The following is a 72,089-nucleotide window of genomic DNA, read 5'->3' on the forward strand; positions in this document are numbered from 1 at the left end:
AGTATAAATGGAATGCCATAAACTACCACAATGAAAACAAGAATTTTGTCGTATAAACCTAACAGACTGACTCTTAACTCCTGATCTAGGAGGTAAAAAGTTTATATCTTTATTTTTCCTGAAAAAAGAAGCAAGATGGTTAGAGTTTCCACAGTTATAACATTTCTTTCTAGGAGCATTAGGAACATGCATATAATTATTGCTTTTATTCACATCTTCCTCACCATTCCTATTTTTCCTAGCTGCCTTTACCTTGTTGACATTACTGATTTCTTTCAGCTTATGCTTAAGCCGCTTCTTTGTCATTAAGCCTATGTTAACTTCAGCTGGTTTATCCTGTTCTAATTTGTCAGAAGTTGACTTTTCATTAACTTCTGCTACAGACTCTTTCATCTTTTCAGAATCAGACTTTACAGTTTTTGCTACAAATTTAACAGGATTTACTTTTGGCTTAGTAGTCTGTTTAACAACAATTGGCTCAATTTGTTCAGTTTCTTTTTCACTTTTATCATCTCCATAACCTAAGCCCTCTTTCCAGTTTTCACTACTTAATAAATTCTGAGTTATTCTGCCAGAGTTAGTCCAAGTTCTGATAACCTCTCTTTCCTTTTCTAAGTCATCTTTTAGAGATTTATTCAATTTTAACACTTCATCTCTAACATATAAAGCATCATTATTTTCTTTCTTAGTTTGATGAAGAAAAACTAATTCCTTTTCTAAATAATTATTTCTCTTTTTATAAGCAAGATTTTCAGATGTTAATCTTTAACATGTTAAAGTTTGATCTCTATAACTAATAAACATGGTTTTAAGATATAATCTCAACTCAGTAATATCATCAGTATGGAAGGCATAAGTTGTTTGAGGTACCTTTAATTCAGCAGTTTCAGGTTTGCTATCAGCATTTGCCATCAGGGCATAGTTCACCTCATGTTCAGAATCTGAAGTGTCTGTCCAACTTTTTTTCTTTGTGACAAGTGCCTTCCCTTTGTCACTTTTTCGTTTCTTGTAGTCAGGAGATATGTGGCCTCTTTCACCACAGTTGTAGCATTTGACATTTGAGTTGTCTCCTCTGTCAGACTTTCCTCCCTTGCCTTCAGACTTTGTGAAACCTTTCTTATCAGAACTTCCACTTTTCCTGGAAAACTTCTTGCCTTTTCTGAATTTCCTGTAGGCTATCTTTGTGATACCCTTCACCATAAGGGCACACAATTTCATCATCTCTTCATCAACATCTATTTCAGGTAAACTTTCAGTTTCTGAATCATCATCATCAGAATATGACGACTCTGAATCAGACTTTATGATGTGAGCCTTCTCTTTGAATCTTCAAGATCATATTCCTTGTCAACTAGTGACAGATCATTCAAGAGTTTGACAAACCTGTCATATAAGTCAGTTAATGACTCATCAGTTTTTGATTCAAAGTGCTCATACTCTTGAGTGAGTATTGTCCTCCTATTCTTCTTGATTGCATCAGATCCCTGACATCTTGTCTCCCAAGCATCCCATATCTCCTTTGCAGTTTTGCAATTAATTACCCTTTTTGACATGACATTATCAATGGCACTATACAGCAAATGTCTTACCCTTGCATCCTTGGCAATAGATGAGATGTCTTCAGCTGTGTACTCACCTTTTTCCTTTGGTATGGTCTTTGCTGGTTGATCAGCAACTACAATAGAGAGCTTGGTAGGTTTATGTGGTCCTTCATTAATTCTGTCAAGGTATTCTGGATCTGTAGCTTCCAGAAATATAGCCATCTTCACTTTCCATATGGGATACTCAGAAGGTCTCAGTATGGGAACCCTAATAGTCTCATATCAACTGTTGGTTTGAGTATTTTGAGTTTCTTCAGATTTGGTGGGCTTGGTTGGAGTTTGTGTTTTTTCAGACATGATTGTTTGGATCTTTACTATATGCGTGTTAACAGATAAGCTCTGTTACCACTTGTTAGGTCACACAACACTGTAGAATGGGGTTGAATACAGTGTTTATACAATCAAATTGATTTAACACAAGTATGTAACAAAGATCAAGTATATTGAATAAACTCTATTACAATAAGAACTGTTGTTCTCTCTCAGTGATAAACAAATATCACTAAGAGCTGCTAGTTTACAATGTATAATCTTCTCGATAATGATAACACATATATTGTAAACCTTAAGTCTGTGTTTATATAGTACACAGTTACAAGATGACTTCTAATTGATATGGAATAGAATTCTGTCTCCTAAAATATATCAATCAGATATCTTCTACAAGTCTTCCAGTCTCCAAACTCTTTCCATGCATATCTTCTTTTATTTAGTCTCGATCTTCTACTGTAAATCAGCTTCCTTCCTTATATGAAATTCTTCCCGCACTTAAGTTCTGATATGACCTTAAGTTCTGGTATTAAGTTTTGACTTCTAGTAAGTCCTGATTTCAGTAAGTCCTGATATGTCCTGTTTGTTAAGATATGAAAACTAAACATGAATCATATTAGACATATCTCAAATATATCTAACAAAGTTGTTTTTGACAAACAGTTAAGTATTATTTGCATAAATTCTGAGGACAAGTTCTGATAAAAGTTCTGATGATTAAACTCTGAAGAAACCAGTCAGTATCTGTGTGAAGAATCATAGAAACAGATATTCACTTTTTGAGTATAGAAGCCATGTTCTAGTGACCGTTAAATTCTGATAATAGTCAAGTTCTGATGCAAATCCTGATGGAAACTCTGATGCTTACGTGGCATTATTTAATTACTTGGCTTATTTTTAGTATTTACTATAACGGTTATATTTTGTCAGAAAATAATTAAGTGAGATAAAAATAGTGATAATCATTTGGTTAATGGGTTGCGTGTTGGTTTTTGCATATGCATGTGTGCAATAATTACTGCTTATTTCCCGTGCCCACTAACTACTGCTTTGACTATTTACTGGATGACAGGTGTAAAGTGTCTGTTTTACTTCCAAAAAGAGCCGTTGAGTGGAAAGAGTATAAATATTAGAGACAAAAGATTACTCAAACCTTTTACTTTCTCTCTTACTTAATCTCTTATTTCTTTTACTCTCGCTCTCTCTCTTTTACTCTCTATTTTTTGACGGATTTGCTTACAGGCATTTTAACAAACATCTTGTGAACACACATTTTCTCATTTATTTTTTTTTACAGAAATGGCACCCAAAGATCTAATCTATAATGGAGCCAAGTTTGTTCCGAATAACTATATAGCTATTCTTTCTAAGGACGAGGCTCCTTCAGAACTTCATTTCGTCCAAGACTTTCTTGCTCGAAGTGAAATAGGCTATGCACTGACCCAACCCCAGGCTCTCTCAGGCAAGCAGATTCTGGAGTTTTGGCGGTATGGTGTTTATGATGAGGGTGGAAAAGCTGGGTCCCCAAGTATTATCTTTACAACAGGGGAGGATGAGGATGTGGTGACCTTGTCAACTGTTCGACAAGCACTACATTTGCCAGAAGATTGCACCTTCGATTCACCAGTTGAGGAGCCAGCTCTTCAACAAATGATGGCAAATCTAGGCTACGAAAAGTCTTTGGCAAAGCTGGGACAATTGAAGAGACCCCACATCAGGAGGGAGTGGAGTTTTTTCTTTGACTGTATTACAAAAGTTTTTTCCAACAAGTGCTCAAACTTTGATGTTATATCCATAATGAGTCAGCAAATCGGGTATGCCCTTTTGAATCAAACACATTTTGATTATGCAAGTGCTGTTTTAGGGTTTATTGGTGATAGAATGAAAGAAGATAGCAATATAGTCTATTTTGCTAGATTTTGTCAACTTATTTATAATTTCTGTTGTCCTGATACACCACACACCTTTAGTGAGTTGATTGAACTCTTTAAGCTACACAAAAGGGCTTTCACTGACTTATTATCTACTGATAATAAGAAGAATGTACTAAGATCCCTCCAAATTCCTCAATCAGTTAAACAGTTCTTAGTAAATTCTGATCCTCTCATATACAGTACCATATTCTGATCCTGATGTAGCACCAGCACAACCTCTACCTACACAACCTACCAATACTCAACCAACTCAATCTTCTCAACCACAACCACAGCCTACCATCAGAACTTATTTCCAACCTGCACAATCTTCTCAACCACAACCACAGCCTACCATCAGAACTTATTTCCAATCTGCACAATCTTCTTAACCATAACCATCTGCTACAACATCTAGACCCAAACCTTCAAAATCAAAATTTGTTCCTAAATCTCCACCAAGGAGAAGAAGGATGATTCTAAGGGATGAATCAGATGAAGAGGAGCAAGTCCAGGTTCATGCATCAGAGCCTGTGCCAATAGAAGCTGAAAAAGAAATTTTTCAGAAGGAGGTAGCAGCTGAAAAATATATTTCTCAGAAGGAAATTGAAGCTGAGGATTCTGGTATTTTAAAGAGGAAAAGAACTTCAAGTTCTCATGCTGCTCATGCAACATCTTCACAACAAAGGTCCAGATCAAAGAAAATGAGAGCAGGAAGGCATATGGCACAACCACAATCTGAGGATGCTCAAGAAGCTGAGGAAGGGGATCAGGAATCTCTGATCTCATCAAAACCAATAGTGATTGAAGCCTTGCTACCTCTACCTCAAGCTAAAGACACTGTTCCAGACACAGTGAACACACCTCCTGTCTCTCCTATCAAAGCAAATGTTCCAGTTGAAGATTCAGGATTAAGTCTTAAAATTGATATTCACAAGCTGATAATTCCATCTGTCCTGTATCTGGAAGCACCACAAGGACAAGTGACAACTCCACCTGTTTCTCCATTAAAAGATGACATACCAACTACTCCAATTCTGGATGTGGAAACAGATGAAGTTGTACCAGAATCTCCAACAGCCACACACACACTTGTGTTGTCAGAAGATGATGAGTTTCTTGCAAGTTTTGGAGAGTCAGCTCCAGTAAACACACCAGCTCCAATTCTTAGAAAGGAGGCACTATTGAAATATGTTGAAAAAAAAGCTCCTGTTGCATGGGAAGAAACTCACAGAGGAGTTGAATGGACCAAGAAATGGAATGAATCTGATTTCATTACAAGCTCAAAAGTTCTATCAGATCATATTGCAAAGGCTGATGAGTTAATGACAAACTATGACTTTAAAGCTCAACTTAAAGTCATAGCTCTCAGTACTAAAAGCCTTCAAGGTCAACACTCCATTACTCATGCCAAGGTTGATAAACTACAGGAAAATGCTGATAAGCTGGACCTGATGATCAAGCTAGACAAGAACAGGTTTATCAGACCTATTCATGAGAAAATAGAGGCTATTGAGAAGGTTCGAGAAATGCAACATGCCCAACTGACCGAGGTCATGCAAAATCAAGCCTCTCAACAAGCTCAACTGAATGAAATCCAATATTCTGTAGAACTTCTTCTATCTCTACTCCTACCAGATGATGCCAAAAAAGGGGAGAAGGTAGTGAAGTCCAAATGCTCTACTAGTCAAGTACTGAAGAAGAAGGATGATAAAGAAGATGACCAGGGAAACCCTAGCAAGGGAAAAGCAACAAAGTTTCTTCAAGGAAACTAAATTCTTATTCTAGCAAATCTTCCACATAGAAGAAGACAAGTTCTGAAGCTGTAGATGCTCAAACTCTGAAAGCAAGTTCTGATGATCAAAGTCTGATATCAAGTTCTGATATTCTCATTCAAGGAGGAAGTAAAGACTCTCAGAAGTTTTTACAAACTCTGAAGCTTAAGGGAAGGGAGACTAAAGTCTATTATAAAGATCTCAAGATTCAGACACTTGATGAAGAAATTGCTAGAAGATTATTTCTCAAGCATAATCCTGGAATGGATTTAGAGACTTTAAAGGAGGAAGAAGCTATATTTGCAGCTGAGAAGACAAATCTCAAGTCTAAAGCTTCTAATGCTAAGAAACCTCCAAGGCCTAAGGCAAAAGGCATTGTGATCAAGGAAATCTCTGAGGCTTCAAAGCCCAAGACAAGATCACAAGTTGAAATTGATCCCAAGGCAAAATGGAAAGGAAAGATTGATGAACCAACAAAGACACAGGAGATGAAGATTCCTCAAATCCTGATGAAACCTGTATGCAAACTGGTTCAGGTTTTTGATGATATAGCTGTTGAAGATGGAACTGTTGAAACCCTGAAAAGAAGGAAGATAACATAGGAATCTAAGACAACCTCTGACATAGCTCAAGTTGTACAGAGTGAAGAACATCAAGCTACAGAAAAAACAACAAATTCTGATCAAGTCATCAAGACATCAACCTCTGACAGTGCTCAAGTTGATTTGAAGAAATTGACAGTTACTGATAAGAGAAAACTCCTATGGAAGAATGTTAATCCATCAGATCCTAAGAAAAGTCAACTGTTATCTGATTTCATGAATGTTGGATTGAAAGCCGGAGAAGCAAGAGACAGAGCTGGATTAGGTTCTGAAGAAGCCAAAATCAAGACATGAGTTAAAGTACTTACTAGAGATCCATTTTTATTGACTGACAAACCTCTTGAAGAAGTTACATGGAAACACCTTGACAAGGTTATATCTGTTCAAGTGGTACTGGATGCTCATGATAAAAGTAATGTCAAAGAAAAGCTGATTATGTTTCTTAAAGATGGAAGAACATACAGAATGTCAGAATCAGATGTGCTGAACAAATCTCAGAAAGAACTTCAATTCTTTCATTATCTTTTGGAGATAAAGTCTAAAATTACTAGGAGATGGTCAAATTTCATCATGAAGACCATAAGAGATAAAGCGAGAATTTATGGATCAAGGTTTATATAATTCATTCCAAATATAGTTGAAGATGATGGAAGTGAAATTCCAATGAAGAAGGATTCTGCTAAACTTGAAGTTATTATGAAAGAGAAATGTCCATACTATAATAAAGAGTCATCTCATCCAAGAGTAATCATACTTGGTGATGGATTAGAAAGAAATCACATCTTAGAACTTAGGACTGCAATCTACCAAATTGGAAGTCAAGATGAAGAATTGAAGAAAGTCAAGGCTACATTAGCTCAAGTCCTGAGGAATGCAGAAGAGAAGCTGATATCAAACTTTGCCAAGAATCACTTTGGATTCAGATTGACTCAGTAGGACTGGTAAAAGCTACAAGGACTGTAAGTTAAAGTTAGTTGTCTAAATAAACTCTAATTGCATTTGTACTTAAATGTTTTTGACATCATCAAATCTATTAACTTGTATATTTTTCATAATTTACAAGTTGGGGGAGATTGTTAGATATATTTGAGATGCCGTGTCTAATCTGTTGTGTTTAGTTTTAGAACTTGATATCAGGACTTATTGGAAATCAGGACTTACTAAAGTCAAAACTTATATCAGAACTTAAGGGCGTCAGGATTTATATCAGGACTTAAGTGCGGGTACTTCAGATAAGGAATGCGGCTGATTTACAAAAGATGATCTGGACTAAAACAATAGAAGATATGCATGAAGAGTTGGATAACTAGAAGACTTGTAGAAGATAATATCTGATTGATATATTTTAGGAGACATAATTATATTCCATATCAATTAGAAGATATCTTGTAACTGTGTACTATATAAACACAGCTTAGGGTTTACACTATATGTGTTATCATTCACGAGAAAGATTATACATTATAATCTAGAAGCTCTTAGTGATATTGTTTATCACTGAGAGAGTAGTTTAACCTACTTTGTAACAGAGCTTATTATATTGAATAAACTTGATTACTATTACTTGTGTTCGAAATTGATTTGATTGTATAAACACTATATTCAAACCCCTTCTATAGTGTTGTGTGACCTAACAGATTAGATGGGTTCTTTTGCTTCAGGAATTTAAATTAGAGATCAAGGACAGAAATGGTACTGAGAATCAAGTCACTGATCATCTCTCTCATTTGGAAGATCCAAGTGCAAATTCACAGGATAAGACATTGATAAATGAGTCTTTTCCTGATGAGCAACTGTTTGGAGTGCAAGAGGAAGAATCGTGGTTTGCAGACATTGTGAACTACTTTGTGAGTATATCATGCCTCCAGACTTTTCCTATGCTCAAAGGAAGAAGTTTCTTCATGAGGTGAACTAGTACATGTGGGATGAACCATATCTGTTTAGGCAAGGAGCTGACCAAATCATCAGGAGATGTATTCCGTACAGCGAAACGGGGGGGGGGATCTTGTGAGACTGTCATTCGACTATTTATGGAGGCCACTATGGTGGAGAAAAGGCAACAACTCGTGTCCTTCAAGCGGGATTCTTCTGGCCTACATTGTTTAAGGATGCACATCACTTTATTTTGAAGTGTGATCGATAGCAGCATGTGGGTAATATGTCTAAGAGGGATGAGATGCCTCTTAATGTGCTTCTCGAGGTTAAAGTCTTTGATGTTTGGTGGATCGACTTTATGGGGCCGTTTGTCTCATCTTGCTATAATTAGTATATCTTGTTGGCGGCCTATTATGTGTCGAAATGGGTTGAAGTTAAGGCTTTTCCGAAAAATGATGCGAAGGTAGTGCTTAATTTTCTTCATAAGAAAATATTCACACGATTTGGGACTCAAAGAGTCATAATCAGTGATGAGGGATCGCATTTTTTTAATCGCAAGTTTACTGCCATGATGCAAAGGTATAATGTGAATCATTGCATTGCTACAACCTACCATCCTCAGACAAATGGGCAAGCTGAGGTGTCTAACAGAGAGATCAAGCATATTCTAGAGAAATTTGTGTGTCCATCAAGGAAGGATTGGTCTTTGAAGCTTGATGAAGCTATTTGGGCATATAGAACAACATACAAGACTCCATTTGGCATGTCGCCATTTCAGTTGGTTTATGGAAAGGGTTTCATTTGCCTGTGGAGCTCGAGCATAAAGCATATTGGGCTTTGAAGAAGTTGAACCTTGATTTGGATGCAACTGGTAAGAAAATAATGCTTCAATTGAATGAACTCGACGAATTTTGAATTCAAGCGTATGAAAATAACAAAATGTACAAGGAGAAAGTCAAGAGGTGACATGATACGGGTCTGGTGCTTAAATCATTTGTGTCGGGATAACAAATTCTGTTATTTAACTCTCATCTCCATCTTTTTCCTAGTAAATTGAAGTCGAGATAGTACAGGCCTTTCATAATCAAAACTGTGTTTCCGCATGGAGCTGTGGAGATTTTTGAGAATGATCCAGGCCAAGGGTTTAAGGTGAACAGTCAGAGGTTGAAGCACTACTATGGGGATACGGCAAATTGTGAGGTGGTTAGTGTTGTTCTATTGTCTACTTGATCTCGAGATTCTACGTTAAGCTAACGACGTAAAGCAAGCGCTTCTTGGGAGGCAACCCAAGTTTGTTGTACATTAGTAGATAGAGGAAGAAGGAAGAAAAGAGGAAAACACAAAAAAAATCAAAAAATCAGAAAAATTTAGTGCCAACTATAGGAGCACGGTGCGCCCATGCTGAGAAGCGGGGCGGCCGCGCTGAAAAGTCAGTAGCATGGCGTGCCCCACTGGATGCGGGGCGACCATGCTGGTTTTCCAGAAGCACAGCGCGCCCGCACTGCCAGGCGGGGCGGCCGCGCTAAGTCACTGTTTGTGAAAAAAATATAAGTCAGAATAAAGAGAAAACCTGGGATTTTATTCCAAAATTAATTCAAACCCGATTTTTACTCTTCCACATTCCATATTTCCCTCTCCAAATCAACCCCATTATTCCCATTATTCCCATAATCAATTCTCACTCCTTTCCATAACCAATTCTATTCCTAAACTCCTATATATACACACACACTTATACACCAACTTCTCCATCACTTCTCAAACTCTCAAACACACAAATTTCTCTTACAAACTTCTATTCTCTCAAGCTTATTCAATCTCAATGGCACCAAAAAGACAGAACCCAAGTAAGCAGTAGCACCACTGATTCTTCGAGTGTGAGTGGTGTGAGTCCTAGGCTTTCAACTCCCGAGGCTGAGGTGAGTATGTGAGGTTGCTTTCGAAGCCTATAGCCAAGGAGCGTGGTTTTCTGCCATCAGGAAAAGATGGTAAGTTGTTGAAGATGATCTTGAAGATGGGCTGGGTTACTTTTTGTGAGACACCCGCTGCTGTGCCCAAGAGTGTGATGCGTGAGTTCTACGTGAATGCTAAGACGGAGAAGAATGGATTCACGGTGGTTAGGGGGATGACGGTGGAGTACAGTGCTGAGGCTATTCGTAGGGCGATTGAGCAGCCCGAGAGGAGGCCAGATCAGGAGAACTGGAACGAGAAGACGCCGGAGGAGTTTAACTTGGATTTGATTATTGCTACCCTGTGTGTGCCTGAGACTTATTGGAAGTTCAAGAAGGGCAAGAACGAGTATGCCACTTTCCCTGCATCGTGCATGAACATGTTTGCACGTGCATGGAATTCTTTTATTTGTGCTAACATCATGCCATCTTCTCACGTGCATGATATTACTGTGGGGTGTGCACGTTTGTTGTGGGGCATTCTACAGGGAGATTTTGTGGATCTTGGGATGGTGATTCATTAGGGTATTCTGCGGTTCTTGCGAGGGAGTAATACGGGTTTGATACCCTATGCGTCCATAGTGATGAAGTTGTGTGTGGCGGTTGTGTTCATTGGCCCGCACATGAGCAGCTACAACTCCCTAGTGCTCCGATTGATAGTTTGACGCTGTTGAATATGACAGAGTGGTATGGTGGGAAGCCCGATCCCAAGGGGCTTGGATATTTTTATGACCATCTGCCGGGTGGAAGGCCTGCGGATCAGACGTATGCTGGTGGGACTTCGCAGGCCCGTCGAGCAGCTTAGAGAGATCAGTTGTGAGAGAAGGCTGGTCCTTCGGGATCGCAACACCAGCAGGAGAAAGCACATGGCAGTGCTGGTTTGAGTACGACACAGTATAGGCGTTTAGCTAGGAGGATGGATTCGATGCATGACATCCATATCATGTTTGCACATGACCTCACCCAGGCATTGGGGACTGCATTCAGAGCCACATGAGTGGACATCCAATGGCTAGTATTCAGTGAGGATTCTATGTATCCACCTCCAGATACTCCTGACACTCCACCCATTGAGGGTGATGATCCTGATTCCGATTAGGTTTTCCTGATTCCTTGCTATTACCTTCACTGAGGACAGTGAATATTTTAAGTTTGGGGGTAGTAGTTAAGGGTAATAGTTGCATATTTTCCATATAGTAGTTTTTTTTTGTAATTTTTTTTATTTTTGTATGATAGTATGTTGCATATAGTTCATGCATTTGCATAATAACATGATCCCTTAGATGATTTTGCCGATTGATTTGTGATATTCATGCTAGTGTAGTGATGTCGTGCTTAGTGATGTTAAGTCGTATCGAGTTGATTTGCATGCTAGAGACAATTGTATTTCACTAAGTCTTATAGGTTGCTTAAGGGCTAGATCATGGTCATGGTTTGTTTGTTTGTCAAGGTTTAATCGCTTGTTTATATTTAGAATTTATGATATTCTCTTAATGATAAAATAACATGGATATTTAAAAATTGGAGGAAATTGGATTTCATTGCTAGTTGTTGTGGCTAGGTGTCAAATGGCTAGTAGCCGGCTCATTTTATATGAGTAGTCTAGGGTTGAACGAGATGGAGCGAAACGCACTCGTTTAGAAATTTGTGAAAAAAGAGAAAAAAGAAAAAAAAAGAAAAAAAACATGTGTTTATGCATAATTGATCACGAGTGGGTTCTTTAATACTCGAGTTATTAAGTTCTTAGGGGACTTTGTGCCTAGTGACCTAAGGGTTTTTATAGTCTGGGATCCGCTAACCAAACGCTCGCTACATGGGTATTATTGTATAAGTCTTTTGTGGACCTCACTCATTGCACGGTCAAATAAGCATATTTGTGTTGTTTTTATGTTGTGAATAAAAGCATGAATCCATGTAAAAATCCAATATAAGAATTGAAGTGTTATAAGTTATTTTGAGTTTATCTTTTATTCTATTTATAATGTTAGGTCACACAACACTGTAAAAGGGGGTTGAATACAGTGTTATTACAATCAAATCGATCTTGAACACAAGTAACAGTAAACATATATATTCAATATAATAAATTCTGTTACAATGGAACTATTCTCTCTCAGTGGTGAATAAATATCACTAAGAGCTGCTAGGTTACAATGAATAATATATCTCGATAATGATAACATATCTAGTGTAAACCTATGTCTGTGTTTATATACAACATAGTTACAAGATAACTTCTATTTGATATGGAATATAATTCTATCTCCTAAAATATATCAATCAGATATCTTATACAAGTCTTCCGGTCTTCTAATTATTTCCATGCATATCTTCTTTTGTTTTAGTCTCGATCTTCTACTGTTAATCAGCTTACTTCCTTAACTGTAAGTCCTCCCGTTCTTAAGTTCTGATATGACCTTAAGTCCTGATCTTATGTTCTGACTTCCAGTAAGTACTGATTCCAGTAAGTCCTGATATTTCCTGTTTATTAAGATCTGAATATTAAACATGAAACATATTAGACATGACATCTTAAATATATCTAACAATCTCCCCCAACTTGTAAATTATGCAAAATATACAAGTTAATAGATTTGATGATGTCAAAAACATTTAAGTTCAAATGCATAAAGAATTTAACTGAATAACTAACTACAACTTACAATCCTTGTAGCTTTTACCAATCTCACTTAGTCAATCTGAATCTATAATGATTCTTAACAAAGTGTGATATCAGCTTTTCTTCTTTAATCCACAGGACCTGAGAGAGTGTAGTCTTGACTTGCTTCATCTCTTCATTCCGACTTCCAATCTGATAGATTGCAGTCCTTATTGCAAAGATATGGTTTCTTTCTAAACCATTGTCCAGTCTTATTACCCTAGGATGAGAAGAGTCTTCATTGTAGCATAGACATTTCTCTTTCAGTATTACCTCAAGCTTAGCAGAATCCTTCTTCATAGGAATTTCACTTCCATCATCTTCAACAATACATGGAATGAATTTTGTAAATCTTGAACCAGAAATTCTTGTTTTATCTCTGATGGTCTTCAGTATGAAGTTTGACCATCTCCTGGTAATATTAGACTTTACCTCTAAAAGGTAATGAAAGAATTGAAGTTCTTTCAGAGTTTTGTTCAGTACATCTGATTCTAACATCTGATATGTCCTTCCATCTTCAAGAAATAGAATCAAATTTTCTTTGATGTTGTGCTTATCATGAGCATCCAGTACCACTTGAACAGAGATAACCTTGTTAAGGTGTTTCTGAGTAACATCTTCAGGAGGTTTATCAGTTAGTAAAAATAGATATCTTGTAGAAACTTCAACACCTGTTTTAATTTTAGCTTCATCAGAACCTAGTCCAGCCTTGTCTCTTGGTTCTCTAGCATTTAACCCAATAGACATGAAATCAGACATAAATTGTTTTTTCTTTGGATCTGATGGTTTGACATTTTTCCACAGAAGTTTCTTTTTATCAGCTACTTCCATTTTGTCTAAATTAACTTGAGCACTGTCAGAAGTTGACTTCTTGACTTTATCAGAACTTGCTGCTTTTGCTTTTGCTTGCTGTTCTTCACTCTGAACAACTTGAGCTTTGTCAGAGGTTGTCTTTGATTCTTCAGAAATCTTCTTCTTTTCAGAGTTTGAACATCTTCTTCAGTCAGAGTATCATTATCATGAATTGTAGTTTGATAGACAGGATCTATCACAACTGAAGATATTTTCCTCTTTTGAAACTTTGTAGGTTCATCAACCTTTTCCTTTCCTTTCCATTTAAAATCAATCTCAGATTGTGATCTTGTTTTGGGCTTTGATGCCTCAGAAATTGTCTTCTCTTCGATCACAATGCCTTTCTCCTTAGGCCTTGGAGGTTTCTTTGCAACATAAGCTTTTGACTTTAGATTTGTCTTTTCAGCTTTCAATCTAGCTTCTTCCTCCTTGAGATTATCTAAATCCATTCCTGGATTATGTTTCAGAAATAATCTTCTAGAAATTTCTTCATCAAGTGTCTGAATCTTGGGATCCTTATAGTAAACAATAGTCTGCTTTCCCTTGAGCTTCAAAGTTTGCATAAACTTTTGAGAATCTTGACTTCCACCTTGTATTAGAAGATCAGGCTTTGTCATACTTTGCTCATCAGAACTTGATCTCAGATTTTGAATATCAGTACTTACTATCAGATTTTCAGTTTGAGCAGCTTCAGAACCTGTCTTCTTTTGAGTAGAAGATTTGCTTACTTCAGAGTTTAGTTTCACTTTGCTGCTTTGTTTACTATGAGCTTGACCTCTACCCTGACTAGGGTTTCCCTGGTCATCAGTTTCATAATCTGTCTTCTTCAGTAGTTGATCTTTTGAGCATTTTGACTTAACTATCTTCTCTCCCTTTTTGGCATCATCTGATAGTAGGAGTGACAGAAGAAGTTCTACTGAAGTTTGAATTTCATTCAATTGATCCTGTTGAGAAGCTTGATTTTCCAGAACCTTTGAAATTTGGGCATGTTGCTTCTCTTAAGTTTTCTCAATTGCTTCTACTTTCTCAGGAATTGGTCTGATAAACCTCTTTTTATCAAGCTTGGTTTCCATATCTAGTTTTTTAGCCTTTTCAAGAAGTTTGTCAACCTTTTCTTGAATTGCACAGTGTAGACCTTGAAGATGCTTGGTAGAGAGAGCAATGATCTTGAGCTGTGTCTTGAAATCAGAATTTGACAATAACTCATCAGCTTTTGACACATGCTCTGTTAGAATGTTAGAGCTTGGAATGAAATCAGAATCATTCCACTTCTTGGTCCACTCAACTCCCCTGCGAGTATCCTCCCAAGGTATAGGTGCATCCTGCTCAATAAACTTTTTTACCAGTGCTTCCTTTCCCAGAATGGGAACTGGAGTTTCAACAAAATCACTGTCTTCAGAACTTAAAGAAGATTCATTATGTTCTGACAGAACAACAGTGTGTGAGGCAACTGGAGATTCAGGAATAAGCTCATCTATTGTAGGAATTTCAGCATGCTTTGGAGAAACAGGTGGAGTTGGTATCTCAGCATTTAAGATTGGAGATTGAACTGGAGATTGCTGAGCTTCTGTAGGAGCTTCCAAATAAAGAACAGTTGGAATGTGTAGCCTAGTGATATCAATTTCAGGACTTAATCCTGAATCTGCAACTGTAATATCTTCATGAAGAGGAGAGGATGGAGGTGTAACCACTGTAACCCAAATGATTATGACTATTTTTATCTCACCTAATTATATTCAGATTAACTATGACCGTTTCAGTTTTTACCACAAATAAGTCAAGTAAAGAATAATGCCACGTAAGCATCAGAGATTCCATCAGGATTTAATATCAGAACTTTAACTTATATCAGATTATAACAGTCATCAGAATATGGCTTACCAACTCAAAAAGTGAATATCTTTTTCTGTGATTCTTCATACAAAAACTGACCGGACTCTTCAAAGTTTAATCATCAGAACTTTCATCAGAACTTGTCCTCAAAATTTATGCAAATGACACGTAACTGTTTGTCAAAAACAACTTAATCACCACAGTAATTTTCATCATTCATATGGAGTGATAGTGTGTGCATTTAGCAGAATATCAGATAAAGATTAAAGTCTGATAAACTTTAGTACATCTTAGAAATAAGGCATAACTGAGAAAAGTGCTTAAAATCTGTCATCAATCATGAAGTCTACTATAGAACAAATTCATGCTAGGGTCCACCTCAAATGTTTGTGCTTATTTTATGCATCTTTTGAAATTCCTTTTTACAGTGGCTTCTCAGTGTAAGTGAGTCACAACTGCTTATCAAAATTTATGCTATTATCAGAATATTTTTCCAGTAATCAGAGAATGTGAAAAGTCACCAAGAAAAATTTATTTGCTTTTCTAATGCATATTACTTAATACCAGCAATGCACTTAGGTCTTCCCTTCCACATTATTTTCTCTAGATCTCAAAGGAGTACCTGAATTTTATTATTATTATTTTTTTATCAGATAAGTGAGGCTTATTAGCATTTAGGTTCATCCCTAAGATTTACTGACATCAGAATTTGACAGATAAGAAGCAAAAATCTAGTTTGTGACTTACTAATAAGATACACAAAGTAAACTTGACTAAGCTCAAAATCAGAATTTGCTTGTGTTAATGAGTTTCCACATAAACAACTAATTCAAACATGGGATTTCTAGAATATTAAAGACTACTATGTCAGCATCTAACACATGTATCCTCATTGGATTGAATAGTCATAGAACATTCAAATCACTATCAGAGTATACAGATCCACATCAGATAACAATCAGCATTTAATGTATTTCAATTAAAGCATAGATTATATGAAAATAAAACAATCTGTAAATACTGATCATAAAGTTTGATGCATGAGAACAAAAACTAAGCAGATTTAGAAAAATAACCTGAAACCATTCCAAGTTCATTTACCAGTCTTGTAAAGGTAGCTTCACATAGTGGTTTTATGAAGATATCTGCTAGTTGTTGATCTGTTGGAACAAAATGCAATTCCACTGTACCTTCCATCACATGTTCCCTTATGAAACGGTACCTAATGCTGATGTGCTTTGTCATTGAGTGTTGAACTGGATTACCTGTCATAGCAATAGCACTTTGATTATCACAATATACAGGTATTTTAGAAAATTCTAACCCATAATCCAATAACTGATTCTTCATCCAAAGAATCTGTGCACAACAGCTTCCTGCAGCAATATATTCTGCTTCTGCAGTTGATGTGGAAATTGATTTCTGTTTTTTGCTAAACCAAGAAACTAATCTGCCTCCAAGAAATTGGCAGCTTCCACTAGTGCTTTTCCTGTCTATTTTGCATCCTGCAAAATATGCATCTGAGTAACCTATTAGCTTAAAATCTGAATATCTAGGATACCACAATCCTAGATCAGCTGTACCATTAAGGTACTTGAAAATTCTTTTCACAGCTATTAAGTGAGGTTCTCTTAGATCAGCCTGAAATCTTGCACAAAGACAGGTAGCATACATGATATCAGTTCTACTTGCCATTAAATAGAGTAAAGAACCAATCATACCTCTGTAGTTAGTAATATCTACTGATGAACCAGTATCTTTATCTAACTTGGTTGCAGTGGCCATGAGAGTGGATGCTGTTGAACAGTCTTGCATTCCAAATTTCTTGAGTAACTTTCTGGTGTACTGGATTGACAGATAAACGTGCCTTCTTCATTTTGCTTGACTTGAAGGCCTAGAAAATAACTAAGTTCTCCCATCATACTTATTTGATATCTTGACTGCATTATCTTTGCAAACCTTTCACAGAGTTTGGCATTTATAGAACCAAATATGATATCATCAACATATATCTGTACCAAAAGTAAGTCCTTTCCATGGTTGAGGTAGAACAATGTTTTATCAATTGTACCTCTGTGAAATCCACTTTATAGAAGGAATTGATCTAAAGTCTCATACCATACTCTTGGAGCTTGCTTAAGGCCATAAAGTGCTTTATCAAGCCTGTAGACATGATTTGGAAATTTTGAATCTATAAATCCCGGAGGTTGTTCAACATACACATCTTCTTCTAATTCTCCATTGAGAAAAGCACTTTTTACATCCATTTGAAAGACTTTAAATTTTTGTGAGCACCATAAACCAAAAAGATTCTTATGGCTTCTAATCTAGCAACTGGTGCAAATGTTTCATCATAATCAATACCTTCCTGTTGAGAGTAACCCTTAGCAACCAGCCTTGCTTTATTTCTTGTAATTATGCCATCACTGTCAGTTTTGTTTCTGAACACCCACTTTGTGCCAACAACTGATCTGTTCTTTGGTCTTGGCACTAGGGTCCAGACTTTATTTCTTTCAAATTTATTTAACATTTCCTGCATTGCTTGCACCCAATCAGCATCTTAAAGAGCTTCTTCCACTTTCTTTGGTTCAGTCTGAGATAGAAAAGAATGATAGAGATATTCATTTGATGTTGCAGTTCTAGTTCTGACACCTTTCTTCAGGATCTCCAATAATTATGTCAGGTGTATGTGATTTGGTCCACTTCCTTGCAGATGGAAGTTGATTTCTAGAACTGGATCCTCCCCCATGATCCATGATATCTCCACCAGCATTTTCTGATGCTCCCCCTGAAGTTATGCTCTCTGGGACTTCAGAATTTAAGTTAGATCCTTCAGTATTTGAAGAATCAGATTTTCCAGAATTATCAGAATTTGTCTCATCAGAACTTGAAGAGCCAGTTACAAGTTATGATGCTTCTTGAGAATCTTGGGTTGTGGTAGGATCGTCAGCTTGCTCCCCCTGGACAGGTGCATTTTCCTTTGGAGTTGTTACCACAGTTTCAATGACATCAGAACTTACAGGATCAGAGTATAAGTCATCAGAATTTACAGAATCAGAATTTAAGTCTTTATTTTCAAATCTCAGTTGATCGTGATCATTGAAATCTTCAAGTCCAGTAAGCTTCTTATCATCAAAAGATACATTGATAGATTCCATGACAACCCTTGTTCTTAAATTGTAGACTCTGAAGGCTTTTGTGGAAAGTGGATATCCAACAAAAATTCCTTCATCAGCTTTTAGATCAAATTTTGACAGCTGTTCAGGATGAGTCTTAAGAACAAAACACTTACATCCAAATACATGAAAGTATTTCAGATTTGGCTTCTTTTTCTTCACCATCTCATATGGTGTTTTTCCATGCTTGTTTATGAGTGTAGAATTCTGTGTAAAACAAGCAGTCTGCACAGCTTCAACCCAAAAGTAGGCTGATAGCCTTGCTTCATCAAGCATAGTTCATGCAGCTTCAATGAGAGTCTTGTTCTTTCTTTCTACAACTTCATTTTTCTGTGAAGTTCCAGGTGCAGAAAATTCATGTTTGATTCCATGCTCTTTGCAGAACTCTTCCATGATTGAATTCTTGAACTCAGTGCCATTATCACTTCTTATGATTTTAACAGAATCTTTGACCAACTTATCCAGCTGTCTGAAATGATCAGTTAGAGTAGATGCAGTTTCATTCTTCTTGTGCAAGAAATACACCCAAGTGTATCTTGTGAACTCATCCACTATAACAATAGCATATTTCTTCTTTACAATAGACATGACATTGACTGGACCAAATAGATCAACATGCAGTAGGTGATAAGGCTCAAGAATTGAAGATTCAGTTTTGCTCTTGAAAGAAGATTTTCTTTATTTTGCCTTTTGACATGAATCACAAAGGCCATCAAGAGCAAATACTTATTTTGACAATCCTCTCACAAGATCTTTCTTTACAAGCTCATTTATGTTGTTGAAATTTAAATGAGAGAGTCTTTTATGCCAATTCCAGCTTTCTTCAATTGATGCTCTACTCAACAGACAGATTGCAGAACCATCAGTACTTGTTGAAAGTCTGGCTTTATAAATGTTACCATGCCTGTAACCTTTTAAAACCACTTTGCCTGTAGAATTATTTACAACTTCACAGTGTTCTTCAAAGAAATCCTCATGATAACCTCTGTCACAGATTTGACTCACACTCAGCAGATTGTGTTTAAGTCCTGAGACAAGAGCTACTGTTTCAATGCTGACATTCCCAAGATTGATATTGCCATATCCCAAATTTTTTCCCATGTTGCCATCTCCATAAGAAACTCCTGGGCCAGCTTTCTTCACAAAGTCTGATATCAGGGCTTTATTTCCAGTCATATGTCCTGAACATCCACTGTCCAGCACTAGGATATCTTTCATGTTGCCCTGCAATCATAAAGACCACTAATGATAAGTTTTAAGGACCCGGACTTGCTTAAATCCTTTGGCCTTTTTAAGTTTGTTAGCATTTGCAGCGGATTTAATATCAGAGTTTATGCTAATATGCTGTTTATCAGAACTTATATCAGACTTTGCATTAGACTTTACACTAGAAGGAATTAAAGTAACTTTCTTCAAAGAAGGTTTTATTTGATAATAATCATAGTACAAACTATGATATTCCTTACAAGTATAAATGCAATGCCATAAACTACCACAATGAAAACAAGGATTTTGTGGCTTAAACCTAACAAACTGACTCTTTATTCCCCACTTAGGAGGTAAATAGTTTATATTCTTATTCTTCCTGCAAAAAGAAGGAAGATGGTTAGAGTTTCCACATTTATAACATTTCTTTCTAGGAGCATTAGGAACATGCATATAATTATTGTTTTTATTCACATCTTCCTCACCATTCCTATTTTTCCTAGCTGCTTTTACCTTGTTGACATTACAAATTTCTTTCAGCTTATGCTTAAGTCGCTTCTTTGTCATTAAGCCTATGTTAACTTCAGCTGGTTTATCCTGTTCTAATTTGTCAGAAGTTGACTTTTCCTTAACTTCTGCTACAGACTCTTTCATCTTTTCAGAATCATACTTTACAGTTTTAGCTACAAACTTAACAGGATTCACCTTTGGCTTAGCAGTCTGTTTAGCAACACTTGGCTCAATTTGTTCAGTTCCTTTTTCACTTTTATCATCTCCATAACCTAAGCCCTCTTTCCAGTTTCCACTACTTAACAAATTCTGAGTTGTTTTGCCAGAGTTAGTCCAAGTCCTGATAATCTCTCTTTCTTTTTCTAACTCAGTTTTTAGAGAAACATTCAAGTTTAGCACTTCATCTCTAACATAAAAAGCATCATCTCTTTCTTTCTGAGTTTGGTGAAACATAACTAACTCTTTTTCTAAATAGTCATTCCTTTTCTTATAAGCAAGATTTTCAGAAGTTAATCTTTCACATGTTAAAGTTTGATCTCTGTAACTAATAAACATGGTTTTAAGATATAATCTCAACTCAGTAATATCATCAGTATGAAAAGCATAAGTTGTTTGAGGTACCTTCAATTCAGTAGTTTCAGGGCTGCCAACAGCATTTGCCATCAAAGCATAATTCACCTCATCTTCAGAATCTGAAGAATCTGTCCAGCTTTTCTTCTTTGTGACAAGTGTCTTGCCTTTATCACTCTTTCCTTTCTTGCATTCAGGAGATATGTGGCCTCTTTCACCATAATTGTAGCATTTGACATTTAAGTTGTCTCCTCTGTCAGACTTTCTGAACCCTTTCTTATCAGCACTTACACCTTTCCTGGAAAACTTCTTTCCCTTTCGGAATTTCCTGTAGGCTATCTTTGTCATACCCTTCACCATAAGAGCACACAATTTCGTTATCTCTGCATCAGCATCCATTTCTGGTAAGTTTTCAGTTTCTGAAACATCATCATCAGAATGTGATGACTCTGAATCAGACTTTATGATGAGAGCCTTTTCTTTGCCCTTCTTTGAGACGACAACTTTAGGAGATTCCTCCTAAGCCTTAAGAGCAAATATCCTTGACTTTCTCCCATGTCTCTTGCTCCTTTGATCCATCTCAAGTTCATAAGTCTTGAGCAAACCATAAATTTCATCAAGAGTAGTTTCATCAAGATCATAGTTGTCTCTTATGGTAGTAGACTTCAAATTCCAATTTTTAGGAAGAGCTAAAATGAATTTCAGATTTGAATCTTCAAGATCATATTTCTTGTCCACCAGTGACAGATCATTCAAGAGTTTGACAAACATGTTATATAATTCAGTTAATGACTCACCATCTTTTGAGTCAAAGTGCTCATACTCTTGAGTGAGTATAGTCCTCCTATTCTTTTTGATTGCATCAGTTCCCTGGCATCTTGTCTCCAAGGCATCCCATATCTTCTTTGTAGTCTTGCAATTATTTACCCTGTTTGACATGACATTATCAATGGCACTATGCAGCAAATGCCTTACCCTTGCTTCCTTGGCAATAAATGAGATGTCTTCAGCTGTGTAATCACCTTTCTCCTTTGGTATGGACTTTGCTGGTTGATCTGCAACTACAACAGAGAGCTTGGTTGGCTTATATGGTCCTTCATTAATCCTATCAAGGTATTCTGGATCTGTAGCTTACAGAATTAAAGTGTTACAAGTTATTTTGAGTTAATCTTTTATTCTATTTATAATGTTAGGTCACACAATACTGTAGAAAGGGGTTGAATACAATGTTATTACAATCAAATCGATCTTGAACACAAGTAACAGTAAACAGATATATTCAATATAATAAATTCTGTTACAATGGAACTGTTCTCTCTTAGTGATGAACAAATATCACTAAGAGCTGCTAGGTTACAATGAATAATGTATCTCGATAATGATAACACATCTAGTGTAAACCTATGTCTGTGTTTATATACTACACAGTTACAAGCTAACTTCTAATTGATATGGAATATAATTCTGTCTCCTAAAATATATCAATCAGATATCTTATACAAGTCTTCCACTCTTCTAATTCTTTCCATGCATATCTTCTTTTGTTTTAGTCTCGATCTTATACTGTTAATCAGCTTCCTTCCTTAACTGTAAGTCCTCCCGTACTTAAGTTCTTATATGACCTTAAGTCCTGATCTTATGTTCCGACTTCCAATAAGTACTGATTCCAGTAAGTCCTGATATTTCCTATTTATTAAGATCTGAAAACTAAACATGAAACATATTAGACATGACATCTCAAATATATCTAACATATAACCTTGCGATTGCCTTGATGAGTAGTGAGTCATGATTATTGATCTAGTTGCGATGGTATATCTGTAAGCATTTGCACACATGCACGTTTCTGGATTGAAAGTTAATTTATGGGACTTGATTGATCTTTGTGCGAATAGTTGCATTTCTTGAGATGTTACTTGTTGATTGGTTTAGTTATTCTATGGGGATCGTTGCATTCATATAGTTGCATTCATGCATTTTTATTTCTTGTTCTTTGAGTCTGTTTATGCTTGAGGACAAACATCGATTCAAGTTTGGGGGGTATGTTGAGTGGCATTTATGTCACTTTTGAACGCTCCATAAAGCTTTGAATTGGTGTTTTGTACTCAATTTTGTTGGTGTTTTTAACGTGTTTTGTAGTGTTTTTGCATTTTAGGCATTTAACAGGAATACAGGTGAATTGGCATTGTTTTGATGCTAATATGGTGTTAGGATGATGTCTAGAATAAAAGCTCGTGAAAAGACTAACTCAAATCAGCAAGAAAAGAAGAAAGAAATTTTTTTTCCAGAGAGTCAGCGTGCTCGTGCTGTAGTAGCGTGCGGCCGCGCCAGGAGTCCAGAGATGCAGCGTGCCCGCGCTGGTGAAGCGCGTGGCCGTGCCAGGTTGAATTCAAAGAATCCTATTTCTACTTTGATTTTGATCCAGAAGACTTCTAGTCTGCATGGGCTGCTATATAAACATAACTTAAGGTCATTTTTCATAACAAGACGTACCTGAGCTTAAGGAGAAGGCGTAAAAAGACCGTAAAGCACAATTCAACCAAGGCAAAGAGGATCTAGTTTATTCTTGTGATTCTTTGTTTTAAGTTGTAACTTTGGATGCTAGTTTTCTTATTCGTGAACCTATACTCATGTTTCGTACTTGTTTTATTATTTATTCAGTATAAAGACTACGTTTATTATACCATGCTTTCATCGGAACCCATGTTGATGATGAGTCCGGTTATGGGCTAATCGTTATCATGGGGTTGTAACAGATTTATTTTTGGATTTCTTTAGTTAATTCATTTTGATGCCTAAGTGTGTGGTAATTGTATGATAACCTAGTATTGGTTGTGCTTATTCGTCTTATGAATGTCGTGAACTTATAAGATAGCGTGTTAATCTTTAATGAAGCGAAAATGAATTTAAGGGTTTAGAACTTGCCATGCTAGCATAGGTTCATGTATTTGTTATGCATGATTCGTAGGTAATTTTAACCATCTTACTTGCCCTATGTAATCACGATAAATAACTTGTGCATTAAACCGTTATGTTGTTAAATTCTATAGACATATAGGGTCTCAATATAATTGGTGTCTATTCAGCTTCTATCTCTTTTGTGGATGTCTGGTAGTATGGTGTTCGTACAACGAAAGTTGGCGTTTACCAGTTTCGTGTTGTCTGATTAGTGTCATCACCATTACATGATAAGGTTAAGAATGAAAAGTCTATTGAATGAAGTATTTAATGAAGTTAGAATCCCATGTTTGTGTCATATAGTATTCAGCTCTCTTTAATCTCTTAGTTAATGCTCTTTAGTATAATCTCTTAGTTAATCTTAGTCATAAACAACCTCATTTTATTATTCGTCTTAGCATTGGATAATAGCCATACCATTGTTGCATAAATACATTGATTAAAATGAACTAGAATTAATTATATATTACTTGCGATCACATATACTTGCGTGAATATTAGCGCGTGTTTCAGCCCTAACAGGACCTTTAGGAATATTGATACTATTCTCATAATCTCATTTCTAAGTCACGTACTTAGAGGTATATAATTCATATCATATTCCAAGGACATTTATTAATCTAACATTTATATCACAGTAAATAAAGAATTAATAAATTATAAAAAGAATAATCGACGAAACATAAATATTAATAATCCAAATGTCTTAAACTAAAACATCATAGTGTTGTCTCTAGGGCACAAACACTAACAGGGAGGGCGCAAATGCATTAAGGGGAAGATAATTTTATTTTTCTTTGCATATATTAACATTTTAAGAAATCGGTATTCAAGTTTCATAATTTTGTTTTGTTGGATTATGTTACTCACTAAAAATCAATTTAGGTTAATTTGTAGAGGGAGGGTTTGAATACAAATTAAAATTTTCAAGTTAATCTATATTTGGGAGATGAAACATGAACACAAATGTTTTAAATTTTTAGGTGGTTTGTTTTTCGACTTACCACCTGTGAAGAAATTTGTTATAATTACAAAAATGTAATCTCACAGCTGCGGTTTTTCACTTAGAGGAAGATATCTCTCTCAAGCTCTTCGAAAATGTAAAATCTATTTCTTGAATGAAACATCTGCTACTACTTGGTTTATATATCACCAAGTTACAATGCTTGCTAGACAATACATAACGCATTCTTCGAGATCCAACAAGTTTGCTTCTTTATTCTCTTTCTCGCGACGCTTGACAAATGAGGCTGGATTGTATCCAGATATATTTCTATGAATATCCTTAAGTTTATGAAAATGAAATATTTATTCTTCTTCAGCATCCAAGATCATATGCAAAGTTTATCTTGACTTCTTATTTTCTTTCCTAAGATTCCCATCAGCCCATGTGTTGTGACAATCTAGATTTTGACCACTATCAAGTTACTATCAGTAGCTATGTATCTTTTTAGCCATTGATAACCACTAGCTACATAATTCCTCAGCCATTGGAAGTTTTTTGCTACGACTTTCCTTATCCATTGATGTTCGCGTGTTTAGCAATTGATGGGACGATATAGATAGCAGTTGATGTTTTCCTTCATTTAGCAGCTGATGACTCATTTCACTTAACTTAAATTACACGGAATCATACATTTACACTTAAACCACCCTATTCTAGATTTTCCATTGAGTCAACATGACTTCTGAATGAATAGCTGCATTACTATATGTTTACAAGTTTCTAATAGAAAATGTTACAACCCTATCAATTGATGTGCTACTCCTTCAATGACTATCCCTTATGATGGTTAATCATAAGAGGTTACAAGTTGTCTTAACATAATTATGCAATGTGATTTGTTTATCATTAGTATTTAGACTTTGTTCCTAACAATCTCCCCCAATTTATGACTGATAGATTAACAACCATAAATTAAAGCCTTGATGATAATAAAACACATTCTTACATAAGGACATTAAATATGCATAATTGTGGTATGTTAAGCTACTGATAAATTATTGTGCATATGTTGTGTACTTGATGATTTCATAAACAAAACACCTAAGTAGATTTTACATAGTGAAATAATATAGCACTCGACGGATAAGAATTATAGTCCCGACGGATAACTCATTATAGTCCCGACGGATGATGACTTATTATCCATCGAGTGAGTAGCTTATATAATAATAAGTCTGTAGCTCATTTCTGCGTACACCTTTGTATAGATTCTGTAGTAGCATATAAGTCATGTTAACTTTAACTAGATATGCAGAATAGGTTGATTAATTGTACATAAATGATGTCTTGTAATTCTGCATAAGTGAAATGAAGTCAAGTGCCAAAATAGCTATCGACGGATGATTAACAAAGCCATCGACGGATGATCAAATGACTATCAACGGATGTTCTATATAGCAGTCGACGGATGATCAATGAAGCCATCAACGGATGATCATAAAGTCGACGGATGATCATGTACCCAACGGACAAAGGATTCAAACATCAGTTGACAGTGACAACTGGTCACATGCGTCGAGATGTATGCAAATGGAATGAGGAAGCCTATTAACTGGGTAATAGAGAACAAAGTAACAAAGCATTAGAACTGATAGTTTTTATAACAATTCTATCTTTTGACTTTGTAATCTTGGTGATATATAAACCAAGAAGTAGCAAATAGAAACAAAGATCTGAGATACAAAAAGTGAGAAACATTTGTAAGCAGAATTATTAGCATTTCTCTATATTCTCAGTAGTTCAAGTTTGTAAGCAGCTGTGAGCATTCTTGCACACAGAGTTCTCTCGATATAATATATCTCTGATGGAATTGTTTAAATCCACCGGGAAGTTTTTAAAGACTCTTGTTTCTTTAATTACTTATGTTTTGATTCACTTAAGTTTTTATTCCGCATTGTGCTAATCAAAACACTTATATTTGTATTCGAGTTTGAACATTTTTATTTTAAGAAAAAGGTTCAAGAATTCCATTCATCCCCCCTTCTGTAATTCTTGCTATATTGTTATGGGACTAACATAAATGTAGTGTACAAGAAAATAGTTTCGAGGAAAAGATATTATTCTGAAAGTAGCTTCTTTTGTCCGAGCATATGAGAATAATTTCTTTTAAATTTCTTTGCTATTTGATATTTCAATCTGTCCTTTTAGGAAAGATCCCATCATTCTTTACCTATACAGTTTAGTCTCTTCATGAGAAATATTAAATCTTCATTGATTTTCTGAAGTATTAGACTTTTGACAGTTTTCAGCTCTTACTAAGTCTGAGCATGTCTTCATGTCAAGGGTATATATTCTCCTTTCAAGAATTAAAACATGAGTTACAAGTTTCTAATTCCTTTTCTTGTGATCAACACTGGATTTTCAGATAGTTTTGCGATGAAACGCAAATTTCAAACTTTGTGGATCTTGTTTGGATGAAGTTTGTTTAGGAGAATGCTTATCTATGTCGGTTGAATGCATGATTTGGTCATTATCCTCAACCTTCTTCTCTGAATTAGAAGATTTGAATTCTTGAAGATTGATTTTTCTAGAACTTTCTTATTTTTGATGGCCTTCAAATCCCTTTCAAAAAAGAAGATTGTAACAAACCTTTCTTAGGATTTACAGACTCTTAATTGGACAGAATTGGATCCTCATTAGATTCAGAAGTTACTATAATAGTAAAAACTAAATTTATTTTTTTTCCTTGCAGTTGTGCTTGTTCTCTTTCCCTTGGGCTTCTTGACTGCTTCTCAACTTTCAGTTGTAACTCTAGATCTGTAGCTAGCTTCAATGAGTAATTGGAGACATAATTGTCACTAATTCAACCTGTTTACAAGTCTTCATCCTCCAAGTGTTGGAAAGTGTCTTGAGTTCTTGCCCCCCATTTGTTGATGCATTATTATCCTTCTAGTAATTTTTTTTCTTGATGCCTCTTGTTCTGTCCTAACCAGATAGATCTCAACTTGATAGTCCTACAGACTTGCTCATCCTCAACTGGATAGATCTGCAGACTTCTCTTTTGCTCCCCCTCATCTAGAGCTCCCAAGCCTTCAAGACTTCTCCCCCTTTTGTTAGCATCAAGGGTTCAATACTTCTCAGCTAGAGCTATCAAGACTTCAAGACCTCTCCCCCTTTTTGTTAGCATCGAGGGCTTGAATTTGCATCAAGAGTATTTTGTTCACTTGAGTATCTGAGAAGATGTACTTCTTTAATAGAGTCTAGATAGTGTGCAATTAGAGTGTGACATGTTGGGATGAACTTTACAACATCCTTTCTGATGTTATCACTGAGAATATTGATGTTGCATCCAGCTGTACCTATATTCTATTATGTTCTCTATTTTCTTGCATCAGGGGGTCCCCCGACACACATACCTCCACCCTCACCATCACCTACTAAGGTGGAACTCTCTCTTTCACTTGCAAGACTAGAAAAATTAGCTTGCCTCTCATCCACACTTCCCTTTTGTTTACTGCTATCAAAATAGTTCCTTACTCTCAGTGTGTTCACTCCCTTCCCCCTCAATCCTAATAGTGTGAGGATACTTGTTTGAAAATCTGCAGAAGTACTGCAGACCGTATCCCTATCAGTTGCTATAAGATAGAAACTTATGTAACACTATTGATTATGAATGGCTATGCTACAAGACTAGCCATTGATGCACTAACACTTAGAAATGGCTGAAAGATAGCCATTGGAGGAAAAAATGAGATAACAGTTGAATGTGTCAATGTAATTAAATTCTGTGAAGATTGATTGAAAATTTAGGAGCACAGTTTTAGCCATTAGTGACTGGAATGAGAGACTGATGATTATCAGTTTTAGTGCAAGACTTCACCATAAATTCAAGAATCATAAAATTGCTTTGAGGCATTGATATTTAACCAACATTCATGAGAAGAATATTTGAGTTTTTTGGGTGTATAATGAATATTTTAGAATTAGAGCATTCTTGTGGTTATGTGGATGTGTCATTCACTTTAATGAAGCTTCATAATACTAGAGGGGATTTGAATGTATCTTTCACTTTGATAATATTCTCAAACCCTGATTCCCTTTGGAAGGGACCACCACAGTTGTGGATTTCATATCTTGATAAATTAAGGTAGTTTTACTTATTGTCTCAACACTTTAGTGAAGTGTATCTTAGACAATAGTTGTGACAGGTGTTGTTCAGTCAAGCCGAACCTCCATTTAAATTGAAGTGTATTTGAATGATTTCCCCTCAAAAGTATCATTCTCAAACCATGTAGCCATTGCATGTCTACTTGTACCTAAAATATGCTGAATTTTAAAGGTCTTAACTAAAGAGTTATGAAACTATTGGTTGTGAATTGGCATCATTAAGGTCTACCTCAGCATTTAGCCTCTATCCAAATCTAAATGAGGATTCTGAGTTGGAAAGCACAATGCAAACATTGTGTTTTATGAATGCTTGACTTAGCAATGAAACATAATATTGCTAATTTGAAAACAAGCAACTCAAGCAAGTTGAGCTTCTTGATTACAAAAAAAATTAAGATTTAGAGAGGAATTTAGTCAGAACTGAGTTTTGGCAACTTCTTCTGAAGATATAAGATGTTTCAATTGATGTGCTCTCATTTTTGCAAGTCAGTGCTTCACATATAACTCCATCGGTTTGTGAAGAATTCCATAAGACAATTGCAGATGATCCATGAAATCAATAGCATATTTTGAGAGACACATAGTGTGCACACTCAGGAATTTAATACCATTTGGTTTGGCTAAGAGAAGCTTAGTGTATCACTCAACTTACTAGTTCTTTTTTCTGACTAGTTTCTTTGTAATCTGATCACTTATGTTTTGAGAGTTGAAGACAGAAGGCGGTTAATAACTTGTGAGATTCCTTAATATTACTCTTTTAAGGTCAAGTTATTTACTTCTGGAAACATAAGTGAAAGTGCTTTTATTTAGATTCTTCTGAAACACAAACATGGTAACAAATCTCAAGTTGTGTTTTACTGTAGACCTGGTTATCACGATGCTCATAAAGTAAATTAGTAAATTAGTAAACCATCTACTATAACATAGAAATAATTAATATAACTTATTGCTAAGAGAAATCTAATTGAAGATTTGATTAAGCATACTAAATTAATTCAATGCATGCGAGTTGACCAATAATCAATTACTAGGCAACTAGATTAGGTCAACAATATGTTTTACTATTAACAGTTATCAGTTCTTTCAGTTCCATTAATCATGAGTAGTTTTTGATCATTTAAGTATGGAATGAAACTGAACATCATAACACTGGTAACTATCCATGATATTTCATTCAAGAACTAGCAAATGCAACAGAGATAACTCAGCAAGAAAGATAATTTTTCATTAATATAAAATTAAATTACTTAAAAGAATTCCAACAGAAGTACACATATAATCCTATTCTAGAATGTTTTCTTCTTATTGGCTTCTTTTCGACTTGCTTCCGTTGGGATAACAAGTCGAATGATCCTCTTCTGTGCAATCCTTTCTCTCTCCATCTCTTTCAGATAATCTTGATGAATAAAGTAGTTCATTTCATGGAAATGAACTTCTGTTTAAAGTTTGATTGGCAAAGACTGAAAGACATCCAATGGTACTTCCAGCACGTTGTAGAAGACCCCTTCGATACACACTCTGAAGGTAGCGTAACAGGTTTGGAAATCCATTTGAAACGTGTTTGGAGATTGAGAGGAGAAACTTTGGTGAAGTGAAGAGGAAGAGGGTTTTTGTGAAAATATTAGTGAGGAGACAAGTGTTTATATTAATGAGAGAGAAAGAGGAAGGCGAGGAGACACCTTAGTTTTGAGTAGAAATAAGTAATCATATTTTTAAAAGAAATTATATTAATTAAATTTCCGTCAAAAAGAAGGACACATATACAAAGAAGTTATAATAATGCACATAAATCAGTATTAATCACATATCATGCAATATATTTTATCCTCTTTAATACTGGCCATACTGATGTGTAGTTGTTCTAATCCTACTCATCTATCTTTATCACAATATTTACAATCATACCACGATAGAATAATAGTGGTCTTAGAAGATACCTGCGATGAAGAGGTTCCCACTGATGTTGGATTATTGCATTCTGTTCTCTCTCCATCTGTATCATTCCAATTTCTTTCACCAGCAAATGACTCTTTGTCCTGATGCTTTATGGCACCCCAAAACCCGGGTCAAGAGTCTCGGAAGCCACGCCATCTAAACTCACACAACTCACACTACAATATGTAAATACTCACGCTTCACGACCCCACACTTATCACACATACACTTACAGGCTATTGTCCTGGAAACGAACCATCATCACTAGAGTACTTTTTATTACAACCCAAATATAATTAGTCTTACCGGGGAGTGACCTTTAGGTAAGGTTAGTCCGCCGACCAAATATACGTTTTTTGTTTCTTATCTTACATAAACCGTACTTATAAATAAGCCGAACTATTAACAACTGAAAACTAATCCAGCTTATTCTGACTACCTGAGGTACAACACCAAACAATCTACGGAACAGCTGGCCATTTCCTACCCGTTTCCTGGCTGTGGTTCTCATAGCAGGCATCTTGATTCACTGTTGTGTTGTGTCAATTTAAGAAAACAAGTGTGAGCTATAATGCTCAGCATAATAATGTACAGTATGGAAATGACTGTATGAAATCATCATATATCATATATATGTTTTATTCGAAAATAGTTTTCCTTGGTGTTACACATCTTCTTACGAAACAATTCTTTAAAGGGGTTTTTATAACCTGCGAATACCTTAATAGTAATCCCAACACCTAGGCTTGGGTTACGATATTGCATCTCAATTCCAATTGGAAGAATTTGGACATTCACTGGAGCCACCGCATACGATGATCAGTCGCACTACGGAAATAGGAACCTTTTTTACTAGTAGAAGGACGAAACCGTCATCTCTCGGGTATCACCCTGGCCGCATACGGGCTATGTGTCCTCATTTCGGTATACACACTTCGCAGGTCCATAGGTACATATTGTACCGTCTCCTACGGTACCAGTAGCCTATCCAATACATGAAGTACTTGGATTCCACCCCTCCCTTGTCCTTTAGGAAATCCTATCATGTCTCGAGAACTCGAACCACATCGAAGTTCCTCCAAACGTTTTGCTTATTGATAGGCACAGTTTTACTTTATATATATATATGTACTTCCGAAAGTTTCGGAGGAAGTACTAAGAATGTGAGTTGACCGTTGTCAACAGATAATCAATAAGGGGGGGGAAGTTTCTCCTTAAAACTATATTCAAAATATTAATAAGTCGGGATAATATTCACCGACGATCTGAAATTATTCGAATGATACTTCTAAATCAGAAAGTATGTTTTATATCAGGATCTATAATTTTTAAATCAATAATAATCCTGTAATAAATAATAATTAATTAAATAATAGACTATAATTAATCAAATGATAATTGATATTATTCATACCTCGAATGAGTTTACTCTATAAAAGATTTATTTAAATAATATTCCTCCACTAGTTTGTGTCTACATAATTAATAATCTATAACGATTAATCGGGTTTGAAACAAATTAACGTTGGAGTATACTACTCCTATAATAAAGGAATACGTATATAATATTTATTATCCGAACAATAAAATATAGTTGAGGGAATATGATCGTTGGGAAATCGTTTTAATAAAAGTTCGAGGTGTTTTAATGTTTCGTACGTGGACGATGAGTCCCTTTTAGAACGTACTATTATGGACTTATACCCGTCCTATAATATCTCCGGAATGATTTTCGGGTTTTATCTTAAATCTCGACCGATCCTCGGTCTTATATAATACGCCATGCCTAAAGCGAAATAACATTTCACGATATATACTTATCGTACAACATCGCTATATTATGCGAAAATTCAACAACTACGTATCATGGCAAACATGTTATTTAAGCGATGATAGTAAAACAATCCTTTCACAACACAACAGTAAAAATGGAGTTGGGTTTGTAAACTTGCCTGGGTATCTCGAGGTGGAGGATGCTCTAGGTTCCGCTCAGAAATCTATAATCATGAACACATTTCATTTTGTTAGGTTCCGTCCTAATTTACGGTAACTCGCACTCATGCGCTACTCATTATACACCCTCTCAACTCATACTACCCTTAACATTTCTTTTAAGTCATATTCACTTTATGGTCACTTCATTTTCCTAAGTATCTTGAGTTCATCCTCATTATCGTTGTCGGCTCCGCTTAAGGATTCTTACGGTTTCTACTCGCGCGGTCTCGGCTCCGACTATTTTTATAAAATTGAGAAATCATTATTTTCACTTGAAATTTTTATGACAGTTGGGAAACTCAATATGTTACTCTCTGTAAAAATTTCATGATTAATGAATAGTTTTAAGTCTATCCTTTATATTTTCAAAGTTCGTAATTCGTAGCAGCTTTTGTCGCGTAAATCACTTTTACTAAAACGACCATAACTTTTGATTTGTAAATCGGAATCAAGTGATTCAAGCGCCTAAATGATCCTTATCCTAAACAAAGGTTATTTTTCAAGAATCTACAGTTTACAACTTCGGGACTTTCTGCAGAAACTTAAACTTACGGTTTTTGGTTTTAACGAAGTTACGTTTACGATCGGGTTTCCTTTACGCCTTAACTATCAACACAACCACCAACAATCATCATATCATCATCAAAACACAAACTCCTCTCAAGAACATCATGTTCTTGAGGCAACAACAACCAACCTGTAATCTACTTAACTTAATCATCAAGATTTCATAAATAACACTTGGTAAGCTAAATTACTAACACATACTAAATGGATCTTAAAATGAACCTTAAATAAAGTTGGGCCAAAGATTTATACCTTTATTGAAAGCTTGAGATGTGTTCTTGAGGATGGTGGAGGCTTGGAATTGCTTGGTATGATTTTTAGAACCTAAAACCACCATTGAAATCAAGAAACCAAAGAGAGCTTACTATTCACACTATTCACTAGTGAGTTTCTTGAATTTATTCCACCCATCAAACCTTGATAAAAAGAGATGAAAGATTTTTCTTATGTTAGTTTAGTTTCTAGGAGGCTTGGGAATTAATTGGGTGATTTTACAAGAGCTTGAACTTGGAGTTTTGAATTCCAATTTCTCCTTTTTCTTCCTTGGGGCCGAATGGAATAAAATGGGGATGGGGTATTCATACTACTTGGTTGCTTCTCTTGGATGCTTGGATAGGTTGCTTCTTGGAAGGTGACTTGATATCTTTGCAACTTGATTTTTATTCTTCCTAGGATAGCATTCTAGGTTTATTCTTTGTTGCCAAATCTATGGACATATCTTTGTAGCTTGCTAGCTTACAAGCTAAACTACAAGGTTAGCTCCTTAGCACACTATTTGCTAGCTAGCTTGATCATCCTATGGTTAGCTCACTATTTGATGAAGTAACCATGGTTTAGTTAGTGTGTTACGTTTAATTAATCGTTTACGCGTTCGCTCGGTTACTTAATGTTCTCTGTAATACTTACTCGTAAGTGGTTCGCAATGTAATTCTTTTTGTATTTATTCCTTATATTTTTATTTATCCTACTTGAATATAAATCCGCAAGATTTTAATCTCGTAATTATATTGTGATTCCCGTAATCCTCGATAAGTCGTAAATACGGTCGTTTTTCAAAGTTCGTTTTCTTCGAAAACTAATAGCGTTTACATACACTCATTTGGTACGTATAGTCGTAATATCAATTCCAAAACTCATTTTCTCATGCACTACATAGTGTGGGCTCAAAAGTTTTTTTCCCGTATGTCAGGGTTTCTATTCATTAAACGTTTTACAAGGTCTCAAAAATTTGAGTTATTACAGTCTTCCCCTCTAATAAGGATTCCGTCCCGGAATCAATTAGAAAATAAGTGGGGATATCTATTCCTCATTGCGTCTTCCAGTTCCCAAGTTGATTCCTCAACATTTTGATTTCTCCACAAGATCCTAACTAGCTTCACCATTTTGTTCCTCAGCACTTGTTCTTTCTGGTCCATTATCCTTACTGGCTGCTCGATGTAGGTCAGGTCTGGTTGTAAATCTACCTGCTCGTATTCTATTATATGTCATGCATCGGCATGGTACTTTCTCAACATGGATACGTGGAACACGTTGTGTACTTGTTGCAAATTAGGAGGCAAGGCGATCTCGTAAGCTAGAGGTCCTATTCTCCTCAAAATTTCAAAGGGTCCTATGAATCTGGGACTCAGCTTCCCTTTCTTTCCAAATCTCATCACTCCTTTCCACAGAGATACCTTTAATAGCACAGAGTCTCCTACTTCAGATTCCTTATCCTTCCTGGTCTGGTCGGCGTACTTCTTTTGTCTGTCTTGGGCTACTACCAGTCTTTTCCTGATGAGTCCTACCGTTTCTCTGGTCTGCTGGACTAACTCTGGTCCTAATATCTTGTGTTCTCCAACTTCATCCCAACACAGGGGAGAGCGACATCTTCTCCCGTAAAGATCTTCATACGGGGCATTCCTATGCTAGCGTGATAGCTATTGTTATAAGAAAATTCGATCAGGGGTAAGTGGTCATCCCAATTTCCTTTGAAATCGATGGCACACACTCGCAACATATCTTCTAGGGTCTGTATAGTCCTTTCGCTTTGTCCATCAGTCTGGGGGTGGTAAGCGGTACTCATGTTTAGTCTGGTGCCTACACATTCCTGGAAGCTTCTCCAAAATCGGGAATTAAACCTCGGGTCTCTATCTGATACTATGGCGACAGGAACGCCATGTCTCACTATAATTTCCTTCAAGTAAATATCTACCAACTTGTCTACGGTGTACCTTTCATTGATTGGTAGGAAGTGTGCGGACTTGGTCAGTCTATCAATGATAACCCATATGACATCGTCATTAGTCTTTGTCCTTGGTAATCCGGTCATAAAATCCATGGCTATGTGCTCCCATTTCCATTCCGGAATCTCTAGGGGTCGTAATAGTCCACTAGGTCGCTGATGTTCCGCCTTCACTCTCTGGCATGTCAAGCACTTGCTGACCCACTCTGCTACTTCTCTCTACATGTTAGGCCACCAATAATATTCCTTAAGGTCACGGTACATCTTCGTACTTCCTGGGTGGATTGAATATCTAGAGCTCTCGATAGTCTATGCATAATCTCATGCTACCGTCCTTTTTCTTTACGAATAGTACTGGCGCTCCCCATGGCGACATACTGGGCCTTATCATTCCATTATCTAATAATTCTTGCAGTTGAGAAGCTAGTTCTTTCATCTCAACTGGGGCTAACCTATATGGGGCCTTGGATACTGGTGCCGTCCCTGGCGCTAACTCTATAGCGAACTCTATTTCTCGGTCAGGTGGTAATCCTGGTAAGTTTTCTGGAAATACATCCTCGAATTCGTTTACTACGGGTATGTCCTGTATATTGGGGACTTCCTTCTTGGTATCTATCACGTAAGCCAAATAGGCCTCATTACCTTTCCTTAACAATCTCTTTGCTTGAAGCATGGTTAGAAATTTCTGGTTCTGTCGTTGACCTTTAAACACTACTTCTTTCTCATTCTGCACTCTTATCTTTACTTTCTTCCGTTCACAATCTATTTGTGCTCCGTTACCGGATAACCAATCCATTCCTAAGATTACATCAAATTCTCCTAATGCGAATGGGATTAGGCCGATCTCGAAGATCTTCCCTTCTAATTTCAGCTTGCACTTAGGGTATACTTGATTTACAGGGATTATTTCTCTGTTTGCTATTTTCACTCGCAATGTCTCACGTAAGGGTATGGCATTAAGTTTTAACTTTTTAGCAAAATCTTGAGATATAAAAGACTTGGTTACTCCATAATCAAATAGGACATTTGTATGTTCGGAATTTAACAAAAGGGTACCTGCTATCACGTCAGTATTTCGGACAGCATCCTGAACAGTCATGTTGAAGGTTCTAGCAGCCGGGGGTCGGTTGGATGCAGCTTTGCTCATCCCTGAGGCTGGGGGCTTCAACATTGGGCAATCCTTCCTCATGTGTCCTACCTTTCCACATTAGAAACACGTTACAATAGACCAGGTGCAGCTGTTGGCAAGGTGTCCGACTTGGTCACACCGGTAACATCTTAGAGGGACTCTTGTCTTGGTACACACTCCAAGGTGTCTCTTCTTACAGGTTTGACACTCTGGGATTGGGGCACGTGGTTGGCTATGAAATGTTGCCCTAGATTATCCGCCGCCTTGGCCAACGCTCTCGCTCGGGGCCTTTCTGAATCCGGGGCCTCGTGCAGGTTGGGACACCGCTCCCCTGACGAACCTGCTTGGAAGGCTCCTGTTCCCGGTTCCTATCCCTTGACTTCCTATCTTCCTCTTCCTATTTTCCTTTTCTTTCACAATCTGCTCACTGCCAGCTTCAACAATCGAGGCTTTTTGTACTAAGGTGGCATAGTCTGTCAGCTCTAACACTGCTACTCGGTTCTGTATCCACTGTTTCAAACCAAGCTAAAACCTCCGCGCTTTCTTTTCTTCGGTATTCACAAACTCAGGCACAAATCTAGACAACTCAGTAAATTTGGCCTCATATTCTACCACAATCATCTTATCCTGTTTCAACTCCAAAAACCTAATTTCCATCTGGGTTTCCATAAACCTAGGGAAGTACTTGCTAAGAACAGTCGGGTAAATCTATCCCATGGAATCACAGTATCTGTTTCTAGATTTCGTTTGGACTCCCACCAATAGTTAGTTTCTTCTTTCAGCATGTAAGAAGCGAAAATGGTCTTATGTCATTCCTCAACACCCAGTATCTCGAAGGATTTTTCTATTTCTTTGAGCCAGGCCTGTGCTTCAACGGGGTCGGCAGATCCTAGAAACTCTGGGGGTTTGAGAGATTTGAAGGCTCTAAAGGCACTAGCTGCAGTCTGTTGGGCAGTATGGGGCTGTGGTGGAATAGGCTGTTGGTTCAGATTTGCTCTTAGCAGTTCTATAAATTAATTCATGGGGTTCCCTCCCTGATGGGTATCCTCAGCCTCTTCTTCTATATATTCTTCCTCATCATATTCATTATAGTCTAGGTCTTCTTCACTTTCCTCATTTACTACTGGGTCACCTCGTTGTTGGTTAACAGACTCTGCGGGTTGTGCCCTGGTTCCTCTTCTATGGGGTGGCATTGTTCTGATAAAGAAAATTGGTCACCTGATTATAACAGTTGGGTTATTTTATCCATATGTAAGCATGTCATTTATTATTTAACAGGTTTTATAAAGTGCAATAATATAGACATCATTTCTTAATAACTGCTTAGATATATATTAATAAGATCTCTCATTTATATCTTGGGGATGAAACAACTAACCGAGTTCATACATGCCTGATTACAATCTATCACCTACTAGTTCTGAATACTGAAATGAAAATACATAAGCCGTGTACCCTGAAAGGCTAGGAACGCTATATACTTAGCAATCCTATCAAAATTGGTGACAAGTCACTCAGCCCTCTTCAAGGTCTACTTCTAGTCACTATTCTCTCAGTCACTATCACTGCGAGTGAGGTCACGCACCCTCCTCATCGCTCCTGTAATCATTATCTCTACATCCACTACCGGGATGTATCCTCCCACTGATGTCATCCTCATCTGAACCCTGGTACGGAGCTCGATCCCGTCGATCTCCCTGCAGGCTATGGCTGGGGAAGCAGCTCTGAAATCTCCTGGGTATCCTAGTCGGGTGGCTCTCTCAGCTGTCAGTGCCTGGCGTAACTCCGCAATGCGAGCAGATGCCACAGTGATCTCAGCGTTAAGCTGACCCACTATCCAGTCATGTACGGCTACATGCATGGTCGCCGGTGGTGGTAGAGGTGAATCTGGGTCGCTAGAGGATATGTCATGGACCTCATGGAACTGTGCGCGTATTGCCTCCTCATCATCATCATCAGTATAGGACATAGGGCTCTGGATCCCTGGGGGTGGTGTAGGAGAGCGAATAGCCTGGTGTGGGTACATCTCTACATCTCTCCATACTACACCATTAGCTACGGGGACAGGAAGCTCAGTCTCCTCCTCTAGGACATCCTCAGTAGGGTCATTGTCTGAATCACCAATGGGTGGGCTCTCTGGCTCGGGAATAGGGTCACGCTCAGGAATCATGACATCATCCACAAGATCAACCTCCCTCCTAGGCTCCACTGGTACCTAACTCAATAGGCAAGGTGTTACTAACTTAGAGTTGGAATTCCCTTGAGGGTAAAACAGTCAAGACTACCCGTGTAGCCCGACGACGAACTCGACTTGAGCTCTAATTGATTGTTTTATTATTCTTAGGTCTACGTATTTTATATCCTATTGTTTCCAAGATTTGATAACCTAAGGCTCTGATACCATTTCTGTGGCACCCCAAAACCCGGGGTCAGGAGTCTCGGAAGCCACGCCATCTAAACTCACACAACTCACACTAAAATATGTAAATACTCACGCTTCACGACCCCACACTTATCACACACACACACTTACAGGTTATTATCTTGGAAACGAACCATCATCACTAGAGTACTTTTTATTACAACTGAAATATAATTAGTCTTATCGGGGAGTGACCTTTAGGTAAGGTTAGTCCGTCGGCCAAATATACGTTTCTTGTTTCTTATCTTACATAAACCATACTTATAAATAAGCCGAACTATAAATAACTGAAAACTAATCCAGCTTATTCTGACTACCTGAGGTACAACACCAAACAATCTACGGAATAACTGGCCATTTCATACCCGTTTCCTGGCTGTGGTTCTCATAGCAGGCATCTTGATTCACTGTTGTCTTGTGTCAATTTAAGAAAACAAGTGTGAGCTATAATGCTCAGCATAATAATATACAGTATGGAAATGACTGTATGAAATCATCATATATCATATATATGTTTTATTCGAAAATAGTTTTCCTTGGTGTTACACACCTTCTTACGAAACAATTCTTTAAAGGGTTTTTATAACCTGCGAATACCTTAATAGTAATCCCAGCACCTAGGCTTAGGTTACGATATTGCATCTCAATTCCAATTGGAATAATTTGGACATTCACTGGGCCACCGCATACGATGATCAGTCGCACTACGGAAATAGTAACCTTTTCTACTAGTAGAAGGACGAAACCGTCATCTCTCGGGTATCACCCGGGCCGCATACGGGCTATGTGTCCTCATTTCGGGTATACACACACTTCGCAGGTCCATAGGTACATATTTTACCGTTTCCTACGGTACCAGTAGCCTATCCAATACACGAAGTACTTGGATTCTACCCCTCCCTTGTCCTTTAGAAAACCCTATCATGTCTCGAGAACTCGAACCACATCGAAGTTCCTCCAAGCGTTTAGCTTGTTGATAGGCACAATTTTACTGTATATATATATATATATGTATGTACTTCCGAAAGTTTCGGAGGAAGTACTAAGAATGTGAGTTGACCGTTGTCAACTGATAATCAATAAGAGGGGAAGTTTCTCCTTGAAACTATATTCAAAATATTAATAAGTCGGGAAAATATTCACCGACGATCTGAAATTATTCGAATGATACTTCTAAATCAGAAAGTATATTTTATATCAGGATCTATGATTTTTAAATCAATAATAATCCTTTAATAAATAATAAATAATTAAATAATAGACTATAATTAATCAAATTATAATTGATATTAATTATACCTCGAATGAGTTTACTCTCTAAAATATTTATTTAAATAATATTCCTTAACTAGTTTGTGTCTACATAATTAATAATCTATAACGATTAATCGGGTTTGAAACAAATTAACGTTGGAGTATACTACTCCTATAATAAAGGAATACGTATATAATATTTATTATCCGAACAATAAAATATAGTTGAGGGAATATGATCGTTGGGAAATCGTTTTAATAAAAGTTCGAGGTGTTTTAATGTTTCGTACGTGGACGATGAGTCCCTTTTAAAACGTACTATTATGGACTTATACCCGTCCTATAATATCTCCTGAATGATTTTCGGGTTTTATCTTAAATCCCGACCGATCCTCGGTCTTATATAATACGCCACGCCTAAAGCGAAATAACATTTCACGATATATACTTATCGTACAACATCGCTATATTATGCGAAAATTCTACAACTACGTATCATGGAAAACATGTTATTTAAGCGATGATAGTAAAACAATCCTTTCACAACACAACAGTAAAAATGGAGTTGGGTTTGTAAACTTGCCTGGGTATCTCGAGGTGGAGGATGCTCTAGGTTCCGCTCGGAAATCTATAACCATGAACACATTTCATTTTGTTAGGTTCCGTCCTAATTTACGGTAACTCGCACTCATGCGCTACTCATTATACACCCTCTCAACTCATACTACCCTTAACATTTCTTTTAAGTCATATTCACTTTATGGTCACTTCATTTTCCTAAGTATCTTGAGTTGATCCTCATTATCGTTGTCGGCTCCGCTTAAGGATTCTTACGGTTTCTACTCGCGCGGTCTCGGCTCCGACATTTTTATAAAATTGAGAAATCATTATTCTCACTTGAAATTTTTATGACAGTTGGGAAACTCAATATGTTACTCTCTGTAAACATTTCATGATTTATGAATACTTTTAGGTCTATCCTTTATATTTTCAAAGTTCGTAATTCGTAGCAGTTTTTGTCGCGTAAATCACTTTTACTAAAACGACCATAACTTTTGATTTGTAAATCAGAATCAAGTGATTCAAGCGCCTAAATGATCCTTATAACATTTTCTATCCTAAACTAAGGTTATTTTTCAAGAATCTACAGTTTAAAACTTCGGGACTTTCTGCAGAAACTTAAAGTTACGGTTTGTTAGTTTTAACGAAGTTACGTTTACGTCTTAACTATCAACACAACCACCAACAATCATCATATCATCATCAACACACAAACTCCTCTCAAGAACATCATGTTCTTGAGGCAACAACAACCAACCTTAAATCTACTTAACTTAATCATCAAGATTTCATCAAGAACACTTGGTAAGCTAGGTTTACTAACATATACTAAATGGATCTTAAAATGAACCTTAAATAAAGTTGGGCCAAAGATTTATACCTTTCTTGAAAGATTGAGATGTGTTCTTGAGGATGGTGGAGGATTGGAAGTGCTTGGTATGATTTTTAGAACCTAAAACCACCATTGAAATCAAGAAACCAAAGAGAGGTTACTATTCACAGTATTCAATAGTGAGTTTCTTGAATTTATTCCACCCATCAAACCTTGATAAAAAGAGATGAAAGATTTTTATTACCTTATTTTTCCTGTTGTCCACTGTCTGAAAACCATGTTTGTCATTCCTTTGCTTTTTATCAGCTTCAAGGGTCTTCAACTTGGTATAAAGTTCATCCAGTGACATTGTATTGAAGTCCAGTCCTTCTCTATTGGATGACACTTTATTCTTTAATTGGTTGGGTAAGGTAAGATTAAACTTTTTGTATATCTGTTTCTGTGAGTATTTCTTCCCAAGGGTACTCATCGCATCCAGAAGTTGGGTTTACCTTCCAAGCAACTGATTGATACTTTCACTGGAAAGAGATTTAAACTCCTTATACTCAGACATCAGAAAATTCAATCTATTCTTATCTTCAGTTCCTTCCATTATAGCTTCATGGTTTCCCACATGTGCTTAGCACTAACACAATCCTTAATCCGATGTCGCATGTTGGAATCCATTTGAAATGTGTTTGGAGACTGAGAGGAGAAACTTTGGTGAAGTGAAGAGGAAGATCGTTTTGTGTGAAAAGATTAATGAGAAGACATGAGTTTATATTGACGAGAAAGAAAGAGGAAGGCGAAAAGACACCTTAGTTTTGAGGAGAAATAACTATATCATATTTTTAAAAGAAATTAAATTAATTAAATTTTTGTCAAAAAGAAGGACATAGATTAAAAGAAGTTACAATAGTGCACATAAATCAATATTAATCACATAGCATGCAACATATTTTATTTAGTCAAGTAATATCACTCTTAAACTCATCATTACAAAATAGTAAGAAGTGCAAGATAAAAGAGAACTTACCTGAGAATAAAATTTTAGAATCCTGATTAGCCAATCTCAGAGAGGTCTTCTTTCACAAGTTATTTCCAATTTTTTTCTTGCCTTGCTCAGCTGTCAGTTCTGCATTACTTTGTTAATCCTTTTTCAGCCCATACGTTAATGAAACATATTGCATAATTTCAAGATATTATCACTAGGATTTAAATTTGCACAACATGATTTATTTTATTCAGTCAAAAGAAATATTTTTTCAATGAATCAATATTAAATAAATAATTTAAATAATTGTTGAGACATAGATTTTGAACAAAATTGTTCATTAGAGTGGTTTATCATTTACTTTTTCAATATAGCGCACTTTGGATATGATTGTAACGCCTGTAAATATTTGATATGATTGTAATATGATATGCTGTTTTGGCCTATAAAATTTTGTGTATTAGATGTCAGAAATTATGTGAATTCAATGTGTTCGTGTATATTCTTCATTGTATAGCATTACGAATATCGTTAGATTATTTATAAGTGTATAATTAAATGAACACAATCAAATTATGTTACGCGAGTAAATAATATTTGAGTTGTTGTAGTTGCGATTAAGCGATAGATTATTATTCAGCTTAGAATTAAATTATTTCCATTTTCTTATGTGGCTTAGAATATTTATTATGGTTTGTTTAATAGAGTATTGACCTTAGAAAAAAATTCTTTTAGAATATATATTCTTGTTCAAAATTTTTGAAAACACTTTCATAAAACTTCTAAAATTTTATAGTATTTATGGTATTAATTTTGTGATTTATGAAGCTATATTTTATTTACTAAAATTCATTCTTTTTAATCATACTTTTATTAATTATTGAATTACTAATATATCCTTGCATGCATTTAAGCTTATAAGAGAGTCCAAGGCTAGTATTGTCCATTCCAACCCCACTAACTTGCAAATTTACCCCTTTAACCTTGCATGCAATTTTGTTACAACTAGCAAGAAGAGCATTCATGTACATTCCTCATTCCACTACCTCTTTAGTAAAATTAAAGAGACAAAAACCAAGTGAGTGCCTCATTTTCATCACACATACCCACTCAAACTCCCTATCCTCTCCTCTTCTCTCCCTCTCGGCCGAACTCCCTCCCCACCCCCATTCTTGCCATTATCTTCACTTTTTCTTCATCTTCTTTCACTTCTCAAGTTAGTCAAGCTAATATCTTCATCATTTAGTGGAGTAGCATCATTTTAAGGTGAGTTTTGTGTTTACATGTTGTTAAAGCCGAGGTTGAGGCCTTAGTTCTTATGAACTCAAGGTTGCAACCATGGTGGCTTATAGAAGTGAGCAAGATATGATCTTGGAGAGGTGTTAAACTTCTATTTTTGTCAAGTCATAATCTTGTTCATAAATATTTGGCAATGATTTCTTAAGAGCCGAATGTTTAGAGTGTTGATCTTGGATAGTTCTTATAAAGAATGATAATGCATGTTGATTTTAAAAATATTGTTCTTTAAAAATGTTGTTTTATTAAGTTTAAACTCTTGCATGCTATTTTTTCTTCAAGATACCTTAAGTTTAGTACTTGCATGTCAATTTTTGCACTTACATGTTGGATATAGTGCTTGCATGTCGATTTACAAGTGATTTTCAAAGTAGAAACCATACTTGTTGATTTTGTATTTTGGTACTTGAGTTGTGTGAGATGCATGCTGTGGTTTTTGGTTATAAAATGTTGGATGAAGTACTCCATGAGGATAAGTAATTATATTCAGTAGATATCAAGTGATTATTTTGGATATATAATTCAAATTTTGCTTTAAACTCAAGGGCATGACATTGCTAATATAGTTGTTCTTTTAACCTCTTGATACTGATTTTTGTGATTTGCATGCCATGTTTCTTTTGATAAAATTCTATTTTAGAATGTATATAATGATAGGAGCTTAAGGTCAGTAGGTTTCATGATGTTATCATGCACGTTTACTTCGAATTTTTGCTTTTAAATGCTAAGTGATGGTTTGTCTTGTGATGTGTTACTTTGCCTGTCCTTATAATTGATTGAATGCTAAAAATATTGTAAATGAACCTTATATGTTGTTAGTCAGCAGGTATTAGTGTATGTTAGAACTTGCCTTGGTTGGTTGTTGTTTGGTTTTTGTGTAATGAAGGGAGTTAAGATGGAAGGAGTTGTATTAGTTATAATTGGTCAGATTTTTGTACTAGAAGTTTGTGTCATTTTAGGTGAGTTTTAACAAGGCCTTGGTAGGCCTGAGTACAAGAGAGTTGGGACTTGGTTCATACTTGAGTCCAGTAGCTTTAGATTGCATAAAAACTTGCACTTGGTTAGGCACACACACACAAACCTGAGAGCAACTCAGAACAGGGCATATTTGAGAAAGCTTGACTTTTGACTTTTGTTTGATTATTATCATGTCATAGGTTAGGCCTGAAAGAGATGTGTCCTAAGTCCAATCATGTATGAGGATTTAGGAATAACTTTTATGTAATCTGTTTTGATTTCATTGATATTAATAAAAGACTTGTTTCGTTTTTATCGCGGGCCTTATCTATTTTAAGTGTTTAAATTAAAATATACCACAGTTTAGAGTAAAGCTTTTTTATGGATTGTTATGAGATCATAATAATGAGACCTAAAAGATGATAACTCTAAACTTAAATAGTTCCTGGTCGTAGGATTACTAACTGGTAATTAATAATCTGCAAAGATCGGTACATACTATGCTTGCTTTATTATGAAGGATGTCTGTTCTCATAGACATTTGTGTGGTGACACTATAGCTAGTATGTAGGTGCTTATTATAGAATAAGTTCACTGAACATGACTCACACAGCTGAACAACTGATGGTGTTCACTCACGTGTCAGCAGTTGTTCACATAGTGATAGTTGTACAAGTGTCCTTAGACTTGAGGTCATCATAGTCATCTTGTGTACACTGAACTATGCTTTGGTTTAGTTCTTAATCTCCAGGGACAATTATAAGGGCTCTATTGGGTATATGAATTTGTACACGAAGATAGTGTATGATCAATAAAGGATCTACCCCTTCCAGTGAAGGAAGAGAATGTTCAATGTTGATCCACTTATGTTAGATCAGGAATCTCTGGCCAGAGTAAATGAAATTAGAAAGGAGTTTCTAATTTATATTAATTAGAACCAAGCATAGTGAATGGGAAATCATATGATTAAATAAGATAGGCTTGACACAAGTTCCATGCCTTGTATTTAATCATGACATTGCAGGGTAGAAGGAATTAATTGTGCGATAACTATTCACTGAATGGGTTCTTGGTATTCTAAGCAGTGAATTCGTATTATCCGGATAGTCGCGATATGCTGAGAAGTATCCCTCACGATGTAGAATAAATATGATTAATCAATTAATCATATTTAATGAATTAGAGAATTTATATAAATAATGATAAAATAGTTTTATTATTATTTATTTCTACTACCGGCTTAATATTGAACCTACAGGGTCACACAATAAAAGAGAATGATTTATTGGTGGAGGAATTAATTAATAATGGCTGATAAATATTTATTTATGAAATAAATAATTAATTGGCAAATTTAATAATTGATTAAATAAGATTTAATTGATTATAAATTAATTAAGAAAAGTTCTTAATATTATTAATTAAGAATTTAATTTTTGGAAATTAAATCAAGTGAGAGAATTATTTCTAAAGTGTTTAGAAAAATGATTAATAATTAAAAGGTGTTTTAATTATTATTTAATTGGTTAATGAGAATAATCAATTAAAAGGGTTAATAATAATATTTTATGGAAAATTTTCAGCTGAAAATTTTGCCTATAAATATACTATTATAAACCCTGATTTTGTCTCAACCTAAAAAGTTAAGCAAACCCTAATTCTCCCAACCCCTTCCTCCTCCATCATATTGATCTCTCGGTGGATACCGGTGGAGTGCTTCACACTTGAGGAGCAGCTGCTAGAGATCTCCGCTCATCGTTCTTGGATCGCTTTTAAAGGTTAGAAACGCTCCCATATGATTTAATTACGATTTGTATGCCTTTATTTGGATTTTATATCGTTCTTGGATTTTATATTACGATTTGAAACAATAAACTCTGTTACAATATGAAACTGTTACCTTTCAGTGATGAACAAATATCACGAGAGCTGCTAGGGTTACAATGAATAATCTTCTTGAATATGATAACACTTATAGTGTAAACCCTCTGTCTGTGTTTATATACTACATAGTTACAAGATAATCGCTAATTGATATGGAATATAATTCTGCTTCCTAAAATATATCAATCAGATATCTTTTCTTCCAAGTATTCCATTCTTCACGGAACTCCTTCTTCATGCATATCTCTTCTTATGTTTATCTCGATCTTCTTTCCTTTAATCAACTACTGTCCTTATCCGAATGTCCTTCAGCACTTAAGTTCTGATATCTAACTTCTGATGATTATCTCCTGATAATATAAGTACTGATATCCTTAAGTCCTGACTTCTAGTATAAGTACTGATTAATGGTTAAGTACTGATTTGTCCTGTTAAGTAAGATCTGAAATCTAAACATAAATCATATTAGCCATGACATTATCAAATATATCTAACAATCTCCCCCAACTTATAAATTAACATAATATACAAGTTTAACAGATATTTGATGATGTCAAAAACATTAAGTACAAATGCATGAGAATTAGACTAGATAACTACAACTTACAGTCCTTAAAGCTTTACCAATATTTAACTTCTGATAACAACTTCAGTCTGTACAAATATCAGAATTTAAGCAGTTGTAGATCTTTGACTTGGCTTCATTATCTGATCTCTCTGATGTCAGGAGTTATTCTGAGATAGTTTTTCAACAAACATCTCTCAGCATATCTAAGTTCATCAATCATTCTCCTTTTGGCATCTTTAAGCTCTGCAGTATCTTCACCAATTTAAAAGATTGCAGCTCTGAGATCATTGATCTTTGCTTTTCTTATATCCTGATCCAGTCTGATCAAATAAGCTTTATCAGACTCAAGATTGAATTCCACAGCCCTATACCCTAGAAATGTAGTTATAATTTGAGCAGAATTGGGTTTCATTTCAACTATATCACCCTTGTGATCTCTGTACTTTGGAACGTATATGCTGTCAGACTTAACAGAATAAAGCCTTTTCTATCTCTGAATCTGATCCTTCAAATAGTTTGCAGGAGTCCCTGTCAATCTGTCATCCACTTGAAGTAAGAATAGTACATGCTCCAATTCTTCAAAATACTTCAATGGAATGGCATTTTGTCTTATATGATAAACCCTACCATCTGTCATGAAATACAACAAGATGTATTCTTTCAAGTAGGTATGGTAAACCATTTGTACAGATTCTAGTTGATTCAATCTCTCAGGAGTTGCTCCAATACCTGGTTCACTCAAGGAAGTTGGATCATTAGTAGTGTTTTGTATTCTTCTTTTATTAGCACTTCCCAATGCAGTTTTATCTCTTGCTTCCTTTCCAGTAACTACTCTAGCTTCAAAACCACTTGCAGTAGTCTTCAAAGATTGAGTCTGTTTTGCTTTAGTGAATCCTGGTAGGAGTGTCTTTGGTCTATCTTCTGATATCAAGTTAACTTGAGCTATGTCAGAGGTTACTTGCTTCTTCTGAGTATCAGAACTTACAATTTCTTTACTCTGAACAACTTGAGCCATGTCAGAGGTTGTTTTAAGAACTTTTCTTGAAGTCAGAGCAAGATCATCCTTTTCATCAGTAATTTCTTCATTCTCAGGAGGCACATAAACCTTGATAGGTTCACCAACCTTTTCTTTACCCTTGGATCTTGGATCTATCTGCGGTTGTGATTTAGCCAATGTTGCTTCAGTATGTGTCCTTTCTTTGATCACAATGCCTTTGAGTTTTGGAAGTGGATTTTTACCAGAAGCTTCAGATTTAGATGCAACTTTCTCTGATTTAAGTCTGGCTTCTTCTTCCATTAAACTCTCCAATTCCATTCCTGGATTTTCCTGAAGAAATAACTGTCTTGACATTTCCTCATCAAGATCTAAAAGTTCATCAGAACTTATCCTTTTACCAGTAGCAGAACTTATTCTTTTCCCAGTATCATAACTTGTCCTGTGACTTGTGATTTCAGCTTGTCTTGATGTGAATCCTCTACCTTGACTATGACCTCTACCCATTCCAGAGCTTCCTCGATCATCTTTTCCATCATCGTTACCTTTCAGTGTCTTGTCATTCTTGCATTTGGACTTAATTACTTTCTCCCCCTTTTTGGCATCAGCAGGTAATAGAAGAGAGACAAGCAATTCCACTGAAGATTGGATTTCATTAAGTTGTGATTGTTGAGAAGCTTGATTTTTCAGAATATCACCAATCTGAGCTTGTTGATGATCTTGAGTCTTCTCAATAGAAGCAATCCTGTCAAAGGTAGGTTGGAAGAACTTTTTCTTATCAATTTTCCAAACTTCTCCTTGCTTAATAAATTCATCCTGAATCTTGTGTAGCTCTGCACGAGTAGTTGAATGAAGACCTTGTAAATGTTTAGTACTCAATGCAGTGACTCTAAGCTGGGTTTTGAAATCATCAGAATTTAACATTTCATCAGCTTTAGTCAAGTGCTCAGCAAGATGAATATCATTTGGAACACATGAAACTGAGTTCCATTCCTTAGTCCACTCCCGTCCTGCAGGAGTTTCACTCCAAGGCACTGGTGCTTCTCGGGTAACAAACTTTTTAATAAGTTCAGACTTAAGAATAGTTTGTTGAGGAGCATGTCCTGAAAGACCTGCTACATCAGCATCTGCAGTTGGAGCAGCATCACCAGTATCTCCAGCATTTGCAGCATCAGAACTTAAAGAATCAGTATCTTCTGATAAGACAACAGTGTGTGTAGCAATGGAGGCTTCAGCATCCTCTAATTGCTGATCTGGTTCTAAGTTCTGATCAACAGCCATATCCTGATGCTCACCTAAAGTCTGATCATTAGCATCATGATGCAGAGAAGGTGTTGTAGATAACTCTGAAGTTTGAACAGCATCAGTAACAGGTGTTGTTGAAGGATTAGTTGCCGTTGGAGCTTCTAAGAGAATTACTTCAGGCACAACCAAGTTTTGAACATCAATATCAGCACTTGTGCCTGGATCAACAGGAGACACAGATGGTGTGTTAGCCTTTTCAGAAATAGCTTCCTTAGATGGAGTTGATGGAGAAGAAATGACTGTAGCAAATTCCTTGTCTTGTGAGATCAGAGATTCCTGATCCCCTTCCTTAGCTGCTTCCTCTTCATCATATGAAACTGGCCTTTTTGCCCTCTGTTTCTTGTATCTCTTTATTGATTTGGATTCCTTGGGAGTTTCAGGAACTGTCATTCTTCTAAGCCTTTTGAGAAGCCTAGATCCCCCAATTCCAGAATCCTTCTGAGAAGTCTCTTTCTCAGCTTCACTTACAACAGGTTCTGAAGAAGGAACCTGGTCCTCAGTATCAAATTCATCTCTCAAGGCAATCCTCCTTCTCTTTTGAGGTGTTTGAGGAACAGTCTTTGTCCTCTTTGGCTTGGAGGATGAAGGCTTCACAGTAGGTGCTAGGATGAGGGTTGAACAGTCTGTGAAGTGGAGAGATAGGATTTGAGATATTTCCTGAGGGTAGGTTGAGTAGAATGAGTGGTAGGTGCTGAGGATGATGGTTTTTGAGTGGTGGTTGTTGGTTGGACATCAGAGTAAACATATCTATAAGTATCAGGATCAGCATTTACTAGGATCTGTTTTACAGACTGAGGAATCTGTAATGGTCTAACCACTGATTTCTTAGTGTCAGCATTTACCAGGTCATTAAAGTAGCGTTTTGCAACTTTAAAAGGTGGGGTTGAGGAACTGACTAATTGAGGTTCATCAGTACAAAAAGTATAAATAAGTTGACAGAATCTAGCAAAATAGACAACATTCCTATCCTCTGTCATCCTATCCCCAATAAAACCAATTATACCAGTTGCAAAATCAAAATGAGTTTGATTTATAATAGCATACCCGATGTGCTGACTCAGAATTGGGATAGCATCAAAATTCGAACATTTGTTCCCAAAAGCTTTAGTGATGCAGTCGAAGAAGAAGCTCCATTCTCTTCTTATATGAGCCCGTTTTAACTGCCCAAGTTTTGCCAAGCTCTTTTCATACCCCAAATTTGCCATTAACTCCTGAAGAGCTGATTCTTTTGGAATTGAAAAGGTACATCCTTCTGGGAGATGTAGAGCCTTGCGTATTGTACCAGGAGTGACTGCATAAGAAGAATCACCCACTTCGAAAACAATACTAGGAGTGCCATGTCTACCACCATCATCAAAGTGCCTAGTCCACCAAAATGTCAGAACTTGTTGGCTCGAAAAGACTGAAGGCTGGGTTAATGCATACCCAATCTCACTGTGTGCAAGAATATCTTGCACAAAATGCAATTCAGATGGAGCTTCAGCATGATCAAGAATTGTAGCATAGTTGTTTGGAACAAACTTAGCTCCATCAATGATTAAATCCTTAGGTACCATGTGAAAAATTGAGATTTAAAAGTGCCTATTAGGTGTTTGATAAAATGTCTGTATGAAAAACCAACGTGAGAAGAAGAGAGAAAGAGAGAGTAAAAGCAAGTAGAGAGAAAAAGTATGAAGGAAATAAAAGATTAAAGAAATCCTCTCTCTGTCGTACTTATACTCTGAAAAAAAATGTTACCGTTGGACACCTGTCAGACATGCAGTACTAACGGATAGTTACTGGGCGCGAGAAAACAGTAATCATTACTTGCCCACTTGCCTGTTTTCAAGGAAAAACCGTTCCACTTACCCAGATATTCCATTAATCAAGGTGAAACAGTTTTAATTCAAAATTGAAACCGTTCCCACTGATTTAATTATTTTTCACTGCATCATTAATATTCTGAAAATAAATCAAGTGAAAATGACCAAGATAAATCAGATGAGTAAGTGCTGATAAAGAAAAATCAGAACTTAAATTAAAACAAAATTTATATGGTCATCAGAATATGAATAATTATCAGGATTTATCAATGCATTACAAAATAACTTAGAGACAAAATCTTGAAACAAAAACAAATTTCATTAATATATCAAGAGAATACATTCATGAAATTGAAATTACATCAGTACTTATACAAGATTTCCCTAAGCTACTAAACCTAACATCAACAGCCTTTGTCCTAGCTCAAGAAGCAGGGCAAGGCTGATGATGAAGAAAAACAGGAATTAGAAAATAAATCATTTCTTCTTCCTACTCTCGACAAACAGAATGGCGAGTCGGATGATTCGCACTTGCTGGCGGAGAGCTTCCAGCCTTTCCTCCTCCAATCGCTCCAGATGGCGATGGTAATCCATATAGAAGAACAAGAGGTGGGTCAGTACCTCCTGTGGGACAGAGTCCCATATCTCCTCAGGAATGGCCGTGACGTGCCATTCCTGCTGCCATTCAGCACAACTTAGCTCCATATTAAATGTTTGGTAATTCAAAAACATGTTGTATCTGACCATTTTGTTTTTGAAAGAAAAAGTATGAAGGTAAGTTTGTGAGAAAGAATTTGATGGGAAGGCTGATGTGAAGTGGTTGCTTATATAGGCAAGTGAATGCCAGGAGACGCAAAGGAATTTAATGCTGACAGGTAGAATTAATTCTACTTCGTCTCCCCAGACTTGGAAAAAGAATAACATTCATTGGAAAGAGAAAACATGGTTTAATGCGCACAAGAAACAAGTAAAAGTAGACTGTTCAAGTACGAATACCATTAACCCTAACCATAGTGACTATTAATCTTCCACTTCAACATATTCTAGTTTGAACCGAGACTGTTATCAAATTTTATCCACAGATAAGTCAAGTAAAGAATTTAGACTGTAATATCAGAACTTAGACTTATATCAGAACTTAACAGTCATCAGAACATAATTTCTTAACTCGAAAAAGGAATGCTTATCTGAGTAAATCCTCATACAAGTTCTGAGTTATACTCTTCAGAACTTAATCTTCAGAATATGTAACTAGAACTTGTCCTCAGAATTAGTGCAAAATGACACAATGTCTGTTTATCTAAAACAACATAGACCACCACAGTAATTTTCATCATTCAGATGGAGTGATTAGTGTGTGCATCAAGCTAAATAGCAGACAAAGAGTAAAGTCTGATTCACTTCAGTACATCTTAGAAATAAGGCATAACTAAAATTTTTCTAAAGAGCTGTCATTATCCTGAAACCTACTGATGAATGAGTTCATGCTTGAGTCCACCTCAACTGTTTTGTGCTAATTTTATGCATCTTTTTAAATTCTATTTTACAGTGGCTTCTCAGTGTAAGTGAGTCACGACTGCTTATCAGAATTTATGCTATTATCAGAGTATTTCTCCAGTAATCATAGAGTGTGAAAAGTCACCAAGAAAATATTTTGCTTTTCTAATGCATATTTACTTTATACCAGCAATGCACTTGGGTCGTCCCTTCCACATTTTTACTCTAGATCTCAAAGGAGTACCTGATTTTATTCTTTGATCCTTTTGCTTTTTCTTTTGATAAGTGAGGTTTATCAGCACTTAGTACATTCAGCAGTGTACTAGTATCAGAACTTAACAGATGAGTAGCATTATTCTAATTTGTGACTAAGTAATAAGATAAACAAAGTAAACTCAACTAAGCTCAATTATCAGAATTTGCTTGTGTCATAAGATTTCCACAGAAATAATTACTTCTTACATGGGATCATTTGTTTATTGAAGACTACTAGGTCAGTATCTAGCACAGTTATCCTCATAGGATTGAATAGTTACTTAGACAGACATATCACTTATCAGAGTTTAGAAACATTTATCAGACAACAATCAGTACTTAAACGCATATTTCAATTAATCACAGAATTCACAAAGAGATTACATTCTGTAAATACTGATCATAAAGTCTGATGCATCAGAACAAAACTAGGCAGATTTAGAAAAAGAACCTGAAACCATTCCAAGTTCATTTACCAATCTTGTAAAAGTGGCTTCACACAGTAGTTTTGTGAAGATATCTGCTAGTTGTTGATTTGTTGGAACAAAGTGCAATTCCACTGTACCTTCATCCACATGTTCCCTTATGAAGTGGTACCTGATGCTGATGTGCTTTGTCATATAGTGTTGAACTGGATTACCTGTCATAGCAATAGCACTTTGATTATCACAGTAAATAGGGATTTTGAAATATGTTAACCCATAATCCAGTAACTGATTCTTCATCCAAAGAATCTGTGCACAACAGCTTCCTGCAGTAATATACTCTGCTTCTGCAGTTGATGTGGAAATTGACTTTTGTTTCTTGCTGAACCAAGAAACCAATCTGCCTCCAAGGAATTGGCAGCTTCCACTTGTGCTTTTCCTGTCAATTTTGCAACCTGCAAAATCTGCATCTGAGTAACCTATTAGTTTAAAATCTGATTATGTAGGATACCACAATCCCAGATCAGCTGTTCCTTTAAGATACTTAAAAATTCTTTTCACAGCTGTTAAGTGAGGTTCTCTTGGATCTGCTTGAAATCTTACACAAAGACAGGTAGCATACATGATATCAGGTCTACTAGCAGTTAGATAGAGTAGAGAGCCAATCATACCTCTGTAATCAGTAATATCTACTGATTTACCAGTATCCTTATCCAGTTTTGTTGCAGTGGCCATGGGAGTGGATGTACTTGAACAATCTTGCATTCCAAATTTCTTCAGCAAGTTTCTGGTGTACTTAGTTTGACAAATAAAAGTGCCTTCTTCATTCTGCTTGACTTGAAGGCCCAGAAAATAGTAAGTTCCCCCATCATACTCATCTGATATCTTGACTGCATCAGTTTGGCAAACTTCTTGCAAAGTCTGTCATTTGTAGACCCAAAAATGATATCATCAACATAAATCTGGACCAGAAGTAAGTCCTTTCCATGGTTGAGGTAGAACAGTGTTTTGTCTATTGTTCCTCTGTTGAATCCACTTTCCAGAAGAAACTGAGCTAAAGTCTCATACCATGCTCTAGGAGCTTGCTTAAGTCCATAAAGTGCTTTATCAAGCCTGTAGACATAATCTGGATGTTTGGAATCTACAAAGCCTGGAGGTTGTTCAACATATACTTCCTCCTCCAATTCTCCATTGAGAAAAGCACTTTTCACATCCATTTGAAAGACAGTAAACTTTTTGTGAGCAGCATAAGCCAAAAATATCCTTATGGCTTCTAACCTAGCAACTGGTGCAAATGTTTCATCATAATCAATTCCTTCCTGTTGAGAATATCCTTTTGCAGCCAGCCTTGCCTTATTCCTTGTAATTATGCCATCACTATCAGTTTTGTTTCTGAATACCCACTTTGTACCAACAACAGATCTATTCTTTGGTCTTGGCACTAGGGTCCAGACTTTGTTTCTTTCAAATTCATTTAACTCTTCGTGCATTGCTTGCACCCAATCAGCATTTTGAAGAGCTTCTTCCAGTTTCTTTGGCTCAGTCTGAGAGAAAAAAGAATTGTAAAGACATTCATTTGAAGTACCTGTTCTAGTTCTGACGCCTGCATCAAGATTTCCAATCATCAAATCAGGTGTATGTGATTTTGTCCACTTCCTTGCAGATGGAAGGTTTTCTCTAGAACTGGATGCTCCCCCATGATCCATGTTGTCTTCCTTTTCATTTTCTGATGCTCCCCCTGAAACTATGCTCTCTGAGTTGGATTCTTCAGAATTTAGATTTTCAGCACTATCAGAACTTGGCTTATCAGAACTTGATGAATCAGAACTTGAAGAGCCAGATGTATGTTCTGATGTTTCTTGAGATGTGGTAAGATCTTGAGTATGCCCCCTGCATAGGTGCATCTTCCTTTGACGTAGTCACCACAGTTTCAATAACATCAGAGTTTAATCCATCAGAGTTTACAGTATCATGACTTAGACTCTCAGGATTTTCAGTATCAGAATTTGAGTCTTCATTTTCAAATCTCAGCTGATCATGGTCAATGAAATCTTCAAGACCAGTAATCTTCTTGTCATCAAAAGAGACATTGATAGATTCCATGACCACTTTTGTTCACAAATTATAGATTCTGAAGGACTTTTGTGGAAATTGGATATCCAACAAAGATTCCTTCATCAGCTTTTAGATCAAACTTGGATAGCTGTTCAGGATGAGTCTTGAGAACAAAACACTTGCATCCAAATACATGAAAGTACTTCAGATTTGGCTTCTTTTTCTTCACCATCTCATATGGTGTTTTTCCATGCTTGTTAATGAGTGTTGCATTTTGAGTAAAACAAGCAGTCTGCACAGCTTCAGCCCAGAAATAGGTTGGAAGCTTTGCTTCTTCAAGCATTGTACGTGCAGCTTCAATGAGAGTTCTATTCTTCCTTTCAACAACTCCATTTTGCTGTGGAGTTCCAGGAGCAGAAAATTCCTTCTTTATTCCATGGTTTTTGCAGAACTCTTCCCTTATCAAATTCTTGAACTCAGTGCCATTATCACTCCTTAAGATTTTCACAGAATCTTTGACCAATTTATCCAGATGTTTGACATGATCAATCAAGATAGATGCAGTTTCACTTTTTGTGTGCAAGAAATACACCCATGTGTATCTGGTGAGCTCATCCACTATGACCAACGCATATTTCTTCTTTGCAATAGACATGACATTCACTGGACCAAATAGATCAACATGTAGTAGATGATAAGGCTCAAGAATTGATGATTCAGTTTTGCTCTTAAATGAAGATTTTCTTTGTTTGGCTTTCTGACAAGAATCACAAAGGCCATCAGGAGCAAATACTGACTTTGGCAGTCCTCTCACAAGATCTTTCTTGACCAGTTCATTTATATTGTTAAAATTTAAATGAGAGAGTTTCTTGTGCCAATTCCAGCTTTCTTCAATTGATGCTCTACTCATCAGACAAATTGCAGAACCATTAGTACTTGTTGAAAGCTTAGCTTCATAAATGTTACCACACCTGTATCCTTTCAGAACAACTTTGCCTTTAGATTTACTCACAATTTCACAGTGTTCTTCAAAGAAATCAACATGATAACCTCTGTCAGAGATCTGACTTATACTCAGCAGATTATGTTTAAGTCCTGAGACCAGAGCTACTTCTTTAATTTTGACATTCCCTAGATTGATATTGCCATATCCTAATGTTTTCCAATGTTGCCATCTTCATAAGAAACACTTGGGCCAGCTTTCTCCACAAAGTCTGATAGCAGGGCCTTATTTCCAGTCATATGTCCTGAACATCCACTGTCCAGAACTAGAATATTTTTCCTGTTGCCCTGCAATCACAAAGACCACTAATTATTATTTTTAAGGATCCAGACTTGCTTGGATCCTTTGGTCTTATTAAGTTTGTTAACATTTGCAGCGGATTTAGCATCAGAGTTTATGTTAACATTTTTCTTATCAGAACTTACACTATCAGACTTTGAATCAGAGTTTACACTAGAAGGAACAATGGAAACTTTCTTCAAAGAAGGTTTTATTTGATAATAATCATAGTACAAACTATGATATTCCTTACAAGTATAAATGGAATGCCATAAACTACCACAATGAAAACAAGGATTTTGTGATTTGTATCTAACAGACTGACTCTTAACTCCTGATTTTGAAGGTAAGGAGTTAATATTCTTATTCTTCCTGCAAAAAGAAGCCAGATGGTTAGAACTTCCACAGTTATGACATGTTTTCCTAGGAGCATCAGGAACAGGTTTATAATCATTGCTTTTATTCACACCTTCCTTTCCATTCCTATTTTTCCTAGGTGATTTTACCTTGTTTGCATTCTTAACATCTTTCAGCTTATGCTTAAGCTGCTTCTTTGTCATTAAGCCTATGTTTACTTCAGCTGTCTTTTCCTGTTTTAGTTTGTCAGAAGTTAATTCCTCTTTAACTTCTGATTTCTCATTTTCAGACTTTACAGTTACAAACTTAACAGGTTTTAACTTTGGCTTTTGCTTGACAACAGGCTTAATTTCTTCAGTTCCTTTATCATTCTTATCCTCTCCATAACCTAAGCCCTCTTTCCAGTTTCCACTACTTAGCAAATTTTGAGTTGTTTTGCCAGAGTTAGTCCAAGTCCTGATAATCTCTCTTTCCTTTTCTAACTCAGTTTTTAGAGATTCATTCATTTTTAGCACTTCATCCCTAACATAAAAAGCATCATCTCTATCCTTCTGAGTTTGATGGAACATGACTAACTCTTTTTCTAAGTAATCATTTCTTTTCTTAAAAGCAAGATTTTCAGAAGTTAATCTTTCACATGTTAAAGTTTGATCTCTGTAACTAATAAACATGGTTTTAAGATATCTTCTCAACTCATTAATATCATCAGTATGAAAGGCATAAGTAGTCTGAGGTACCTTTGTTTCAGCAGCTTCAGAACTGCTCGCAGCGCTTTCTTTATCAGCATTTGCCATCAATGCATAGTTCTCCTCACTTTCAGAGTCTGAGGTGTCTGTTCAGCTTTTCTGCTTTGTGACAAGAGCCTTGCCTTTGTCACCCTTTACCTTCTTGCAATCAGGAGATATGTCGCCTTTCTCACCACAGTTATAGCATTTAACATTGGTATAATCTCCTCTGTCAGACTTTCCTCCTCTGCCTTCAGATCTTCTGAATTTCTTCTTATCAGAACTTATGTCTTTCCTGGAAAACTTCTTTCCCTTCCTGAACTTCCTGTATGCAATCTTTGTGATTCCTTTCACCATAAGAGCAAACAGCTTCATCATCTCCTCATCAGCATCAGTCACAGGCAAGCTTTTAGAATCTGAGTCATCATCACTTTCAGAACTTGATGACTCAGTATCAGACTTTATGAAAAGAGCTTTACCCTTGTCTTTCCTTGAGGAAGCTGCTTTGGAGGATTCTTCTTCAGCCTTAAGAGCAACTGTCCTTGACTTTCCTCCTTTCCTCTTGCTTCTTTGTTCCATCTCAAGTTCATGAGTCTTGAGCATTCCATAGATTTCATCAAGAGTTGTTTCATCAAGATTGTAGTTGTCTCTTATTGTCATTGCCTTCAAATCCCAGCATTCAGGAAGAGCTAACAGGAATTTAAGGTTTGAATCTTCAAGATCATACTCTTTATCTACCAATGACAAATCATTCAAAAGTTTGACAAATCTACCATATAAATCATTCAATGACTCATTAGCCTTTGAGTCAAAGTGTCCATACTCTTGAGTGAGTATTATCTTCCTGTTCTTCTTAATTATGTCAGTTCCCTGACACCTTGTTTCCAGAGCATCCCATATCTCCTTAGCAGTCTTGCAGTTAATTACCCTGTTTGACATTACATTATCAATGGCACTATGCAGTAAGTGTCGTACCTTAGCATCCTTAGCAATTGATGATATATCTTCAGCAGTATAATCACTCTTCTCCTTTGGTACGGTTTTTGCTGCTTCACCTGCAACTGCAACAGCGAGCTTGGTTGGTTTGTGAGGCCCTTCCTTGATTCTATCAAGGTATTCTGGATCTGTTGCTTCCAGGAACATGGTCATCCTTACCTTCCATATGGGATATTCAGATGGTCTCAGTATGGGGACTCTGATAGTCTCATACCGACTTTAAATTTGTGTCTTTGGAGGTTCTTCAGTTTTGGTAGGCTTAGTTGGAGTTTCTGTGTCAGACATGATTGTGTTTGGATCTTTAACTGTATGTGTGTTAACAGATTGGCTCTGATACCACTTGTTAGGTCATACACACTGTAGAGGGGGTGAATACAGTGTATAATACAATCAAATCAAACTTTAATATCTTAAGTAACAGAAAACAAACTTTATTGAAACAATAAACTCTGTTACAGTATGGAACTGTTACCTCTCAGTGATGAACAAATATCACGAGAGCTGCTAGGGTTATAATGAATAATCTTCTTGAATATGGTTAAGTACTGATTTATCCTGTTAAGTAAGATCTGAAATCTAAACATAAATCATATTAGCCATGACATTATCAAATATATCTAACATATATCAAGAAAATTGTTATACCATGCTTCTGTGATGTATAAAATCCTACAATGGTATCAGAGCATAGGTTGTATGCATATAGATCTGTGATAAAAATTTCAGAATTTTATGATCTTGTATGAATTTATTATGATTTTTGCAAGTTATATCATGGATTAATTATGATTGATTAGAAATTGTTTCTCAAAATTGTTTTGACTGTAGATCTGGGTTCTACAAGTGTTGTAGATCGTCTGGGTATTTTTTTCATAATTTTCTGATGTGTGGATTAATTATTATGATTGTTTGAAGTTGTTTTTATTAAATTCATAATTATATATATATATATAATCTGTTAGTATATATATATATGTTTAGTATCCTGCTGAGTTTAAATGGACAGTACTAATGTTGATTGATGGAGGCACGACCTCCAATGGTGTACGGCGGTGGCTGCTTAAAAAAAATATCGGCGACTGTCAGAAACAGGGGGAGGACCGCGCGGGTGGCTAGCGCGCGTGAGGGTCACGCGCTCTTGGCCCACGCGCGGCGCGTGTCAGACACGCACGGTCAACGGTCAGCGCTTGTGCTGACGTCATGCTGACATCATCAGATGACGTCATGCTGACGTCAGCTCAGCTGTCCGGGCGCGTGAGGCGCGTGTGCGCGTGGGGGCGCGTGGCAGACTGTCAGACACACGCCTGACAACGTGTGTGCGTGTGGGGGCACGTGGCTGAGCTTCTCGGGGCACGTGAGGGCGCGTGGTTGGTCAGATTGGGGCGTGCTTGGTGCCGTTGGATTCGTCTTTTCGAGACGCATCTAATGGTATATTGTATTGTATTTTCTGAAATTGTTTCGGACTGTTTATAGCTAACAGTAGTGTATTAAAGCTGTTTTTAACAGTTTTAATTAATTTTAAATGCCTCATGTGATACATAGAGATGTATAATGCTTAGAGTAATATGCTACATGATTTAACATGCCTTCCTTTACGTTTATTCATGCTTATATATGAGATATATGCCTATGTTTACCATGCGATGATAGATTTAGGTGAACTTAAATCAATATAAGGCGTGCTCTAGAAAATCTAGAATAGGAATCATTTCTTGCCTTAACAATAATATTATGAATACAATCATGAGATTCTTGTGTTTAAAAAACACGTAATTGAATATGAATTTTCAATAATGAGAGAAAGGATGATTCTGTCAACAACAGATTTCTATCTGTAAGAAAGGGGTATTAAGTGACGCCTCTTGACAATGCTCCCCCCGATCTGGGAATCATCTGATTATCGATTATTGATTTGAAATATTTAATTTAAAAGGAAGAATCTCTTTATAATAAGATTATGATTGTAACATAATATAATCCCTCTAAAATTAAATAATATCAAGTAGTAATTGGCCAATGACACAACGGGCTTGTGTCGGTCAAAGCCTTCCAACATGGTAGAAAGTATTTCTTATTTTTAAATCATTGTCGGTTCGTGCTACAGCCAAGGGATTTGATCTCGAAATAAGAAATACTTATCTATCACATAGAGATGTGTACATTAAATTAGAATCTAAAGGTTGTTACGTGCTGCAGCCGTGGGCCGTTGGAGACTGATTCAATTGTACGAAATGTTGGTTTAGACTTGACTTAGAATATTGAGTATGTCGTGCTATAGCCATGACTCAATTATTCAAGAGGCTAAAGTTTTATTAGGGAATAACATAAGATGTAATTCACAAGAGTTGTCTGCCTATTGAACATCACATGACGTTTCGTGCTATAGCCGAGGTTGTGTGATGGAATGTAGGATCCCTATTCCCACTAGCATTATGAATGCTAAATTTTTCACTTAAGGGGGTAATATAATTTAGATAAACTAGTGTGAGCCACTTATGAATAAAGACCCGATTCATATAGTATTTTGAAATGAAATTGAATATTTTCTAAGTGTTGTTATGTGTTCATCATTTACAGATTTACTATATACGTTATGTCTTCTGCACTATCACTCTGGAGTATACTAGATGCTCACAAGTTGACTGGTCCTAATTTTGCTGACTAGCTTCGAAACTTGAGAATTGTTCTCAGGGTTGAGAAGCTGGAATATGTGCTTGACTCACGTAAGCCTACTGAACCTGCTAACGATGCACATAATGATGAACATATTGTGTATCGTAAGTGGATAGATGATGCAAATGTTGCTCAATGCATCATGATAGCTTCCATGAACATTGAGCTACAGAAGCAACATGAGCATATGGATTCTCACACTATTCGTATGCATCTACAAGAGTTGTATGATGTGTTAGGGAGGACAGCTCGATATGAGATATCGAAGGAGCTGTTCGATTGTAGGATGTCTGAGGGATCATCTGTGAATGACCATGTACTTAAGATGATCAATTTGATTGAACGTCTTGGACAACTTGGTTTTGCCATGGATGGGGAGCTGAGCCAAGACTTGGTCTTGCAATCACTTCCGAGTTTGTTCTCACAGTTTTTTGTAAACTTTCACATGAATAAGCTGGATGTCAGCCTGCCTGAACTCCACAACATGTTGAAGACTGCGGAATCGAATTTTCCCCCTAAGAAGAGTTCTGTTCTTCTAATTGGTGAATGTTCCAATCCTAAGAAAAGGAAGAAGAACCCTTCCAAGAAGAAGAAAGTAGGTGAGAAAAAGCCGGTTCCACCAAAAGCTGAAGACCCCAAGAGCAAAGCTGTTTGCTTTCACTATAACAAGGTGGGGCACTGGAATAGGAACTGCAAGGTTTACCTTGCAGAATTGAAGAAGAAGAAGGGTAGTGAGACTACCGCTTCTGATTCAGGTATATTCATGATCGAAGTTAATATGTCACTAAGTCAAATTTCTACTTGGGTATTAGATACCGCCTGTGGTTCTCATATTTGCAATTCGTTGCAGGGACTAAAGGGAAGTAGGACTCTTGAAGAAGATGAGGTGATTCTACGTATGGGCAATGGAGCAAATGGACAGTACTATATATATGTTTAGTATCCTGCTGAGTTTAAATGGATAGTACTAATGTTGATTGATGGAGGCACGACCTCCAATGGTGTACGGCGGCGGCTGCTTAAAAAAAAATATTGGCGACTGTCTGAAATAGGGGGAGGACCGCGCGGCTGGCTAGCGCGCGTGGGGGTCACGCGCTCCTGGCCCACGCGCGGCGCGTGTCAGAACCGCACGGTCAACAGTTAGCGCTTGTGCTGACGTCATGCTGACATCATCAGATGATGTCATGCTGACGTCAGCTCAGCTGTCCGGGCGCGTGAGGCGCGTGTGCGCGTGGGGGCACGTGGCAGACTGTCAGACACGCACCTGACATCGTGTGTGCGCGTGAGGGCACGTGGCTGAGCTTCTCGGGGCACGTGAGGGCGCGTGGTTGGTCAGATTGGGGCGTGCTTGGTGCCGTTGGATTCGTCTTTTCGAGACGCATCTAATGGTATATTGTATTGTATTTTCTGAAATTATTTCGGACTGTTTATAGCTAACAGTAGTGTATTAAAGCTGTTTTTAACTGTTTTAATTAATTTTAAATGCCTCATGTGATACATAGAGATGTATAATGCTTAGAGTAATATGCTACATGATTTAACATGCCTTTCTTTACGTTTATTCATGCTTATATGTGAGATATATGCCTATGTTTATCATGCGATGATAGATTTAGGTGAACTTAAATCAATATAAGGCGTGCTCTAGAAAATCTAGAATATGAATCGTTTCTTGCCTTAGCAATAATATTATGAATACAATCATGAGATTCTTGTGTTTATAAAACCCTTAATTGAATATGAATTTTCAATACTGAGAGAAAGGATGATTCTGTCAACAACAGATTTCTATCTGTAAGAAAGGGGTATTAAGTGACGCCTCTTGACAATGCTCCCCCCGATCTGGGAATCATCTGATTATCGATTATTGATTAGAAATATTTAATTTAAAAGGAAGAATCTCTTTATAATAAGATTATGATTGTAACATAATATAATCCCTCTAAAATTAAATAATATCAAGTAGTAATTGGCCAATGACACAACGGGCTTGTGTCGGTCAAAGCCTTCCAACATGGTAGAAAGTAGTTCTTATTTTTAAATCATTGTCGGTTCATGCTACAGCCAAGGGATTTGATTTCGAAATAAGAAATACTTATCTATCACATAGAGATGTGTACATTAAATTAGAATCCAAAGGTCGTTAAGTGCTGCAGCCGTGGGCCATTGGAGACTGATTCAATTGTACGAAATATTGGGTTAGACTTGACTTAGAATATTGAGTATGTCGTGTTATAGCCATGACTCAATTATTCAAGAGGCTAAAGTTTTATTAGGGAATAACATAAGATGTAATTGATAAGAGTTGTCTGCCTATTGAACATCACATGACGTTTCATGCTATAGCCGAGTTGTGTGATGGAATGTAGGATCCCTATTCCCACTAGCATTATGAATGCTTAATTTTTCACTTAAGGGGGTAATATAATTTAGATAAACTAGTGGGAGCCACTTATGAATAAAGACCCGATTCATATAGTGTTTTGAAATGAAATTGAATATTTGCTAAGTGTTGTTATGTGTTCATCATTTACAGATTTACTATATACGTTATGTCTTCTGCACTATCACTCTGGAGTAAACTTGATGCTCACAAGTTGACTGGTCCTAATTTTGCTGACTGGCTTCGAAACTTGAGAATTGTTCTCAGGGTTGAGAAGCTGGAATATGTGCTTGACTCACGTAAGCCTACTGAACCTGCTAACGATGCACATAATGATGAACATATTGTGTATCGTAAGTGGATAGATGATGTAAATGTTGCTCAATGCATCATGATAGCTTCCATGAACATTCGAGCTACAGAAGCAACATGAGCATATGGATGCTCACACTATTCGTATGCATCTACAAGAGTTGTATGATGTGTTAGGGAGGACAGGTCGATATGAGATATCGAAGGAGCTGTTCGATTGTAGGATGTCTGAGGGATCATCTGTGAATGACCATGTACTTAAGATGATCAATTTGATTGAACGTCTTGGACAACTTGGTTTTGCCATGGATGGGGAGCTGAGCCAAGACTTGGTCTTGCAATCACTTCCGAGTTTGTTCTCGCAGTTTGTTATAAACTTTCACATGAATAAGCTGGATGTCAGCCTGCCTGAACTCCACAACATGTTGAAGACTGTGGAATCGAATTTTCCCCCTAAGAAGAGTTCTGTTCTTCTAATTGGTGAATGTTCCAATCCTAAGAAAAGGAAGAAGAACCCTTCCAAGAAGAAGAAAGTAGGTGAGAAAAAGCCGGTTCCACCAAAAGCTGAAGACCCCAAGAGCAAAGCTGTTTGCTTTCACTGTAACAAGGTGGGGCACTGAAAGAGGAACTGCAAGGTTTACCTTGCAGAATTGAAGAAGAAGAAGGGTAGTGAGACTACCGCTTCTAATTCAGGTATGTTCATGATCGAAGTTAATATGTCACTAAGTCAAATTTCTACTTGGGTATTAGATACCGCCTGTGGTTCTCATATTTGCAATTCGTTGCAGGGACTAAAGGGAAGTAAGACTCTTGAAGAAGATGAGGTGATTCTACGTATGGGCAATGGAGCAAGGGTTGCCGCCATATCTGTAGGATCATTTAGTTTACATATGCCTACGGGCAAGACTATTATTTTGAATAATTGTTATTGCATTCCCTCTATTGTGAGGAATATTGTTTCTATTCCTATGTTGGATTTGGATGGTTTTTCATTTATTATTAAGAATAATGCATGTTCTATTCTTAGAGATAATGTTCTTTATGGATGTGGTACTTTAAATAATGGTCTGTATGTATGTGACGTAGAGCATAATTTACTTCAGATTGAACAAACTAATAAAAGAAAGAGGGATGATGAAAATCTCACTTTCTTGTGGCACTGCAGACTTGGTCATCTTAGTGAAAATAGACTGCGAACATTGCATAAGGAAGGGTTACTTGACCCCTTTGATTTTGAATCATATCCTACATGCGAGTCTTGTCTATTGGGTAAAATGACCAAATCTCCATTTAGTGGACATGGAGAGAGGGCTGCATATTTGTTAGGATTGGTACACACAGATGTATGTGGACCAATGTCTACGCAAGCCATGGGTGGATTTTCATACTTCATTACATTCATTGATGATCGATCTAGATTTGGATATGTGTATTTGGTAAAACACAAGTCTGAAGCCTTTGAAAAGTTTAAAGAATATAAGCATGAAGTGGAGAAACAAACCAAACATATATTATAACTCTTCGATCAGATCGAGGTGGTGAATACTTGAATGGAGAGTTTCTAGATTATCTCAAAGAAATTGGTATAGTCTCCCAGTGGACTCCTCCATATACTCCATAGTTGAATGAGGTATCTGAAAGGAGAAATCGAACTTTGTTAGACATGGTTCGGTCCATGATGAGCTATGCGAATCTTCCAGTATTCCTATGGGGTTATGCATTGGAAACCTCAGCATATTTACTGAATAAGGTGCCTTCTAAATCTGTTCCTCAAACTCCATATGAGATATGGAAAGAAAGGAAACCGAGTCTTAAACACGTTAAGATTTGGGGATGTCCATCTTATGTCAAGAAAGTTGACCCAGATAAGCTGGAATCTCGATCCGTAAAATGTAATTTTGTGGGATATCCTAAAGAGACTTTAGGGTATTACTTTTACACCGATCATCGGGTGTTTGTCTCCAGATATGCTACCTTCTTGGAAAAGCAGTTTATCCTTGAAGGAAACATTGAGAGCAAAATTGAACTTGAAGAAGTTCAAGAAGCACAAACTACTACGGATCAGGTGGAAACACCTATTCAGACTGAACAACCTTCTGTGGAACAGCCCATTCGTAGGACAGGGAGAGTGTCTCGCCAACCTGAGAGGTATTATGGCCTTGTCATTGAGAATGACAATGAGTTGTCAATCATTGAAGATGACGACCCTATGACCTATAATGAGGCTATTAGTAGTGTTGACTCAGAGAAATGGCATAGTGCCATGAAATCCGAAATAGAATCTATGTATATTAACCAAGTATGGACTCTGGTTGAGGCGCCTGAAGGTGTTAAGACTATTGGGTGCAAGTGGGTATACAAAAGAAAGATTAGAGCAGATGGCCAGGTGGAGACCTATAAGGCCAGGCTCGTGGAAAAAGGATTCAAACAAAGGCAAGGGATTGACTTTGATGAAACTTTTTCGCCTGTAGCCCTGTTAAAATCAATTCGGATTTTGCTTGCGATTGCTGCTTACTACGACTACGAGATCTGTCAAATGGACGTGAAAACGGCCTCCCTCAATGGGGAACTTAAAGATGAAGTGTATATGACACAGCCAGAGGGTTTTCTTTCCAAGGGAAATGAACACCTAGTGTGTAAGCTGCTACGAACCATATATGGTTTAAGGCAAACTTCTCGTAGATGGAACATCCGTTTTGATGAGATAATCAAAGAGTTTGGTTTTATAAAAAATAATAGATGAACCATGTGTCTACAAGAAGGTTAGTGGGAGTGCGGTAACATTTCTTGTATTGTATGTGGATGACATACTTCTTATAGGAAATGATATACCGATGTTGTAATCAGTCAAAGTATGGCTATCGAAGAACTTCATCATGAAGGACTTGGGAGAAGCATCCTACATTCTCGGTATGAAGATCTATAGAGATAGATCTAGAAGAATGATAGGTCTTACCAGGGTACATACATCCAGAAAGTGCTTAAAAGGTTTAGCATGGAAAACTCCAAAAGAGGTCTCATACCGATGAGCCATGGAGTGTCCCTTTCCGGAAAGATGTCTCCTAAGACACCTGAGCAAAGAGAGCGTATGAGTAAGATTCCTTATACTTCAGCAATATGATCTATCATGTACGCGATATTGTGTACTAGGCCTGATGTTGCTTATTCAATTACTGTGATGAGCAGATATCAGTCCAATCCAGGTGAAGACCACTGGAAAGCAGTGAAGAACATCCTTAAGTACTTGCGAAGGACTAAGGACATTTTTCTTGTTTTTTGTGGTGAATCTGAGTTGAAAATAGAGGGTTATACTGACTCTAGTTTTCAATCAGAAAGTGATGATAGCAAATCCATGTCAGGATACGTGTTTACTCTGAATGGTGGTGCGATTAGTTGGAAGAGTTCCAAACAGCCTACAACGGCTGACTCCACAGCAAAAGCAGAATATATAGCTGCAAGTGAGGCTGCAAAAGAAGCCGTTTGGATGAGGAAATTTGTTTCTGAGTTGGTAGTTGTTCCTAGCATTGAAGAGCCTATTGTGTTGTATTGTAATAACAACGCAGCAATAGCACAAGCCAAGGAACCTAGGTCTCATAAAAATTCCAAACATGTCCTGTGGCGCTTTCATCTGATTAGGGAGATTGTTAAAAGAGGAGATGTCAAAGTCAAGAGAGTTGACACACATAACAATATAGCAGACCCTTTAACAAAGCCACTTTCTCAAAGTCAATTTGATCGTCATAAAGACAAGATGGGTATTAGATACCAGAGTAATTGGCTTTAGTACAAGTGGGAGATTGAAAGAGATGTGTCCTAAGTCCAATCATGTATGAGGATTTAGGAATAACTTTTATTTAATTAGAAAGGAGTTTCTAATTTACATTAATTAGAACTAAGAATAGTGAATAAGAAAGCATATGATTAAATAAGATAGGCTTGACACAAGTTCCATGCCTTGTATTTAATCGTGACATTGCAGGGTAGAAGGAATTAATTGTACGGTAACTATTCACTGAATGGGTTCTTGGTATTCTAAGCAGTGAATTCGTATTATCCGGATAGTCGCGATATGCTGAGAAGTATCCCTCACGATGTAGAATAAATATGATTAATTAATTAATCATATTTAATGAATTAGAGAATTTATATAAATAATGATAAAATAGTTTTTTTATTATTTATTTCTACTACCGGCTTAATATTGAACCTACAGGGTCACACCATAAAAGAGAATGATTTAATGGTGGAGGAATTACTTAATAATGACTGATAATTATTTATTTATGAAATAAATAATTAATTGGAAAATTTAATAATTGATTAAATGATATTTAATTGATTATAAATTAATTATGAAAAGTTCTTAATATTATTAATTAAGAATTTAATTTTTGGAAATTAAATCAAGTGAGAGAATTATTTCTAAAGTGTTTAGAAAAAGAATTAATAATTCAAAGGTGTTTTAATTATTAGTTAATTGATTAATGAGATTAATCAATTAAAAGGGTTAATAATAATAAAATTTTATGGGAAAATTTTCAGCTGAAAATTTTGCCTATAAATATACTATTATAAACCCTGATTTTGTCTCAACCTAAAAAGTTAAGCAAACCCTAATTCTCCCAACCCCTTCCTCCTCCATCACATTGATCTCTCGGTGGATACCAGTGGAGTGCTTTACACTTGAGGAGAAGCTGCTAGGGATCTCCACTCGTCGTTCTTGGATCGCTTTTAAAGGTTAGAAACGATCCCATATGATTTAATCACGATTTGTATGCCTTTATTTGGATTTTATATCAAGAAAATTGTTATACCATGCTTCCGTGATGTATAAAATCCTACAAGGCCTTCATGGGGCCTTGGTCTAAATAGATATAATGAAGTCTTAGGAATCTTAAAAAGTCATTAAAACGAGTAATTGAACTAGATAAATGAGTTATAAGTTGGTAAACATAAGGCAGTTTGGAAATAAGGGTGGGCAGTTTTGTGTCAACTTCCACTCGAGGCCTAGGGAGGCCTGAGTGAGGCCTTTGAGTCATTCCAACTTTGAGAGTCATTTTAGAGTCTTAATAACCTTTGACAGTTGGTTTGGAGTGAAGGCCCAAGGTGGAGATACCTTATTTCCACCAAAGCACCCGAGAGTCACCGTTAGAGTTGCCTTTGGGGATATTAGAGAAGTGCATTGTATTTGTGTGTCTTTTAAGTAAGGCCTTGATGTCAAACCAATTTCTAAAGTTAGATTAAGGTCATAAGAAGTCATAGTAGTTAGATTATAGCAAAGGCCCAAGGTAGAAATTCATAATTTTGCCAAGGCACACAATTGGTAAGCTAAGTAGGGTGCATTACATTTGTAAGTCTTGTGAGGTGAGGCACAAGTGTGCCTTACTAAATATAGGTTATGTTAAGGTTTGTAAAGGGGGATTAGGAGTAATAGTCTTGATAATTATTTGTTAAATGGATAATTGCTTGAGTAATTAGGATCTAAGTGTACTATCGCCATGTCATTCCTTGCTATGTGTTATGTGAATTATGTGAAGCATATATTACTTGAAATTAATTGTGTTTAAATGTATATATATATAAGTGTGTGTGTGTGTGTATATAGAGTATACACGAAAGGGTAGTTAGCAAGAGTTGTGATAAGGATACTATTTATTATAGGTTCAAGTACGAGTCCAGGAAAGGAGCCCTTAGACGATTCCATTCAAGTACTCAGTAAGCGTAGTCCAGGCAAGTGAACTCTCAACTTACCTCTATAATTATGTTGCTTGTGGTTAAAAACCCTGTGAATGCATGATTACAGTTTTAATAAGATTAATTAGTCCCTGACATCACCCAATGATTAAGTCTTGAATCTAATCTATTTCATACTTGAATTGATTTCTTTTCCTCACATATTACCTCATATCCATGTGAATACCCTACAATAGTTCCTTAATAAATCATGTGAATCCTAATACCCTCAAAACCTAGAATCATTTCCTTTGGAAACCCAAACACTAGTATCTTTTCCTTCATTTGAACTTTGACAATACCAACCCTTGTTATCTTGTCCTTGATCAAGAACCCTTTTTAAATTAAAATAAATTGATTAAAAGGAATTGGATGGTATGTTTTGATAAGACTGAGGTGCCAGTCACTGTTAAAACCTCAGTAGCAGGGAGCCTGATGGTTTTTATATGGCCAATGTGTGCCGAGGATCCTCAAAGGTTGTGAATCATTTTTTATGTGGTTCGGAGCTTTGATGTAGGATGATCACCCCTCATTGCTCATAGCGCTGTGTGATTTCCAATTCCATTCACTTATTATAACTTGATCTTCTATTTGAGATTTCATATTGCTGATTTATCTTCTGTTATCATTTTATCACGGTTATGATGCATTGTTATATACCGTTATTCACTTGCTGAGCATTTTTTTCATTAATATTGTTATTGATGTTATCCCTTCAGTGAAACCCGAAGATGGTTTATTTCAAGCAGGCCGCACGTAAGATTTCTGGAGACTCGGGGTATGCCTATCATCAGATGTTGTAGCCTTAATAATCTATCTTTTATAGTACTTTACTGTTTAATCTATATTATGCATATTTTTTCTAGTTAGTATTGTGGGTCCGTCACACCACTATATTGTAAAATGTTAATATTCAATACCATAAACTCAAAAAAGTAAATTCGAGATGTTCAAAATCAATTTTCAACAAATCCTTGATTATCAGAGATGAATTATGTGTTCACATAATTACTGATGAATAAGAATATTAAGGCATGTTGTGAGAGAATTACTAATATGATTAGTTATCTCAAACAAGTTTCATTGTTAACTTTATAATATAAGGTATATTATGAACTGCCAACAGTTAACAACTAATGGATGTGCCTTGCTGCATTGATTCCTAAGTTGAAATTTTGTTAGGTCCAAAAGGTACATATAGGGGGATGAATGTATGTTTATAGTTTTTAATCAATTAATGCAGTGGAATATAACTCAAACAAGTAAACACACGCAATCTCGAGGTAAATATGCTTTTATTCAAAGTATAAATACCTGAAGATTTGCTTACAACACAGAATACATCATATCCTATGCAACTTATCACTCTAAAAAAATAATGCACTAATCAATAATATTCAATACAACTTTTAAAGCTTAATCTAATGAGGGCAATCAATATTGTAAGACTTGAATAGTGGGCAACACTTATCTCTATAATTTCAATATATAAATTTGAACTATCTCTGAGAAATTAATTCTGCAGAGTTTTTCCTTGTAAATTGTTGAGATGTGTTATTCTTCAAATTCTAGATGTGCTGGATATAAAGAGATGTTACTTGATTTATAAGATAGGGACAATTGACTCAATCTGGTCTAAACATTCAAATTAGAGGAGTTACAAATCGAGACTAAGATGCTAGATTTCGACCAAGTTTTGAACTTCCACGAAGCGACAGTGTAATTGCTGAGGACTACAAATCGACAAGTAGTTGCTTTGTTCATTCCAAATCGACAACACAAGCAGTCAATTTGTAGGTTTATTCAGTTGACTTGTAGATTTGTTAATTCTACGAATCG

This window comes from Apium graveolens, chromosome 3, assembly GCF_009905375.1.
Source record: "Apium graveolens cultivar Ventura chromosome 3, ASM990537v1, whole genome shotgun sequence".
In the NCBI taxonomy this organism is placed as follows: Eukaryota; Viridiplantae; Streptophyta; class Magnoliopsida; order Apiales; family Apiaceae; genus Apium; species Apium graveolens.